The following is a 69,701-nucleotide window of genomic DNA, read 5'->3' as shown; positions in this document are numbered from 1 at the left end:
CTCAGTTCACTTTTACTGTAAATGACAGGTAGACTTCGCATTCCACTACTTCATTTTATTATAAAATTAATAGTATATAAAAATGATCTCCCATTCCATTATCTATTTTCAAACTCATTTTTTGAAACTCCTTCGAACTCATGAGATTTGACTTTGGGCCGTGATGATTGCGCGAATTTCTGATGTTAGTAAATGCTGGTAGAGAATAAAGACTACGACACAAAGAATTTACGTGGTTCGATTTACTGAAGTAAATCTACGTCCACGGGAAGAAGGGAGGGCAAGATTGTATTGCTTGATCTGGGATTACAGCTTACAACACAGACTTGCTATATGATATTTTATCTCTAGAGAGCTTAACCTTTTTCTATCTGATCTAAGTTCTATTTATACATTGAACTAAGATCGTGGTTTGCAGCCCCACTAACAAGATCGTGGGTGAGCAATAACTGCTCAATAACTGCTTCGTACCACTAAATAGATCGTGGGTATAGCGGAGGTCGTGGAGGCCTTTCATGAGTCCACTAACTCCTAGTTCGGTCGAATGCTGAGACCGAACTGCTGGACTTTACCGATCAGCTCTTGCCGATCTGAGAGGAGAGCTTGACTGGTCGGCTTTTACCGAGCTGTAGGCTGAGTCCGAACTCTTTGGTCGTGCCGAACTCTTTGGTGCCGAACAGATACTCTTTCTTGGGCTCTGGGCTGATGGGCCGTCACTGTTATTGGGCTTGCCATTAGGGTTTAGTTCGTACCCCATCACTACCCCCCCCGAAAAGCGAAGTGAATCACTTCGGCGAGGTGAGTCACTTCGGCATTCTGGATAACGGTAAGGGGGAGGCTGACGTCAGGGGACGTGCCTTGCGCGTGCCTGCATTAAATGCGACAGTAAAATCCGGCCGTTGAATCCTGAAAAGGTGGGATTCGAAACAGCGCAACGATCTCGAAATCTTTCCCGAATCTGATAAATATGCTCTTTCTTCCTCATTTGAACACTTTTGCTGTTGCGTCTTCTATACTCTCTCTTTCTCGAGAAATTTTCTTCCGCTTTCAAGAGCTTCTTCAGACTTTCTTCACCTTCAAAAAGTAAGGAAAATGGCTTCTATTTCTTCTTCGGAGTCGGGTAGCGGTAGGAGAGGCGGTAAGGGGTCTTCTGGCCGGAAAGAGTCCGGGGAGAAGACCGTAGAGTATTTCCATAGTATTTTGAGTAAGGATACTGTGATATCCCTACCCGAAAAATACTTTTTTCCTGGGGGGAAGGCGGTGGTACCTGACGGTGATCATAGGGCTGACTCCCCGCCGGAGGGTTACGCCACCGTGTACGAGGCCAGCTTAGAATGCGGGCTTCGTTTCCCCCTCCCTTCTGCCTTTATAGATTTACTAGATTTTTTTCAGCTTCCTTTAGGCCAGGTGACTCCGAACTCTTGGAGGCACTTGTCGGCCTTCGCTGCCGAACTCCGTAGGTTAGGAAGGGATTTGTCTTTGAAGGCGATCCTTAAATTCTTTCAATTTAAGAGGAAGGGGTCTTGGTTTTACTTGATCCCTGTACAGCCCTTTAGGGCCTTTTGTAAAACGAAGTGGCCGAAGTGGCAAAACCGCTTCTTCTACTATGATAGGACCGCGGCTCCTAGTTTTCCATGGAGAGGGCCGGAGTCCGTTATCCGTCATCCTCGGCCTGAACCGTTGGACGAGCTCGATGGCGAGCTCAACAAGATTCCCATAGTTAGGAAACAATACACGGAGTCTGAGCTCGTCAAGGGCGACGTCGTGTTCGACATCTCGTCTTCGGACGAAGAGGCCGAGGGTGAGGATTTCTCTTTATCTTTATGCTCTACTGCTTTAACGAAGAAAATCTGACTTTGCTTTCTTGCTTTTTGGCAGTGTACATGCTGAATAAGGCTATCCGAAAGTCCTCCGAGCTTGTGGAGCCGGAGAGGCAGAGAGCCCCTCGCTCGGCGTCTGAAGCCGAGAAGAATCCGAAGAGGCAAAAAACCTCTTCTTCGGATCCGAAAGTGCCGGAGTCGTGTTCGGCTAAAGGGAAGGGGAAATTTCATGAGTCCCCAAGAGTGCCGGGGAAAGACCTGGTCATCTCCGAGGTGGTTGCAGACATCCCGGAACACGTCCCTGAGCCTTTTCAATGGCCGACGAATTTTGTGGAGGTAAGCTTTCTGACTTGGCTTCTTTTCCTCATTTTTTGATGGCCATTCTGTTGAGTTTTTTCCTTGTTCATCTTCAGAGAGCCAAGCTCGTCTCCGTGGAGCTCTCCAAAGCATCCCACGACTACGAGGAGATGCAGAAGAAGTTGCATCTTGCTCGTAGTCTGGCCGAACAGGCTGAGGCCAAATTTGAGAGGGCCCGAGCTGCTAGGATCTCGGCTCAGGATGAAGCCCGGTCAGCCAAAAACCAGCTCATCATCCTGCAAGAGCAGACGAAGCACCGGGAGGCTCTGAAGGAGGCTGCCGCCGTGGCTGCCCAGGGGGAGGCTCTCCGTGTTTACACGGAGAAACTCTTTTTGAGTAGCCAGTTCTCGGCCTTTGTCGGTAGTCTGGTAAGGCTAATTACCGATAAGGGCGAGCAGGGGGCCGACGTCGTGCTGCCTCTGTACAGCCGAGAGATAGCAGCTCGGCTTCAGAATCTGCCGCTCCTTGAGGAGCTCGCTTCATCTTCGGTCCTGCTTTCTGCAGACCGAGTCCGGAGTTGTCGAGCTGATCGGGACGAGAACCTGGAGGCTATCTTTGCCTCCGTGGGACCCGTTTCACCCGCTTCGACTTACAACGGAGAGGGTGAGGCCGAGCCGCTGGAGCTGGAGGCCGAAGTCGAGCGGGCCGGGCATCCGGAGAAGGAAGCCGATCAGGAGGCGGAGGCGAGGCCGGCAGGATGCGAGGCCGAGGCTGAGGTAGCTCAGGAGAAAGAAGCTGAACCAGACCCAGGAGCCGGAGACGAAGTTGGCGGAGTATGATTTCGTCTCCCTTCTCTTAGTCTAGTTTCTTCCTTGTAAAATGGCCTTGAAGCCCTCCTAGTGTAAAAAATTTTTCTTGTGAATGAAAAATTCTCTACACTTGTCTTCGTATAGCTTTTCGTACTCGCCTTTATTCCTGTTGTATTTTACTATCTGCTCGGTACAGCTGCCGAACTAATATAGCTGCTTTGTACTCAAGGAGATGGAGATACTTCACTGGAAACGGCTGTACTCTTCGGCTTTAGACGAAGCTGAGAAAAGAGCTATAGCCGATCAGACGAAGAATGACGAGCTTCTGGCTCGTTTAGTGAAGCTGGAGGCCGATAATAAGGACTTAGAGTCCGATAAGAAGGATCTGGAGGCCGAGCTGAATACGACCATTGCTGAGAGGACTGCGTACGAGGATTACATCCGTGTGCGCGGGGGAGTGACCATATCAGATGTTCAGAGTCGAGTTGACGAACTGTGGGAGGAATATCATGTACTCCGGAGGAACAATGCGCTGGAGAGCTCGGCTTGCCAACAAGTTGTGAAATCATTGCGGCGCTGGGCTTCTCGGTACGACATCATTCTTTCCCGGCGTCCCTCAATCGGGAGATTCCTTAGGCATTTCCCGCCAACAGATGCTCGCACTCCAGATCAAGCCTCTGGTTCCCTTGTTCAAAATCCTACTCCCAGTCAACAACGAACTCCGGAACAGCCGGAAACGTCAAGACGAGAACGGGCTCAGGAGCAACCGGAATCGTCAAGACAGGGACGGACTGAAATTCGCCGAGGAGTTGTGACTATGAGCGAGCAAGATCAGCAGATGCTTATTGCAGAGACTCTTCATCGCCGAGGTGTTAGGACTTCTCGGGCTCGGGGAAGAGGCGTTGGGTCGAGGATAGCATCTCGTCGACCTGCTTATTCTTCATCTGCTCGGAACAACCGAACTCGGCTTCCAGAGGATTTTGCAGATAGGTGGCTTAACTTCAGCAACCCTGGACAGTAGAATAGTCCTTTGTAATAACGTAACGCCATTTTGTAGGGTAGCGGAGTTGTATGCCGAACAAGATTTGAAAAATGAAATTTTGTTTTCGCTTCTAACACTGTATTTACAGCTTAGCGAAAAAATTTCATCGTACTTGTCCTCGGTCTTATGAAGTAAACTTCTTTGACCGGACTTGGTCCTTGGTCTTACGAAGTAAACTTCTTTGACCGGACTTGGTCCTTGGTCTGATGAAATAAACATCTTTGACCGGACTCGTCTTTGGTCTGATGAAATAAACATCTTTGACCGGACTCGTCTTTGGTCTGATGAAATAAACATCTTTGACCGGACTCGTCTTTGGTCTGATGAAATAAACATCTTTGACCGGACTCGTCTTTGGTCTGATGAAATAAACATCTTTGACCGGACTCGTCTTTGGTCTGATGAAATAAACATCTTTGACCGAACTTGGTTTGTGTTCTAATTTGGCGATTTTTGTCGCCGGGATCGAACTTTCCCTTGTCCTAATTCGGCGAGTTTTATCGCGTGGATCGGACTTTCCCAGTTAACCGAAGTGGTCTTATGCAGTAAACCTCTTTGACTAGACGTGGTCGTCCCCGGTCTTATGAGGTAAACTTCTTTGACCGAACTTGGTCGTCCTAATTCGGCGAGGTTTATCGCGTGGATCGGACTTTCCCTTATTGCAGTTCGTTTCAGACGAAGTGCTTATTTCTTAAGCCGAATTGTGGTCTTGTATCTTCCTGAGAAGCTTGGACTCACAATCGTTGGCTTATTGCAGTTCGTTTCAGACGAAGTGCTTGTTAAGCTGACTTGCGGTCTTGTATCCTCCTTGGAAGCTTGGACTCACAATCGTTGGCTTATTGCAGTTCGTTTCAGACGGACTGCTTGTTAAGCTGAATTGTGGTCTTATATCCTCCTTAGAAGCTTGGACTCACAATAGTCTTTAATAATCGATCTAAAAAGGGGATCAGCCTTTAAAGAACGATATACCTCGGTACCATTTGTAAGAGACGACAAGCACATAGAGACAAAACACATAGAGAAAAAATGAAAAAGATGAAAGAAAAAAACTTTAAACTTTTTATAAAACGACAAGTAAAAGGTACAAGTAAAAAACAAACAAATAAAAACATGTACCCCTATGACCGAACTAGACACAAGACAGACTGACCGGACCTTGTCTCTTACAAGTGGAACTTCTTGAGGTTGGAGACGTGCCATGTTCGGGGTACTTGTTCTCCTGACATGTGAGTCAATTTATAAGACCCTTTGCCGAGGACTTCTGACACCCGATACGGACCCTCCCATGTGGGCTCGAGTTTGCCCAGCTTTTCTGCTCGGCTTACTTCGTTGTTTCTCAAGACGAGATCTCCCACTTGAAATTGAAGCTTTTTCACCCTTTGGTTATAATACCGGGCTACTTGCTCCTTATACTTGGCTGCTTTTATGCACGCCAATTCTCTTCTTTCTTCGGCGAGATCTAGTTCTGCTCTCAGTCCGTCGTCATTCATTTCTGAGGAGAAATTTAGAGTTCGGGGACTGGGTACGCCGATCTCCACCGGAATTACGGCTTCAGTGCCGTACACCAGACTATACGGAGTTTCACCGTTGGAGGTTTTGGGCGTAGTTCGGTAGGACCATAGGACTTGAGGGAGATTTTCTACCCATTGTCCTTTGGCTTGTTCTAAACGAGCTTTTAACCCTTTCACCAGAATCCGGTTCGTTACTTCCGTTTGTCCGTTTGCTTGGGGATGGGAGACCGAAGTGAACCGCTGTTGAATGTTCAGCTCTTGGCACCAATTCTTGAACGTCTTGTCGGTGAACTGAGTCCCATTATCCGAGATGAGGATGTGGGGTATGCCAAATCGGCACACTATGTTCTTCCAGACGAAGTCCAATGCCTTTGAGCTCGTTATCGTAGCTAATGGTTCAGCCTCCACCCACTTCGTGAAGTAGTCCACGGCAACGATAAGGAATTTCATTTGCCGAGGAGCTTGAGGAAGTGGTCCCACTATATCTATGCCCCATTGCATGAAAGGCCAAGGGCTTTGCATAGTGTATAGATCGGTCTGCGGCATCCTTGGGACATTTGCATGAATTTGGCACTTCGTACACTTCTTGACGAGCTGCACTGCCTCTTGTACCATGGTTGGCCAATAATATCCCCACCTCAGAACTTTTTTAGCTAAAGCTCTGGCTCCGATGTGGCTACCGCACGATCCTTCATGAACTTCTCTGAGGATGTAGTCCGTCTCTTCTGGTCCTACGCACCGCAATAACGGCTGGAGGTAAGACTTTCTAAAGAGGACTCCTTCATGAAGTTCGTACCGAAGTGCTCGGCACGTGATCTTCCGAGCTTCTCTCTTATCCTCGGGCAATTGTCCTTGATCCAGATACTGCAAGATCGGCGTCATCCAGTTCGGCGAGCTGGATACTGAATGTACCTCGGCTTCATCAATGCTTCGATGCATTAATTCTTCCGCCTTTGAGCTCGGATCTGAGGCCAACTTACTTAAGGTATCTGCTCGGCTATTTTCCGCTCTGGGAATGCGGATTATCCGAAAATAGGAGAAACTTCGGCTGATGCTTTGCGCTTTGTCCAAATACTTCTTCATTCTCTCGTCACGGGCTTCACTTGTACCCAACATGTGATTTACTATGACTTGTGAATCACAATGGACTTTGAGAGATTTGACGAGCAGACTTTGCGCTAACTGGAGTCCGGCCAGGAGGGCTTCGTACTCGGCTTCATTATTAGTAGTGGGGAATAGGAACCGAAGTGAGTAGGCTACCTCGTGTCCGTCGGGAGCGACAAGTAAAATACCAGCTCCACTTCCCATCTTGTTCGAAGCTCCATCTACGAACCCGCTCCAGCAGTCCGGCGGCTCTACTTCGGATTCCAAGGGCTGTGCTAGTTCGGCACTGGCAGAATTCTTCTGTTCGGCAATAACAGGAATTGCTTGATCGAACTTCGCTTCTGCAAGAAAATCTGCCAAGGCTTGTCCCTTGATGGCTTTCCGAGGTAGATATTCAATTGTGTGCTCTCCCAACTCTATAGCCCACTTGGCGATTCTGCCTGATGCTTCTGGTTTGGTCAACACTTGCCGAAGTGGCAGATCAGTTAAGACGCATACCTTGTGAGCATAGAAGTATGACCGCAGTCTCCTTGCTGCATTTACTAATGCCAGAGCAATCTTTTCCAGAGGTTGATACCTGGTTTCTGGACCTCTTAATGCTCGGCTTGTAAAGTAGATGGGAAGCTGCTTTAGGCCTTCTTCTCGTACAAGCACCGCGCTGATGGTTTGATCCGATGCCGCTAAGTATAAGAATATTACTTCGGTTTCGGTTGGAGCAGAGAGAGTAGGAAGCTCGGCTAGATAACTTTTGAGCTCGTCAAAGGCCTTTTTCTGCTCGGCTCCCCACTCGAACTTTGGTGCCTTTTTCAACACCGTGAAGAACGGCAGTTGCTTTTCGGCTGCTTGAGAAAGGAATCGATTCAGTGCGGCTAGACATCCGGTTAGCCTTTGCACGTCATGTATGGACTTCGGCATCGCCATGTTTTGAACAACTTGAACTTTTGAGGGGTTTGCCTTGAGTCCGTCCTTTGAAACCCAACAACCCAGAAACTTTCCCGAATCTACCAAAAAGGTACACTTTTGGGGATTAAGTTTGAGGTTGGCTTTCTTGAGCACGTTGAGAGTGGACTTGAGGTTGTGCTCGTACTCCGAAGTGCTTTTGCTTTTGACGACTATATCGTCAACATACACTTCGACCTCCTTTCCAATCAGGTGCCGAAAAAGCTTGTCTACCATCCTTTGATAAGTGGCTCCGGCATTCTTTAAACCGAATGGCATCTTTTTATAAGCGAAAATGCCGAAATCAGTAATGAAGGCCGTTTTTGAAGCGTCAATCTCATCCATTAAAACTTGATGGTATCCTTTGTACAGATCAAGAAAACAAAAAATTTCAAAGCCTATCAAAGCTTCTACTTTTTTATCTATGTTCGGAAGGGGATAGCAATCTTTGGGACAGTGCTTATTTAGATCGGTGAAATCTATGCACATCCGCCATCCTCCTTCCTTTTTCTTGATCATGACAGGATTGGCCACCCACGAAGGATACTTCACTTCGAATAACACATCCGCCTTCAATAATTGACGGACTTCGTCATGGATGACTTGACTTCGTTCTGCCGCAAAGAGTCTTTGCTTCTGTTTTATCGGCCGGACTGAAGGATCAATATTTAACCGATGAGTGATTACCTCGGGGGGCACTCCGGTCATGTCCAACGGAGACCATGCAAAGACGTCTTTATACTCCTTGAGGAGCTGGATGGTTTTTTCCCGAAGTAGGGGCGTTCCCGCGAAGCCGATCTTAACCGTTCTGGATGGATCGTCTTCGTACAGCTGAACTGTCATCGAGTTCGGCTCCGGTATGACTTCGGTCATCGCCTCTGACTCCGGCTGCTGTGATTGCTATGCTTGGTGGTGCCGATCTGACTGCTCGGCACTTCTAAGCGCAATTTGCAGACATTCCTTTGCTCTCTTTTGGTCACCTCGGATGACCGCTATCCCTCCTTTAGTAGGGATCTTGATGGTGAGGTGATAAGTGGAGCAAACGGCCCGAACTGTGTTGAGCCAGTCTCTTCCCAGGATGATGTTGTACGGGGACCGAGCTTTCACCACGAAAAACTCAATCATCGTACTGGAGCTAGTAGGCGCTTTCCCCACCGTGATCGGAAGGCTGATAATACCTTCAGGGCGGGTGTCCTCCTGGGCGAAGCTCTTCAGGGGAAGCGGAGCCGGACTGAGCCGAGCTGGGTCCACTTCTAGTTTGTCAAAGCACTCTTTAAAAAGAATGCTAACCGACGCTCCTGTATCCACAAACACCCTGTGGATCAGCTTGTTTGCCACTCCGGCTTGGATGACAATGGCGTCTTGGTGAGGAGAGATGGCCGGGACGGGATCAGCATCCGAGAACGTAATCACTTCGTCCTGCTTCAGCCTTTTATGCGTTGGCTCCTCTCGATTGGAGCCTCTGCGCTCTGACTTTAGGGACGACTTGGTCTTCCCGGCAGGGAGAGCGTCAATAGTCTGGATTACTCCATCATATTGCGGCTCGTCGTCGTCTTCGGGATCCGGCTGCCTTTTCGGATCCTGAGGAGCGCAGTTCGCACCACTCTGCTTCTTATTCTTCTTTGGCTGCTTGCTTTGGTATTTTTTCAATGTCCCTGCCTTCACAAGAACATCGATACCTGCAGCCAAGTTTCTGCACTCCTCAGTATCGTGACCGTGGTCTTGATGGTAGGAGCAGTAGCTATCCTGTGGTCGGCGCGCGGCTGATTTCGTCATCCGCTTTGGCTTTTCGAATAGGTCAGAGTGCAGTTCGAAAATTTCCGCTCTCGGCTTGTTCAGCGGTACGAACTGAGCGGGCGGCTTCTCGGGATTGAGACGGGGTCCCAATCTGTCTTGCACCGGAGCCCTTTGAATTCTTTCAAATGGAGTCCGGCGAGGATGCCCCTGATCGCTATGACCGGGCTTCCTTCTGTCTCCTCGGGTCGATGAGCTGTCTAACGACCGTTTGCGACGGTCTGCCTCATCGGCCCGGGAGTACTGGTCCGCAATGTCCCACATTTCCTGAGCTGTCTGCGGACCGCACTCAACGAGCTTCCTGTAGAGAGCTCCGGGCAGGATTCCATTTTGGAATGCCGAGATGACAAGCAGATCGTTGAGATCGTCTACTTGCAGGCATTCCTTGTGGAATCTTGTCATAAAGTCGCTGATTTTTTCGTCGCGACCTTGACGAATGGAAAGCAGCTGAGCCGAAGTGATTCGGGCTTCCGCTTTCTGAAAGAACCTCCTGTGGAAGGCATCCATTAGATCTCGGTAAGATCTGATGCTGCCCTGGGGGAGGCTATCGAACCACCTTCTCACGTTCCCGATGAGCAGCTCGGGAAACAGCTTGCACATGTGGACCTCGTTGAGACCCTGGTTCGCCATGTTATATTGATAGCGCCCCAAGAAATCGTGAGGGTCCACGAGCCCGTCGTAAGTCATCGACGGAGTTCGGTAGTTCTGTGGTAGGGGAGTTCGGGTGATGTCGTCCGAGAACGGAGTCTTCAGTGCTCCGTACACGGCGAATCCGATATCTCGTCGGTATGGAGGAGATTGGGTTCTCCTGTGATTCCGGTACCGAGGAGGAACTGGAACATGTTGGGGACGGGGATTCTTTCTCCTGGGAGATGCGACACTACTGCGGTAGTGACTTTCTTGTGCGGAGGGAGAAGGAGAATCCGTCGTTTTCGTCTCCGGCTGCTTTTGGCTTTTTCGCAGGAAGGTTAAGAATTCCTCCTGCTTCGCCGCCAAAAACTGCTTGACAGCCTCATTCAAATCGGGCTGCTGGGAAGACTCAGTGGGACGATTTTTGGAGCGGCTTGTTCCTTCGCCATGAGAACTGGTGGTGGATTTATCCCTAGGCTGTTTTCCAGACCTATGGGATGGATTGGCTTCCTCCTGGTTCTCACGGGCAGGAATACGGGTACTCTGCGATCTGGTATGCATTTTTTGGGTGGAAAAAATGGATCAAAAATTCGCTTTATCACAAATTTTGTTCTCTGGTTCCCACAGACGGCGCCAGTGATGATTGCGCGAATTTCTGATGTTAGTAAATGCTGGTAGAGAATAAAGACTACGACACAAAGAATTTACGTGGTTCGATTTACTGAAGTAAATCTACGTCCACGGGAAGAAGGGAGGGCAAGATTGTATTGCTTGATCTGGGATTACAGCTTACAACACAGACTTGCTATATGATATTTTATCTCTAGAGAGCTTAACCTTTTTCTATCTGATCTAAGTTCTATTTATACATTGAACTAAGATCGTGGTTTGCAGCCCCACTAACAAGATCGTGGGTGAGCAATAACTGCTCAATAACTGCTTCGTACCACTAAATAGATCGTGGGTATAGCGGAGGTCGTGGAGGCCTTTCATGAGTCCACTAACTCCTAGTTCGGTCGAATGCTGAGACCGAACTGCTGGACTTTACCGATCAGCTCTTGCCGATCTGAGAGGAGAGCTTGACTGGTCGGCTTTTACCGAGCTGTAGGCTGAGTCCGAACTCTTTGGTCGTGCCGAACTCTTTGGTGCCGAACAGATACTCTTTCTTGGGCTCTGGGCTGATGGGCCGTCACTGTTATTGGGCTTGCCATTAGGGTTTAGTTCGTACCCCATCAGGCCGGTCATTGTCAATGCAATGGCAATGGCAATGTCAGTAGGAATATTTAAGTAAAGTCATTTTTGGGCTCTGTGGTGCTAATAAGTCATCTTCTTCCTACTTGCAATTGCAAATCATAAATCAAAATAAATTCCTTTTTACTCCATTTTTTTTACCAACATTTACTAAATCGGTAATTATATGCTGCTGATTTGCCTGGACATTATAAGCAAGAAAACGATATCGTTCACACTTCCAAACATAGTGTCTTACTCACTCTTGCACAATATCTTCCTACATTTAATCTCTTCACATTTCGTAATCGGAGTATATTCCGGCGACCCATTTCATATTCCGGTGAAATCTTCCCTTCCGCCGCCGGCCCATTAACTGTTGTTTGGCTCATGAGGGAAATGGTTTGATAAAAATCCAATCTTGGCTATTAGTTTCTTTTATTGTCTAACCATTGGAATCCAAATGCGAATCTGGTGAAAGTGGGAATAGGAAAATGGGTTCTTGTCTCAGTGTTGAAGGAGAGAAATATCAGCAGAGAGAGAAGAATTCTTCTTGTGGAAACCATGGTATGGTTAATGGTTTTCATTCACTCTCATTCTTTCTCATATTTCTTGTTTGTTTATGTTGGCCTTTGATTTGAGATCTTTCTCACATCATATCTGTGTGTGTGTGGTGATAATTGTGAAATGGTGAACAAATGTTTATGGAGTTTGAATGTTGGTATTGGGTGAAGCTTCCCTTCTCTTTATGGTAACAGTTTGGAATTAATTAGACTTGAGAAGTTTTGCTTTGGTTTGAACATTGAATTAAAGATTGTATTTTGGTATTGTTAATGGATATAAAAAATTTTTGTTTTACTTATAGAATGTTGAAAAATCAGTGTTCTTGAATCTTGATTCTGGACTTGTTTAAGCTTTCATCTATGGCAAGTGTATACTGTCAAGTGTAGTTTCATGATGGCTGTGTGGGATTGTTCTGTTTTTATTTATAGGTATCTATGTGGAGTCCAAATCTCCGGTGAAATCGAATTCAAACACTTTTGTGATCATCCCCAAAAATGTGAAGGATCTACTCCTAAGTCCTGGGAATGGCGATCTCGATATCTTCACGTACGAGGAGATGAGGCTGGCCACAAAGGGTTTCCGGCCAGATCAGGTTCTCGGTAAGGGCGGATTTGGTATTGTCTACAGAGGAGTTATTGACGAGAACGTGAGGCCTGGTTACAAGACGACTCAGATTGCTGTTAAAGTGCTTGATCCTGAAAGTCTACAGGGGGACCGAGAGTGGCTGGTGAGTTTCTGTGGTAATAACCTAAATTAGAAATGAATGTGAATATATGTTCTCTTTCGCAAAAGATAAACGTTATGCTCGGCAATAGAATGCACTGTTATGATAGCATTGTGCCTCTTTCATACTTCTTGTTGTTCTAGTTTGTCAAGAATAAAAGATAAGTGATTGGATGGCTGCATCTCGTCTCTACTTGTAAAGATATGGTTTTGCTGCCTCAGATTTAAAAGATCTGTTTAGTGAAACTTTTTTCGAATTCATCAAATGTGGGAAAAGATAGTTGTCGTTGAATGTTGAGGTTGTCCTTTGCAGGCAGAAGTAAACTATTTGGGCAATCTCCGACATCCTAATCTGGTGAAACTTATCGGCTACAGCTGCGAGGATGACCATAGACTTTTAATCTATGAATATATGGCATCCGGGAACCTCGAGAAACACCTTTTCTTTAGTAAGTGAGATTAGTGGAAGATTGTTTCACCATTACTAGATCAACTATTCTTATGGTTTTTCTGTTGTTTTTGCTCGTAGGGGTACGAACCACTTTAACATGGCATAGAAGACTAAAGATTGCTTTGGATACTGCAAGAGGCCTTGCTTTTCTTCATGGTGTCGAAAAACCTATCATTTACAGGGATTTCAAGACTTCAAACATTTTGCTAGATGAGGTTTGTGTGTGTTTATTACTAGCATAAATGAGGTCTCATAACTGTGTTTTTGCTTTTCTTCTGGTTATGCAAAATTTGGTCATCTCCATTGGTCATTCAGTGGCTAAAGTGTATAATGAACACAGGATTTCAACGCGAAGCTTTCTGATTTCGGGCTGGCAAGGGTTGGGCCAACCGGAGATCAAACTCATGTCTCGACCCGGGTTATGGGCACCTACGGTTACGCTGCTCCTGAGTACATCATGACTGGTGAGTCTCGTGATGGCAGACGTGATATGGACATTACGCCCAATCTTCTCATTTCTGATTACCATCTCTAAATGCATTGTTTATAACTGGTGATTGATTGCTCATCCATTTATACATTGTTCAGGGCATTTGACTGCAAGAAGTGATGTCTATGGGTTTGGAGTTGTCCTGCTCGAGATGCTATTAGGAAGACGCACAATGGAAAAGAGCAGGCCAAGCCGAGAGCATAATCTCGTGGAGTGGGCACGCCCTCTCCTCAACCATAGCAAGAAGCTTTTGAGAATACTGGATCGTAGAATCGAGGGGCAGTACTCCGCCAAGATTCTCATGAAAGTGGCCAATCTGGCATATCAGTGTCTCAGCCAGAACCCGAAAGGAAGACCCCTCATGAGTCAAGTCATTGAGATCCTGCAACCCCTCGTCACCCAAGAATCGATCCCAATAGAAAGCAGTGGTGGTATAACCCTTTACGAAGTCCCAAAAGGCGCGCCTCAGAATCCCAACGAAGGGTTAAGTAACTGATTCAGAAGTCAGAGCAAAGGAGACGACAAGCCCTGAAAAGAACCAACAATCTTATCTCTTCAGTAAGATTTTTGTCGTTGAAATCTGTGGTTAGGAAATTGCACTAAAAAGGTTCTTGTTTTGACGGTTAACTCTGTATTACTTTTTCACAAGTCTGAACATTGCAACTCATTCTATCAATGGAAAAGTAAGCTAGTGTTTGTGTATCCAAAAAGAAATGAAAGGAAATTATTTTGACACAATTAGAAAGACGTAACAATGATTGAATATTTTCATGCTTATAACAGTTAAGTTGTGAAACTCCGACCCCTAAATCTTGAGACGCAGCTTCATAATATGCGCAGAGTGGATCAATAGATTTGTCTAACAACTTCAACACGACCGATTCCTAAACAGATCCCAGCCTTTTACATCAAACAATGTGCAAGCTTTCTGATTTGAATTACAGAAAAGAAATAAACTCCAGTGTGATTCAAACTTGGAAATATGGCTAACCCCAAAACTGGCACAACATTTTGCCTATTTCTACAAGGCATCTTCTCTCTGCAGGATTGAATATGTCCAATTTGGCAGCCTCCTGCACTCCGTATACGAATTCTTGCTTTGTCTTTGCGGAGAGCACTAGGTAGGTCGGTCCATGGATGTTACTGAGATCCACAAGCTTAAGTAATGATTTTAGATATAGCATACTAACCATTCATTATGGATGACTCAGTATAAATAGTAACGTACCTGCTGCAACCAAGGAATTATTGAGCTCACGAATCTTTGGTCCATTAGGTACATCGCTAAATTGCTTAATAGGCCATTTGCAGTTTTTTCTGATAGGTTCTCAAGAGAAGGTCCAGTTCTATCCAGAAGCTCGAAGAGAAGTTGTTCATTCCTTGAAGACAGAGCTTCAGCATATGCTGAGTCCAGATCCCCATTACAGAAATGCTCTTTCACAGTTTTCCATGGGCTGTTCTTTGTTTCCAGCTTGTTTAGCCTTGACTTAGGATCGTATACGCCACTTTTCCTCATCTGTTCTTCGTGAATTTCTGGATATAAACTCACAGGAGTTGCCTTCCCTGGGAAACCTTTAACTGGCTTGAGATTGGCATCAGCCCACATGTCAGAGTTCGGTCTCCCAGCATTGTTTGTTCTGCTTCTGCCAAATGTGTCCTCCAAAACTCCAGCATGTCTAGTTGGCATCAGTGTGGAATGCCTGTTGCTATCTACCGACGTCCGTGGGGTGCATGTAGAAAGTCTAGGGGAAGCAATGCTGGGACTTCTCTTCAGAAGTTTGGCCGCCAATACATCTGAATATCTTCCTCCATGAACAAGTTCCTGCGCCATTTTATCGACCACCAGTTCAAGATTTGAGACCTTTAACTGGACAGTTGACACGCTGTCCATAACAGAGCTTGTAAATGTCTGCAGACAGAAACGGAAGTTTTAGCAATCACTTGTAAAATTCCAAATTTCTCAAAGACTAGCAAATACTAAAATACGAAAGAGCATTTACATGCACTTCTATATCCTAAACCCATATGATATGATTCTCTGTGACAATAATTTACCATAACACTCGTATTTCACTTAATGCGAGCATTCTGTCCTTATGAGTGTAAAATTATATAGTTCACTACTTAACCCTTGTCAATGTAAACGTTTGTACTTTTTCATTGACATTATCACGTGCATGAAACCAAAGGCCACATGATACTGGGCAACTCTTGTGATTGTAGTTTTGCATGCACCTGAATGACTTATATGAACAGTCACATGAATCAGAGTGGTCAAGAAAGCAATAGCAAAACCCAAAAAAGTGAGTTACCTTGAGCATATCGATCAAATTAGACTGCTTATTTTCAATCTCCAAAAGGTGTTTTCTGATTAATGCAATCTCCTTTTCTGTTTGTGAGCAACACCCATGCATAGTTTGTGAAGTTGCTTCTGTAATAGTCGAATCTAAGCTCCTGCGGTCATGCAATTTAGCTGAGTATCTTTGTTCTCCAATGCTAACTTCATCTGCAGGAAACCTTCGGCTAGTCCCAGTTGACTTCACCAAACTGGCATCGTCAAAAGCATCACAATGTGTTGTCACAACCTTTGTTTTGATGCTTTCAGTGAAAAGATCAGAAACAAATGAATGTTCCTGCTTGTCATCCACGTCTACATATTCATATCTGGTGCTACTAATACTTCTGGCATCCGAATTTATTCTTTCACATCTCTTGGTAACAGAACTACACTCAGATTCTTCATTTGGATTCTCTGCTGCTGAACTACAATTCTTTGGAACTGCAACATCTATTTTCCAATCAGTTCTTCCGGAGTTCAGAGGTTTCTCGATACAAGTTCTTTCAGCTTTTCTAGAAGAGAGGGGAACAATTTTCTTAGTCATTCCATTACCAAATTTCGTCAACGTACTATCCTTCAGTCTTGTGTCACAGGCACTACTCACATCAGTATAGTCATCTCTATAGGATGTTTCTGCAGGAAGTGGAAAACATTACATAAAGCACAAATGCTTGTGATCCCCGAGATGAGAACATAAAGAAAGAAAACTTCCAGATGTTGAAATCACACAATGGATCATTTCAAAATACGTATCACCAACCAAGGAAAAATAACACCAAGGGTAGTTAACACAGTACATAAACAATGAATTTTTTTTGGTTGGCATATTAGCTCTGTGCTTCGGGCAATTTGTACCACGTCAAAGACAGGGCATCAAAAAGAATACCTTTGACAGAAGATCCACCTTCAGAAGCTTCAGCTGTATTGGGACCAGGAAGATTTTTCCAGAGTTGCAAGGCTTGCAAAGCTATGTCCCTGACTGGTTTCACCTATTTAGGTTGAAATACGGACCAAATTAAGCATTTATGTAACAATACTTGCAGCATAATGGGTTGTTTGATAAACAGATGACCTTGTCAAACCGACATGCTTCAAGAGAGCGGATACAAGACAACCGATATGAACTTAGGCATGCTGCACCGCAAGAAGCAATATCTCCCAGTGCTGCACAAGCAGCTTTACGTGTTGTCCAGTCACTGTTCTTTAGCAACTCCTGAATGCTTGTTAGCGCAGCTGTCAATGAACTATGTGACGGAGCACCACCAGCCTAAAATATTAAACAAGAAGGGATTTATAATGCTGTCTACATTGAGTTTCATAAAACAAAATCAGGTGTCCCACTCTAAGCTACAAGCTACTACTACTAAATTATTACACTCTCATGTTAGACATAAAGTAAGCACAAGCTGAGGAAAAAAGTGACCCCAGACAAAATTTTCAACATCATTGGCTGAGATGAAAGATTAGATTTGGCAATTTACAACCATCGCATCATTATTCTAAATGAATGCTTATGCAACCTATAACACAGTCAATTTCTAAAAGGTAGATGCATTAGGCAGAGACTAACCAGAATAATACTCCTATTCAACTCAATGACAGCTGGCTTCGCCATGAAATGAGGATTCTTCAGAAACTTAATAGTCTTTCCCAACATCTTCTGCAACACTAACGGAGGAGGGTCGTGAATATTATCAATGACCTGGGACAAACACAATGCGCAGCCAGTTTGCATTTGCTTGTTTTGCTCTCCCAGGGCTTCAAAAAGTGGCCTCACAAGTGTGATGAAAATGCCGTCACCCTCCATTCTACCGCCACTCAGTTTTGAAGCCAAGACACCAACTGTTTCTACACAAGCATCTCTTACAACAGTATCAGAATCCTTTAGCCGCTTCACAATGCTAGCTACAATCTTTCCAAGGTGAGATCCGATCAGTCCATCATGGAAAGTTGCCAAAGTTCCCATCAACCGAATACATTCTTTGCGGACAGCACTCTTCTGCTCAGAATCTGTGTCTAATATGCAAGACAGAAAGGGAGCAACCCCGTCTGGCGTCAAGCATTCAATAACTTTCTCAAGCTCCTCCACCCCAAGCTGGTGAGTATCCCTATCTGCAAGCTTGTTGACTGAAAGAGCCACACGCTGTTTCAGCTGAAAAACAGCTTGCTGATTACTCACCCTTGAAGTTGCTTTCGATTTCACCATGCTCACATGTGTCTTCATTTTCACTGAATCTACACTAACTGTTCACCAGTTCGGATTCACTCCACCATGAACTCTTAGGAACCGACCTTCCACTATTTCCCCTTCAAATTTGAAATGGATTTCATTAAAACATCAAAATGAAATTAACGCATTAGACCTATATCGAGACAGAAGAAAATCAATATTTGAAATGCTTCCGAGAAAATTCAATAATTCATCCAGTATCTTCCAAAAGCTATTGATATAGATTCCCCACACAGGAATGAGAGAAACAAAAAAACAAAAAAAAAATCAGCACCAACACTTTCCAAATCTTAAAAACAGATCGGCAATATATTTGAATACATAATCAGCAACAGCTAACATACACACACAGACGACTATAACGAAATAAATTTCACAATCATAATCGATAAATTTTCACAAAAAAAAACATACATAAGACGCCAGCTAATTCCACCCCCATTTTCCTCCTTCAGCAGAGAGTAATAATGTGAAACGATACAGCATCGACAAAAAGCATTGCATCGAGATTGAAGTAGCTAAAGCAGAGTAGTTAACTTATATGCTCAAATATTAAACCAGAATAATGCTGGCGTTCTGCCAATGAAGCTACTTTAAATTTCAAATTCAAAACAGATAAAACAAAAGCAAATTCGAAATAGTATAAATGAATCTCGTGAAGGATGCAAAAGAGAAAAAAAAATAACGCAATTCGAGAATATCCTACCCGTCCGTACGCATGAGAAGGGGGCCAGTGTGTGTGTGACAGAGAGAGAGAGAGAGAGCCTTGTTTGGAGTTTTGGCGCTTGAGTTTTGAGTTTCTGGTTTTGAAATTGAGGAGAGGGCCAACTTCGTGGGGGCAGCATGCTTCTCTTTATTTGTAACCGTTCACAAAAAATAAAATTGATAATGTTTTCGAAATTTTATGTGAAAAAATACTCCTATTTTTGAGTGATTTAAGTAGTAATACTCTCTCCGTCCACTTTAGGGGTCTCATTTAAATTCGATACGAGTTTTAAGAAATTAAAAGGAAAGTTGGTGAAAAGAAAATAGTGGAACGTGAGTCTACTTTTATAGTAGTACTAGTTTTATAGTAATAAAATATAAGTAAAAAAAAGTAGAAGTGGAATGTGAGGTTTGTTACTATTTATATAATGTTCTAACCGGGATTCCTAAAGTATGACACCTTTGTAAATTAGGACGGAGGGAGTATTACGAACTTCTACAAAGAAAAATATCTCTTGGTCGGAATATATTTTTGTTTTGGATAAAAATTAGTTAATTTATATTTAGTGAATTAAATTATACAGTAGTAATAAAATAAAGACTAAAATGAGGGAGAATAAATTAGAATAAAGTAAGATGGAGAATACATTATAAGAAATAAAAGACAAAATAGAAAGAAAAAAAAAACAATAAAAAATCTATTTTTGCCAAAATGAAATATCTCAGTTAGCATGAGGTATAGTACTAATAAGGGTTACAACTCATTTCAAATGAGACATAGGTAAAAATATACAGGAATACTTAAGGCTCAATGGTGTTTATGTGAGTCTACCAAGCACCAACGACCATAAATACCAAAACGAAAAGCTAACCTAACGATCATGTCGATCCAGATACATAAATTAAGCGGTCTTTTGTGATTTTAATTGACGGTTTGGAATGCGACAAATGAAACGTGCTATTAAAAAAAAGTTGTGAACATACGAAAAAAGGATATTGATCCCTAAAATACAAACTTTAGTCTAATTTTAGTATTTTCCATAGGTACACTTGTTTCCATACATGATTATTTTGAGATTTTTGCCTTAATCTGTCGCAGAAAAAATAACACACGAAATATAAAATATATAGTAATATTTTAGACCAAAATTTAAATTTATGAGAAATATCATAATTAAGCCAAAATTTATTGTTTTTAGAGACCAATATTCCTATTAAAAATGATAACTCCTCCAGATAAAATTATCTTAATAGTTTGAATTTGATAATATTAAAACTATTGTAACTCACTTTGAATATATAGTAAATGTTCCTACCAATTTCAGGTGACATGTTTTTAAGAAACCGGTGTCGGGATTTTTACTATGCCTACAACTACAAATAATTACTATCTAATTAATTTAATTTAATGAGTCGAATGTCATAGTCAAAAATTGATATTTCACGAGTTTGTTTGGGAGTCCACGGTTTTCATGCTTTGTCTTTTTCAGAAATGTGATTTTGACTCTTAACTGTGTGCTTTAAAATGTTGGAAAATGAGATTATTGCATTCTTGAAATGTAATATACATTTTTGTAATCATTGAAAAAAGAGCACAAACAAGTGAACAATAGTAAATTAGTAATATAATATAATTTGCATTGATATGCGAAAATAAAGTATAGTATATTTTTGAACACACGTCCCAAAATATGAGTACGAAAAGAAAGCGTAACAACAATATTTCTGGATTTCTCTAAAAATTAAATAGTAGATTACAGTTAAGGGTGAGGTCATTAACATCTCAAATCCTGTGATTACATGAAGGAAAATAATTATAGAAATTTAATCAAGTTCCAAAAAATTACTATTAATTTTTTATTATAATAGAATGAAGAGGAATAACAAATATTAATGATTAAACTAGCATAGAATTAAAGATCCAACATGATGAAGCAAAGTATTGATCTTGAAATTGAACTGATTATAATAATTTTAGATATTAGGATTTGAATTTAAATTTAAAATTAATTTAATAAAATTGTGGACCGGCCCGCCAGTGCCCAATGCAACTAGTATCTTCCTAATGATTAAATCTACCGTTTTCTTCAAAACAAAACCAAAGATAATTTAAGCAATTTATCTTATAGTAACTCTTATTATGCTCAACTAAAATGCTGATATTTTATGTCACAGCATAATATATAATCAGAAAACTAGTTTTATTGAATTTACTTATGTTGATAATTTTGGTTAAGGTGTTCAGTAAAGTGCAGTTAATATCAATCACCATTCATTCCGACTAAAATGACATAGTACTTCTTAGTCAGCACATGATTTTATGAATTGTTGATATGTTTAATTAAAGAGAGAGAAAATGTTTGAAGTAAAATAGAGAGAGAAAGTTGAATATTACTATAATTGAAGAGAGAAAAAGTAGTTGAGTGTATTAATTGGAGAAATAAATTACTTTATTGTTTCCAAAAATATAAATAAACAATATTTGGAACATTAATTAAAAAGGAAAGCAAGTCATATTAGCTAAAACTAAAACGAATGAACACTTATTATATAAATTATAATTCAAAAAAATATTAGGAGTATAAATTAAATCTAGTTCTCTTAATGTTCATTTACGAATATTTAAGCTGACGTAATTATCAAACTAATTAGGTCATTTTCAAGATTAAAGAGGCCCCCTTAATAGTGATCTATACATAATAAATAAGTTTAATAAAAACCAACTGACGAATATGCACGATTTTCCAAATGTAGTTTGTGAATACAAACACGTATTAGCTATTTATAAGTTCCTTTTTTAGTAGTGCAAGTTTCTCAACATTGCTTGATTAATCTAAAATAGAAAGAATTTCACTTTAGCTTATTGGATAGCAAGTGTTTGATATCATGTCACACATCAGCCAACCATATGTGCAACTGATGTCATAATAATATGACACATTTTATTAACTTTTTTCCACAAACTTTCCTTTACATTTCTTAAATTTTGCACATTTCTTAAAATTATATTTGGACTTACATGCTGCCCTAAAATTTTCATCTTTCCTTTCCAGAATCCAAAGGGTATCACTTAAATCTCATTTGCTTCCTACGATACGACAACAACATCAACACAAAACATAACCATGAATCGAATCATCAACATGGGACACTTAAGCATAGATGAAGCTTGACTATGAAAAGCATAAACCAATTTAACCCGGCTACTTCAACCGAAACCTTAGTAACAACATCAACTAAGACCAAAGATGATGGCACAGGATTATTGATCCAAGTCAGATGTGGTACAAAGCAAATTAAAGCTGGAAAACCTGTTGGGATTCGATTGCAGCAAATTTATTAGTTGAGCAGAACACGAGATCGATACTCTCCTAATGCCCAGATGGGGAATATATTCCTGTATGCAGCATACGTGATCATACAATTCCGGTTGAAAACACCCATGATCTCCTGAAAGTTGGAGGCAAAAGATTAACATTTCTTTTGTTTCTCAGCTTAGACAGAATATGTGCCGGATTTCATTACAGCTACAAAACAAACTTACCTGCTGTGGGAAATCTCCATTTTCACATTGCGAATTTATGAGGACTTTTGCTGCACGGTGCAATGGCAAGGGGTCCCTCTCAGCCTGCATGACACACATAAGTTGAAGTCTTAGTTCTCAATGTAAAACTATTGTTGCCTGTTTGAATAGACCTATAATAATTTCACAATTACAGATGTTCCAGTTAGTTCATTATTCTCATAGGGTACTGGTTGCATGTATAAACTAACTTTTGCCTTTCCGAAAAGAAATCGAAACAGCAGGACAAAACAAATCATATAGGTACTCCAAACAATGTTACCTGTCCAGCATCAATGAGAGAAATCAGAGCCCAACCAGTATTCACCACATGAGACTTGTTGCCTTCTAGATTTGAATACACCTGAAAAAATAGTGATCATGACATCTAACCATTAGAAATTTTGAAATACTAACAAATTCGAACACACCGTATGAGAGGACAACAAAGCGATGAACTTATAAATTCTCAACCTTGTTTTGACATGAAAGATAACTTTCTCCCCAACCACCACAAGGAAGTTGTTTAGACAATAGAAATTCACAAGCTTTGCGTATGGTAGAGCTATTACTGAAGTTTCTGCCAGCTGCTATCAGGCCCTTTATCCCAAACCATGTTCCATAAGTGTAGCATACTGCCCAAGAACCATACCTGCAAAACATTCGCGGTCATAGTTGATAGTTAATACTTAATACTACGTCAAGTAGAAAGTAATGTAAATACATAATCAGGAATAAAAAAGCTGATAAAAGAATCAAGCTCAGAGCAATTATATCAGCTGTGTACGTTTAGAAATCTAACTGGTCCAGTGGATGGAGGAAGAGAGAAGACAACAAAAAAAGGGAAACTGACCAGGACCCATCTGCCTCCTGAATCTTCTCAATGAACTTAGCACTTTTCTCGATACAACGCTCCACTTCTTCAGTTCGATGTTCGGGGTATAATTCCTTAAATGCTGTTAATGCTTGAATAGCTGCCGAGGTGCATTCGACATAGCTACAAGGTCAATGGATTCAAATTTATTAAAAGGTTTCTGATAAGTAGTGTCATATCAACTTGTTTGGGAGAATTCATAGTAGCAGATGATGGGAGCTAACGAAGCCGAAATCTATCATGCAAAAGAATTATATATTGCAGAGTAATAATGTGTTCATAACTTCTAAACCAATTGAATTTTTCAGTGGTTTTCTAATGTCTTGGACAGCAGAGAAAAGTAACATTCATAGAAGTTGTCTACAGATATTGCAGAAGCAGAGGTATCTTACGGGTAATCAATGACAATGTCACCAAAAGTCTCAGCAGGATTGATTAGCTGTGAAAGAAAAAATCCAGAGTCATATCAATGGTTATTCATCGAGTTTGAAAGAATTTATAAAGCGCAACAGATTAGAACAACAAATTGCTGTTAGACCACAATAACCAAAATATGGCATGTAATGTCAGAAATGGATGATTATAACATGCATAAGATAGTAGGATAGCAATCTTTGTGTCTTCAGCCTTGCTTAAATTAGCTTGACCTTTGAGTTCTACTTTCATAAGAGCATTACTAGAGAAACAGCATGCAACCAAGAACAATCCTGAGGCTCGATTACCAATGACTGAATCACCATTTAGCAACACTCATTAAAACCTTAGATTCAGTTGCATCAGGTTCAGTTCCAGCTAATTTTAGTTCTATAACAAAACCACATTCACTTTTGTTGGAGAAGTATAGAAAATATTGTGCAAGAAATAATAGCTAGAAATACTAGGTAACTTTTATACATGGAATAACCTACCTCCAACCAACTATAGGATCTTGTCAATTCATATGTTGCAAATCCTCCATCCGCGTTCTGCAAAATATGTCAGGAACATTTGCCTCATCATCGTGAAGTGATCATAAATTACAACTTTAAAAGCAGTCAGGAAAGGATGAATACGATGTTTAAACTGAAGTGACCAAGAAGAAGGCACCCTGAGATAAGTGTGCTAACTTCCTAACATTACAGGTGATTATGAAATTGACTTTCGCAAACTTGGTCAGGTTTCATGTTCTCTAACTCAAAGGAAGTCCAGTAACTGAAAATTCCTATTGTCCTGATTGGTATCTCTTTATGAGTAAAAGGAAATAGAAAAGGTATCATTATTTATAAGTTTATAACAAAGTTAGATATCTTTTATTATGAAGTCACGTGTGAGCATGTCTTTGCAGACAAGAAGCTTCAACTTGATCAGCAGCACTGGAACAATGTCTAAAATTTACTTGAATTTATATTCAAGCAATATCACTTTTTCCCATTCGGTTTCTTTAAACAAATCTCATCAGCATTTCAGCATAATATATTTAAAATAACTTCTCTTTGTCCATTCAACAAAGATAGTCTACTGCTTATGCAATACCATTTAAGTTATTAAATGACGGTCAACAACAGAAAAGTACCTGAAGTGAAAAAATAACATTCACAGCATCAAACAACCTGTGTGCATCTACTTGTTCACCGACAGTTTCTGCAGGTAGCTTGGATAGTAATAGAGCTGCCTGGATAAACATTAAACAGGCCCAAATTACAAGGAAATTGTACTAATATTGCGAAAATCCAAACAAGAAATTAGATGAATTAAAAAGCTCTTCATATTGAATATCTCACTTTCAGTCCCTCAGCAGTGCAATCTGAAATAGGCCAACCATGGTCTGCAGTTGAAAATGGCCAGGCACCTTTTGAAATGTGCCTATACCATGAATCTAGATTACCCTCGCAATCGTCTGACACCTTTAAAGGTAGGGTCAAGACTGAGATTATTTCCATGGATGATGAAACATAAACAAATGGGATAAAAGAGAGTTCACTGTTTACCTGGGAGTGCTTTATATAGCTATGTGCTTTTCTTAAAGTTGGGCCAAATTCTTCAACCAGCTTTGTTGAAACAATTGCCTGGACAGTAAAGGCAGTATCCCATAACTGACTTCCATTGTACCCCTGAAATTTAAGTATGATATTATTCCAGCAAATGCTCAATAGAAGATAATCTCACTGCAACAATCATTAAAAAAATAATGCATGATTGACTTAGAGACTCAATGAAACAGGAGCATATTCCATATCACAAATCTGTCAACTTTAGAATATTTGAACAGCAGACTAGTGTTTTTCAATTGTGCAAGTCATGTGGTCCTGTGCCTATCAAATGTTCAAGTTTGCAAAAGATATGCTAGCAGAAACAGCAGAGAAGAAAACCAAAATAGTACATATATATCCTAGAAACTCAACCTGCATTTTCATGCCATCTTCAGCAAGCCATAGATAATCATGGATTCTTGGCAGATGTAATTTGAAAGCTTCTGAATTTGGATCTTCCACCCAGCAGCAAAGCATATTCAGCACCTGAAATTTCATTTGAAAGAAGACATGAGAAAGGTGACAAGATATTTTAGCAGTTGCTGTGTTTTACTGAATGGTTATTAGGTAAAACAATGAAATAAAAACAACCATGTCAATATTTTTTATAGATGACTTCATTCTGGGGAATGAAGATTCACAAAATGTCAGTCTGACATGTTATACAAGCAGAACACCCTTCAGAAAATAACAAAATTCAACTACCCCAATCAGATAAGCATATAGTACTTCATACAAACGATTTTCAACCTTACTTAGAACAATTCACTACTTTAGCTTCTAAAAGAACTACTATGATATAAAGATTTTCAACCTTATTTACAGGCCCTATGCATATATAGCGCGTGTTTTCATCCTCATAATGTATGTGCTCCATAACACTCCGCAATGATTTTTCTCTCAATTTCTTCCCTGGCCAACGCAATAAAACAGGTTCCACAGCTTTGTGAAGAGTCGCCCAAAGTACATCCTGTACAATAGGGTGTGGGTAGTACAGATCTTCCTGCAGCAGTGACAGGCAATGAGGTTATGCTTACATATTACAAGAACTGAAGAAAGAAATAAACTCTGTGAGAATGGAGATCGGATGTTACTTTGCCAATGCCACCTATACGTTTTTCCAAAACATTACTACTGATTGTGGTTACAAACTACCACACCAATTTGAAGGAATAAAAGCATGGACTTTGCTGACCTTCGCACATTCATTGCGAGCTCTATCCCAGTCTATTTCATGGTATGGAACAGTAAAAAGCTCCTTCCTCAGAGAAAGAACTGTAGGTGTAATCGGGCCAACAAATCTTTTCCCATACAAATAGGACATAGGGAGATAAACCATTCGACAATGGCACCACATCCTTCCTGCAAAACAAATGGAAGAATATTGTGTAACTTGTACAAAAATAATATGTTGAACACATCATAACTAAGGACTTTCTGTCTAACCAAAAACTTTATGGAGAGGTATAATATTTACAGCTTCTATCATATAGATGGATGAAACGGGAAACTGCTCGTAACATTCGCAGACTCACTATCAGCCCCAATATCACAAGTCTACCAATAATGCATAATGAAGAAAGTCTTGCATCATAATAGGTGACATCTATCTACTCCAACTGGTGGGTATGTAAACATCATAAGCATATCTACTTCAGAAGATTGCTGTTAAATCTGTCACTACTTGTAGTTTACCTAGATATTCAAAAACATGCACAATAATATCCAGGATTTGATAGCTTATGGTGGCTTCTTGGTTTATGTTGCAAATGTGGGATAAAATTAGCTTCCAAAACTAAGATTAGTAGAGAATCACTGTGATGGAGGTAAAGACACGATGCAGAAGCAGGTATTCATGACCATTGAAGTATATTTAACATAAACTATTAGAAAATGTAAAGAAAAAGAATGGCAATGGTTTCATCATCATGATAGTATGTTTTACCTGGATGGAATGGAAGGATGTAGGGAAGAATCCATATCTCAGGAGGCAAAGGATTGTTTCCAGACCATTCAAAGACCCCAAGTACCTAATCCACAAAGGAGCATGAACAAACAATCAAGAGTTAGCATACACTAGCTATGATGCCACTATACCCAAATTACATGAACAACAATGTAAGGTATGAGTCTGAACCGAGAGCCACATCTTTCCCCAAGATGTAATTGCAGTGGCCCCACCATGATTCAAAATCCAATCTCGGCCTTTCACCATTGATCCATCTCCTTCATTTGCTCCTTCTCCAAGCAACCTCAAAGTGACATAGGTTAAAACAGAACCAAACATAGTGCTTGGCCCCTCAATGTGCAGACCCCATCCACCATCTCTGTTCTGTTACAATGCATAATTGCATATTAGCATAAAACACATAGTTTTCCGTGAAGGACCAATAAATAGATTTGACACCCTAGAAGCAAATCATGGAAAAGTTTGTGCTTAATATAGTCTTCACCTGGTGATTGTAGAGATAGCGACAAATCTCACGTTTATGCTCTTTTGACAATATTGCATTTAACGCCCCGGTGATTGACAATGTAATTACCTGCTCCAAAAGAGGGAGGGGGTTATCAAAACATGAGGACCTCAGGGGTTTAAGATACTTTAGCAAAGCGTCGAAATTACTTTTCTTCAAGATGAAAATTGATGTTCAAATCACAAATTCGATTTTTCAAGAAAAAAAATATTTAGCATGTAATACATAGCACCACATGCACTAGAAAGATTTAAACTGATTAATAAGAATCCAACTCATGGAGCTCATTGATATGAGCACATGGAAAAAACCGGAGCGGATCACCTACTCCAAAAATGGAAAACCCTTCTTATTTATTTAGATTCAATTAAGGTCCACATACGTCAATGAGAGAAGCATATAATGACTAAGTTATAAATAATCTACAAGTTAGTTAACTATGAGTAAGTCATTAAACTGGACGATCAACTTGCATAACAAAAACAAGACAATTTGCTCCAAATAAAGCACAGGAAAGCATAAAGGACAAAACTCTATGTTTACCAGGCCAGGCAATAAAAACATTGGACCTCCATAGTCTCCAGGCCAATGCCCATCATGAGCCTGCAGAGTTGAATGGAAACTGATGGCCCTCCTCAATGTATTATCTACTTTTTCTTCAGTAATATCTTCCACATCCTTCACTTTGACTTGGGGCAGATTATTGGTAACATGATTCTCCTTCGAAAACTAGCATTTAAAATAAATTAAAAGTAAAAAAGTTAGTCCCATAGTCAGTACTATCTTGAAGAAGTCAATAATAAATTTACATTCATAAGTCAACCATCATTCATAACTGACAGTTTTACATACCAGCAGTGAAATCTTACTGCTGATAACAACAGTGACATTAAGAATCATTGATTGTTGAAAAAAATAACATTGGAAAACAATCCACTGCTTCTAATAGGTTTAGAATCTTTGACAATATAAAGTTAAAAAAAAACCAAAATTTCACAATCAATACGTGACATAAAGTAACTAGACTCATTTGTCAAAATTTCAGGCATGTTGGGGAAAAAAAGCTAGGGCTATCAGGTTATCAAAGTGGCACAAAGCAGTAGTATAAAATTAAATGAATGAAGCTAAATATATATCTCACTGAACTTGAAGTCTCATGAGAAGATCTGCAGAATGACGCTTTTCAAAGCGATTACAGCGGAATTGCTCTCGGAGCTTCTCAATCTCAGCCAACTCCTCCGGGGACCCAAGGCTAGGATCAAACTCCCAGGTTTGGCGGCCCACATGTCCATTTAAAGAGCGCAGCCATGGGCTTGATCCATCCGCAAACTTCAGCTTCCACATTATAACTCTCTCTTCTTCACTCTATATCCCCTTCTCTATATCATTTAGCCCTCTAGAGAAGAAAAACAAATTAAATCAGGCTGGACCGCTGGTTTTCCAAAAAAAGCACTATTTACAGATCAATTCTGGAAGAGCAAAAACACAAAAAACACTGCCAACTCATAAGCTATTTAGTGAATTGGAAGATTCAATTTATGTAGGTAGGTAGGTGGCCAGAGATTGATTTAACAGATATCGCAATTTTCAACGTACTAACCTAGCTGATCTAATCTAATCATACATTAATTGCAACCACCGTGTACGAAAAAACACATCACCGATAACAATCAAAATCAAAACAAAAAATGTCCATCAAAATTCACTTCAGCGCCATTTACAGCAGCAGATCACAGAAATGGAACACAGTTCCCGCACAACAGCGGCAATGTTGTTTGAAATACATAGGCGAAGATTAACCTACTTACGTTACAACCGATGAATCTGATTTAGAGAGAGAGAGAGGGGAAGACGATGTATTATTCCAGTATTATATAAACACATTCAGCGGTGTTTTAAAATGAGTGGGAAACAAGCCTTTTGCTCATAACAGTTGTGGAGTATTTGACTCAATGAATCACTGCACACGAATTTAGGCCCTAAAATGGGTAAACCAAACTATATTTTCCGGTCTGGTTTTTGTAGACTACAAATAATAAAATTAGAGATGTAAAATAATACGACTAAGCTCACGCTATTTTTAATTATGGCCAATTGACTTGAATTTGAAGCATTTTCTTACTAATTACTCTTTCTTCGTAATATAATATTTTTTTAAATTAAAGTTGCATATAAAAATGTGATTCATTTTTTTCATATTTATTAGAATTTATACCGAGTCAATATGATTTATTATTCCGTAGATAAATGAAATATTTTACTTGCGAAGCCCTACTTTTTTTGTTCTATTTATTTGCGCATTCCATATGTTTCAATGAATGACAAATTCGGATGGGATTATGGGGTAGATATACACGCTTTTAAACTATGAATATCAATTTTTTTTTATTAAATTCGATTTTTGTACTAGTATATACAAATTCTTTGAAGATTGGGCTTACTTTCGTTTGAGTTCGTCATCAATTATTAATGACGACTAGGACAGTGTCTCTACCTTTTAACTTTAGTGACTATCTTCATTATTTAAATTTCGATTTTTTAAATTTGTAGTACTCCTAGTTGATTTCAATTGTTATTCCTACAAAAGCCAAATAAAATTGGAAACCGGATAGTGCATAGCCACATGCTGATTTAGCTTTTAACTGGAAATATAGCCGGTCTGCTTGTTTATAAAGAAGAAGACAAATTTGGTAATTCAAAATTCTTTTGGCTATAAACATCTTAACTTAACAGACTATTATGATTTATGCAGCTGTCATTTTTCAATTGTTCCTACTTTTGATTTATTGTCAATGATTTTTGTGGACGAGGCACTTTCTTTTTTAAAATGATTTAATAAAATGGTTCAGTCACACGTGTTTTACGTAATTAAATATGACCCGAATTGACGCGAGGATTCTCACACAATGCGTATCGATCATTCTTAAAATTCAATTTAAGGATTCATCAATCAGCAGCTCTCAAATCATGCCAGAACTTATAATCACAAACCCAAATCATAACACAATTCAATTATTTTTCCATCCTTTTTTAATCATCGAAAATTGCATAGTTCATAAATAACAAAAATTACCTTCCGAAATACTACTATATAGTTTAAATTTCAATTCTGAAAATCATTGATGCATGATAGACTACTTCAATGAGATCTCATTAAACACGCTCATGAGCTTATTCTTCGCGCAGAAAAGTACTTCAACTTGTAATTTCTTGAAATTAAGGCGTTGCATCTTGACTTAAGGGTTAGTTTGTTGCTCCAAAACTAAAACTGACATCTTCACCTGGCTGATAAATCATGTCGTTTCATTAATCTTTTATCCATCCTCGATTAATTGTCACTCTTTGACCGGACACGAGTTTTAGGAAATGTAAAGAAAAGTTGGTTGAAAAAGTTAGTGGAATGTGAGACCCACTTTTTTATATTAGTTTTATAATAAAATGTGAGTGAAGTGAGTTAGTGGAATGTGGGACCTACTTACCATTCATGCTAAAAATGAAGTATGTCCCCCCCCCCCCTCCTTCTGGGGTGGTCCACCGCTGTAGTGTGTGGTTTACTTGCACCCGACCCCTCACCAAAGTGCGGGCTGAGACCTCTACTGCGGTGCAAGACATGTGCCCGTCCTCCCACCAAATGCACATGGGCCGGATTGGACCTCTCCCATCATGGTCCGAGCCTAATTGTGATCCCGATACTTAGTGTTCTAAGGTGGTTCAATCACAAATTAATTTTTATATACAAGAAGAGTAACTCTTTTTTTAAAGCTAATGGTAAATAGAAAGCTCAATGTAGTTTTTTGTCGTTAAGTATTAGACTTTGATTAAGATGTGACAAATTAACACATAAGATACTAGAGATTCTGCCGTGTTACGTTGTCTTCATACACTCATTGAGATTGTGACAGTGATATCTTTTTTGGTTACCCAAAAGATTGTTGGATTATAAAATTATTAATACTTCTTTCATCTATAGTTTTATGTTTTTCTATAGAAGCTTCTTGATCATCTTGCATTTAATTTCATATAGTTTTGGATTAAGTGACATTTGAAATTAATGATTTTGCGATGAAGCCGGGGATAATAATGAAGACATGTTCGATTTGATTGATGACTCGAATTAAATTTTCTAAAATGACTAATGAGACTAAAAGTGGTCCATCCTTTAACAATAAAGAACATCACAACTAAGAATAATCTCATCTAGTCATAATGGCAGTTCACATATACCTCTTAAAACAGAATACATAAATAAAAAATCTGAAAATATTTTTTATTTTAACTCTTGATACATTATTAAAATAATAATTTAGTTTGTGCCTCCAAATAATTCTTGCAGAAAGAATGGGAGAAAATAAATTAACAATCATAATTTCTATTCAAAATTGGTGAAATAGTTTTATTGTATTTTTGATGAATAAAGCTGTGAAAATTATGTTTTTTGGTGAATTAAATATTTTACTAAATCATTAATTATTTTTACTTAAAATCTCACATATGCTATATTTATAATTATTTGAAACTCACTTAAATTAATATTCTCTATTATTAATGACAAAATTAGTTGTTGAGAATACTTATTGATTGGGGTTTTGGGCGAATTGAATTTCCAGCTGAAACATCAACACATCGTGGTCCAACAGCGACAAATCAACCATATATATACTGGTATTAATTATTTTGAAAACCCAATTTATTGAATTTTACCAATTAAGTGGTAAATATCACTAGGTTAGCTTACCTAAATATGTACAGTACTGTATTTTAGTATCTCATTTTTTAGCTTTCATGAATGCCTTCAAAACTGTTTCGTAGCTTCTAGTACTATTTTGTAATCTTAAAAATATTTTTGTAGGTATAAACTTATAACTTAAATTTATGATATAGAGAATATATAGATAAAATGTTGTATTCAAAATAAAATAGAGTAATACTATGATATACTTATATGCAAATATTTTAAATTTGGTGCAGATCGAGAAGTTATCCACCCCCTAACCTCAATGAAATATGAGTTGTGACATTCATTGCATTTAGCTGTGCTAATTATTGATTAAATATTTCATATTCTGTGGACATAGCCAGATAGATACTCATTATCGAACTTAAATGTTAATTAATTGAAATGTTCTAGAAGAATTTGTTGCTTTCTCATTAATTTACTTGCATACCGTCACAGAGAGGCAGGGTTAAGTCACTAAGTGTGTGATGTTATGAAATACTTTAGTAGTATGAAAGATAATAATAAAATAAAGAGGCAAAACCAACTAGCAAAAATAACAAATCAATAAAATAAAGAGGCAAAACCAACTAGCAAAAATGACAAATCAATAATATTACTCGTCAACTTAGACAAAATTGTCTTTCGGTCAAATTTGTACTTCTTATTTGCATTCTCAATATGAGAAACCCATGTGAGGTTGCATAGTGTTATTATCTAAATTGCCGCACCCGATTCGCCGCTCTCGCAGTGTCACAATCGCCACTCTCGTAGTGTCACACGGTCTCTCGGACCCTCGATTCGCTGACACTATGAGTACGGCATCTACACATGTTATTGTAAGCTTGTCTGGATTCAACTCTTGACCTGTAAATAGAAAACTGAGCACCCAATATACATACTAAATATAAGCGCGATTGTTCTCGGTACTAAGTGTCATGTTTGATGTGCTGGTGTGAATTGACCGAATTCATTATGTATACCAAACCTACATGCGACTTCACTCACTGTTTGATATGTTATGAATTGATTGAATTCATAGTAACACACCAATTGAAACATGTGTGCCGCCAAATACGATATATGAATTAGCCGAAAGCATACCGTCGTACCTTGGTGGGCCGTGGCATGAATCAGAGCTACGTATATCAAATAATGAGAGTTTGTTATGCATGATTTAAATTTAGAGTGGTGCTAAATGATATGGCCAGCCATAATATTAAAAAATTATTAAAATTCTGTATAGTTAATGCCAAATTGTTAAAATTTATGCATCTAGAGAGTAACAATTTTTTAAAGACTAATATACCCTCAAATATAAAATACTTATGTAGAATAATATTATAATATTATGTATATATAATTAAATTATTGATAAAACAAATTTTCTTTTTTCAATCTACTATTCTTTATTGAATTATGCTACAATCAATTTGAACTTATATTAACTGAATTAATCCCAAATGAGAATTACGAAAAATAGTTTTATGATTTTAATCTATTACTACTACCACTACAATTTAATTATAATAACAGAATTTATCGTAATTAAAGACATGCATTAATAATGAAAATTTAAGCAGCACCAATTATTTAATATGCCCATAATTGGATAAATACTGTTAATTATTACCTAAAATTTTAATTTTAACTAATTATTGGTTTAAAATACATTTAATCATAATATTTAAATAACTTATAAATATTAGAACTAATAAAAACATTATTCTAATATTTTTCAAAGAAGAGTATCTCAATATTAAAAGCATAATATCATATTTTGATATTATCAATAAATTAATTATATATACATAATATTACAATATTATTTCATAAATAAATATAATAATAATTATTATATATATATATATATATATGAATTAAGTTGTAGAAAAAAAAATGGACAAAATGAATTTTGGTTTTTAAGCAAATTAGTGGAGTATAAAATTAATGAGTCCTTAATTTTTACCAATTCTATCTTTCTTTCATTCAATTATTTTTTTGATTGATAGCTTATTAAGTCAATCGATTTTCAATTCGCTTTTATATTTAATTGAATAATTTGATATCTGAAAGTAACTTGTCACAACAATATAAGAATAATTTATAGTTAACAGAACTACCTGTTGTAGGAAATCCCCATTTTCACATTGAGAATTTATAAGGACTTTTGCTGCACGATGCAACGGCGTGGGATCTCTCTCAGCCTGCAAAAATGATCATAACACGAGACGTAGAAACGCATCAGCCACTCGTTCCTTTAAATTTCATCATTTTTCACACAAAGTTTTGGAAACTGAACTCACTTCTCTTTATCCTTTCAATTATGTAATAAAGATAAAAGAAGTTTGTACACAGCAGTGCCTTTTTGGCTATGCATTTCCATTTAACTATGAAACCAATTAAGTCCAACCGTAGATAGAGATACCTGTAGAGATAGAATAACATTCACAGCATCATAGAGCATCTTTGCATCCAGTGGCTCACCAACAATTTTAGATGGTAACTTCGCCAGTAGAAGAACTGTCTGAATAAAAGGAACATAATATCATGATAGTTCTACCGGCAATAAACATACACAAGTATGAATCTTTAAAAAAAAAATTAGAAAAAAAAAAATTTTCAGATTCAAACTAACTTTCAGACCCTCAGAAGTGCAATCTGAAATCGGCCATCCATGGTCTCCTGTCGAAAATGGCCAGGCACCTTTGGAAATGTGACGATACCAAGACTCTAGGTTTCCAGGGCAATCGTGTAGCAACTTTAAAGGCGAAAATGAGGACTATGTCAGATGATTGATTTGGACTATGAGACCAGAATTAATGGGCATAAAGGAAAGATCAAGTATGTGTGTGCTTTTCGTAAAACTGGGCCAAATTCTTCACCAAGCTTTGTTGAAATTATTGCTTGAAGAGCAAAGGCAGTGTCCCATAACTGACTTCCGTTGTACCCCTGAAACGTAAGATTTCATACGATAGAGACTCAACAAAATAAAACTCACTGAAACAATAAAGCTTATGAAAGTTGAATAATAACTAGTTCTGCTTTTAGAAGAAAGATTTCATAATGGATGGAACATAAACGGATCAGAAACTAAAATGTTGTGACAGTATGTTAATATGAGTAGAACTGAACCATCATTTTCATGCCGTCTTCAGCAATCCATAGATAATCATAAATTCTTGGAAGATGCAATTTGAAAGCTTCTGAATTTTGATCTTCCATCCAACAACAAAGCATGTTTAGCACCTGCAAACTCATTGTGAATATTTTTTTTTCTAGAATGACTTGCTTTCCAGATTCAACATTTTTTATGAATTTTGAATAAAACTTCACAAATAACTACAAAGGTTTGGATGTCAAACAATTTCAGATGTACCTTGTTTACAGGCCTAAACATATATAATTTGTGTTCTCATCCTCGTAATGAATGTGCTCCATTACAGTTCGTAGAGCTTTATCTCTCAACTTATTCCCGGGCCATCGTATCACAACTTTGTGAAGGGTAGCCCAAAGCATGTCCTGTACAAGAGGATGAGGGTAGTAGAGATCTTCCTGTAGCAGAAGACACATAATCAGTTATATTTACCATAAACACAGAATGAAGTTTCTTCTAAAATTTTTTTAAGACTTTGTGATTCCAAACTACAATATGACTCTTTAGGAATTTATATGTGACTCTAACTCACCTTTGCACATTCATTGCGAGCTCTGTCCCAGTCTATTTCACTGTATGGAACTATATAGAGTTCCTTCCTAAGTGAAGGTATTGTGGGTGTGATTGGGCCAATGAATCTTTTCCCGTATAAATAGGACATAGGAAGGTATACCATTCGACAATGATTCCACATCCTTCCTGAAATTTAGATCATAGAATGATCTATTTCATATACGGAATAATGTGTGTGCAAGACACAATGACATCAAAAAGCTCTTCCAAGAAATGAAAATATGTTCCCAGACCACTCAAAAGCCCCAAGTACCTAAACCGTAAAGAAATAAAGGAAAAGAACACAAAATCAAGAGTGTGCATACACAAGGTATGGTGCATTTAGAGCATTTTATATCAAACAGCAAATATAAGAGATGAGTTCTGAACTGAGAGCCACGTCTTTCCCCATGATGTTACTGCCACCGTGACTTAAAATCCATTCCCGACATTTCTCCATTGATCCATCTCCTCCTTCTGCTTCTTCACCAAGCAACCTCAATGTAACATAGCTCAGAACAGAACCAAACATGGTGCTTGGACCCTCGATATGCAGCAGACCCCATCCACCATCTTCGTTCTGTTGCAATGCACATTTAGCTGTAAACCACATATAGTTCCACGTATTGATACCATAAATATAAATGTTGAAATCCAGTCTTCACCTGATGATTATACAGATAACGACGGGCTTCTCGCTTGTGCTCTTCTGAAAAAACTGTATTTAATGCCCCAGTGACAGATAGTGCAATGACCTTAAAAACACACACACACAGACAATCTCAATAATATTCTTCAAGTTATTTTGGGGATTAATTCATCTTGTAAGAGCATCTCCTATGGCGCCCCTCCGGTAGGACGTCCGGTCGGACACCGGGAAGGGCGACGGGACGTCCGCCGTTGGGAGGTCGGAGGTCGGATACGGACGTCCCGTGAGGACGTCGGGTGTCCTCGGACGTTCCCGGGAAGGGCGGGTGGACGGGCGCCACTGTGGCGAAGGTCGGACGTCCCGGTCGGACGTCCGATATTTGATTTTTTTTTTTTTTTTTAAATTCTATATATACGGCTCGTTGAACTTCTTTTCATTTGCACCACTTGTGTTAACAAGTTTCTCTCTTCTTTTACTACAAATTTCATTTCTACTTAATGGAGAACGATAGGAACTCCCCGGCCACGAGCGAGTCGCAGACTCCGGCGTTTCCCATAGATCTGGAGGGAAACGTTAGCGGAAGTGCGTCAACGGTTCCGGGAATGTCGGGGATGGGTGGGATGGGTGGAATGGGTGGAATGGGTGGAATGGGTGGGATGATGTCCCCTTATATGTACAATTGGATGGGTGGTATGGGGGGTATGACCCCAAATATGATGATGCCGGGTATGAGGATGGGGGGCATGACCCCAAATATGATGGGTATGGGTGGGATGATGCCGGGGATGATGCCGGGGATGATGCCCGGGATGATGCAGGGGATGATGCCGGGGATGATGCCCGGGATGATGCCTGGGGGAGGGGGTGGCAGGGGTCATGAACCAGTAGCGGACGATGTGTATCGCCCGGTGATGGCTACGCTGTCTACGGATACCCCCTCCACTTATGTTCCGGAGACTCAGTTCACCGGCTTGGAAACGGTGCCGGAAACAGTGGGAGCGGTTGAGGCCTAAGCTTAGTCGATTCGCTGGTATCTACCAAAACAACCTCCGCCAGGCAAGCAGCGGTATGTCCGAGGAGGATGTCCGGAGCCGTTCCTTTTCTCAGTACCCCGACAGAGCCTTGAAGTTCAAACAATTCGACCAGTGGGAGGCCTTTCTCGTGGTGAAGGATTCCCCAAAGTTCTGTGGGGGTGTCGAATCGGGCTGGAAGCGGACGAAGATCAACGCTTCCGGTGAATACAGCAGCAGTGCTGGTTCGCACGAGCTCCCAGAAGCCGATGAGGTTTCCCCGCTACCTCAATCAGACGCTCGCCGTCGTCGTCGCCCGGTTGGGCAAAAAGCAGCGCAGCGGAGGGGTCGGGGAAGCAGCAGTGGAAGCGGGTCGTTCGAGGTCGAATCGGGGGCCCCTGCTGAATCGGAAGATTTCAACCGCCTCGCCCGCGCACAAATAACCCAAAATTATATCCGGACCATGCATAGGTGGCATGGCGCGACCGATGCGACGTACAAGAGGATGCTGAAGGAAATCATCGATGGATGTCGGCGCGATTTGGGGATGCCACCCATTGGAGATGATGGCGCCGAGATAAGCGGAGGGGACGACGGGCCAGGCACGGGCGACGGGGGCGGCACTGGTAGCGGCGACGGCACGGGCGACGAGGACAGTGCGGAGTGAGCCGGGGATGTTGGACTATGTATTTTTTTTTCATGATTAAGTATTTTTTCTTTTTTTCCTAAATTTGTTTTTTTTTTATGTTTTATGACTTTGTATGTTTGCCCTTTTCAAGTATTTCCCGTAATTTTTCCGTATTTTGCTTTCCCGTACTTTTTGTTTATGTTAAAATTAAATTATTGTGATTTTTTTAATTGCGGGATGTCCTAGTGGGAAGGGCGATGGGAAGGGCGGATATGCAGGGGATGTCCTAGTGATGTGGCAGTGGGGTGGGATGTCCTAGTGACGTGGCAGGAGGTGTTTTTGGGATGTCCTAGTGGATGTCCGAGTGGGATGTCCGCCCACTGGAGATGCTCTAAACACAGAAAACGAGATGGGGCACAATTGGCCCCAAATCTCATAATTCAATTTTTAAAATGTGGCTACACTGAGTCCTAGAAAGCAAGAAAAATGGGGAAATTGAATGCTTAGAGCATCCATAGTGGGACGGATGTCCGCGGCGGACATCCCGACGGACTTCCCAAAAACACTTCCTGCCATGTCATAAGGACATCCCACTGCACTGCCACGTTATAAGGACATCCCACAGCACAATGGCGGACATCTCGACGAACATCCACAATAATAAAAATTCACAAATTCACCAAATTAAACAATTTACGGAATTAAACAATTGATGAAATGCAACCACTTTATTTAAAACAAAAGACGTACATAATTATTTAAAAAATACAAAGTTAAAAAAAACAACCTCAAGCTTCGACAAATGTGGTCCCCGCCTCACTCCTCGTCGTCCCCGCCGCCAGTCCCAGCGCTACTCTCATGCAGGGGTGCCATCCATGGGGTCCCCAAATCGCGTCTCATAGTGTCGATGGCATCTTTCAACATGATCTTGTATAAGGGATCAACCGCTGCATACCACTTGTCCATGGTGTCGAGCATGCTCTGCGTTAGCTGCACACGGGCGAGATTGTTGAGCTCGGGAGTGACCAGGGACGGAGATGCCGATTGGACCTCGTGGGATTCGCTGGCACTTCCCCTAGCCATCCGCATCGCGGTCTTTTGCCCAATCAGGCGACGACGACGAGAAGACGATTGAGGGGTCGGGAACTCTACCTCGGCGTCAGGGAGTTAGTGGGAACCGACACTGCTGTTGTACTCCCCGGAGGCATTGATCTTTGGCCAGCTTCAACACTCGCACTAAACTTGGCGGAAGTCTGCACCACAAGATAGACCTCCCAATATTTGAATTCCCCGAAACCTAATTCACTGTCGGGGTACTGCTGGTGAGACAGAAGCTTCACATCATCGGTGGACATGCCGCTTGATGCCGTGCAGAGGTTGTTTTGGTAGATGCCGGCAAATCGGCTGAGTTGCCTCCTCAGCCGCTCCTACTGTTTCCGGCATTGCTCTCCATCGTGAGGCTTCCCACCTGACGGTTTGAATTGGAGGTAGCTTTGGCTAATACGCTACCACATTCTATCGATGTCCTGGTTAGCCCCGACGTAGGGATCCTCGACTACACCGACCCAGGCCTTCGCCAGCGCGACGCACTCCCCTATGCTCCAGATGGTCTTCTTTCTCTCGCCGGCTTCCTCGCCCACCCCCTCGGCCCCCGCCCCACCCTCGTTCCCCGCACGCGAGTACGAGGTAGTGCCATTGCCCTCTCCCCTGCTTCCGCGTCCTCCCTGCCGCCGGTTGCATCTCAGTGGGAGACTCCCTGACCGGAGATAGTCAAAACTCCTCAAAAGAGAAAGTATCGATACCGGTGAACTGAGTCTCTAGAGGAGTACTCTTAGGGGAATCACTCGACAATAAATCCATATAGGGGCGATGACATTGTCCCCAGGTGATTGGGGGACCCCCTGCCTACTCCCCCGCAGCGGCAGGCATGCCCTGCATCATCCCGAGCATTTGGGGCATCATCCCTGTCATCGCGGCACTCACCTAGGCATTTGAGGCATCATCCCACCCATCCCTGCACAGCAGGGGGGTACATATTGTAGTACCCCTGCATCATCCCCGTCATTTGGGGTTGGGGCATCATCGGCGTCATTCCGGGCATCATCCCGGACATCGGTGCACTTCCGTCGGCGTTTCCCTCTACTCTAACGGGAAACGTCAGCGTTTGTGACTCGCTCGTGGTGGGGGAATCACTATCGTGGTGCTCCATTTATCTTCAAAAGAAATGAAAGTATTGAGAGAGAAACTCGTTAAAACAAGTGTTGCAATTGAAATGAAGTTAAACAAGTCGTATATATAGAGTTTTTTTAAAAAAATTAAAAATCGGGACATCCGTCCGGAACCTGCAATGGCGGATGTCTCGACGGACGTCGTCGGAAATCCGCAGAACTCCGGTGTCCGCAAGCGACGTCCGCGTCTGCCGGTCGCTCGCCTAATGGCGGACGTCTGGCACGCAGGTCCGACGTCCGCCGCTGCGGATGCTCTTACAAGCCCAGGCATAAGAAACAATGAACCTCCATAATCTCCTGGCCAATGTCCATCTTCAGCCTGCAGAGTTGAATGGAAACCAATGCTCCTTCTCAACGTATTTACCACTTTATCTTCTGTGACGTCTTCGACATCTTCTACTTTCACTTGGGGCAAATTTACAGTGCTCCGATTCTCCTTGGCAAACTAATACTAAATTTGATCAGAATTTTACTAATAAGGCAAAACAAAGTACGACAATATCACCAACTGAAACTAATTCTGCGCCCCTCGCTGAATTACCTGGAGTCTCATGAGAAGAAGATCGGAAGAATGCTTCTCCTCGAAACGATGATCACGAAACTCCTCGCGTAGCTTCTCAATCTTGGCGAGCTCATCGGGCGAGCCGAGGCTGGAGTCGAACTCCCAGATTTGCAGAGCGCAGCCAAGGGCTCGATCCCTCCGCAAACTTCAACTTCCACATTAGAAATTGAAATACTCCGTCTCTCTATACCAACCAGGAAAAAAACGTGTCAGAAATCGAGCAAAAAATTCAAGTTTTTTATGGATTAAATTACCAGAAATCAAATGCAAATAGCGAGCAACAAATGCAAGTTCATCGCATGCATGCAGATGCTGTTGACGCCGTTGACTGAGACTTACTTCGTTTTAATCCACAGCTTTTCTTCTCCAAATTCAAGTACTGTATTATCTATCATCGTTGATTTACAAGCATTAGCTGTCATTTTTTACTTTACAGTTGCAGAAAAAATAAACTCCAATACTCGTTTGATTGTGCTCCAATTTCATTTAATTGGTAAGATAATTAAGACGAGATCTTTTAACTGATTTAATTTAATTTAATTATTGATATTCCAAGTATGCGTTTGGGTATATTAGTAATTCAAGTACATGTACATGCACATGGTTGGCGAAATTCAAATAAATAAATTGGGACTATTTTTCACCCGGTGCCTTTTTTTTATTGCGAATTTCTTATAAGAAAATACGATAAAGTAAATATGAATTTTTTATGACTTTTTCATGAGCCCTATTGGATATACATCTTATTTTTCATTAAACAGAAACTATATATCAAATTTAACTACCCGAATTTTTTCTCAAAAAGTACCCATTTGTAAAATACGATAAAAGTATCTATCATATATCATTATATAAAGTGAGAGTTGTCTTAAAAATAACAAAATTGCCATTGAGGACTGTTTTAGCGGAACCATTATAAAATATATGAAAACTTTGACTTGTACTTTTATGAGCATGCACTATAATTATTTCCTTTAACTGCAAGCATATATCAAAAAAAATTTTATGCCAATATAGAAAACAGAACCTATGTATTGTGAATAGCAGCTATAAAAAAGCCTTATTTTAATTGATTTACAAAAACGAAATCTTCCTTATATCTAAAAAAAGCTGACAGTAATTATATTTCCAATGCTCTTACCTGTCTTCTAATATGATAATTCTATTTTATAATTCCATTAAATGTTTTTAATATTATTATAATGAATTCCATTAAAGGTCTGTATGTTTGTTTAATACTGAAATGCAGCAAATTAATATATGCTATGAAGTAATGAACTATTTAATTTATTGTGTATATGTTGGCAAATTAGCATGAACAATACAATTTTAAAATCTGTCAATATAAATTCTACTTAATTAATATTTGAAATATAATTATAAAAGTGAGATGAGTCGGGAAACTTCATTAACGTCATTGATATTATATTAAATTAATTTTATGCATAAAACAAGTTTTGGTTAGTATCAAAGTCTCGGTTATGTTGAATTGTAAAGCTGCTAGAGCATTGATTAAATTAAAAGGCAAATTTTACTGGACAAAAATATGGTCCAATACAGTGTAAAGAAATTGGCTTCTCACTGAAGTTTTAAACTTCTACAAATACCAGTTCAAGTTTTCCATAGCATCATTTTCCAAAAACTCCTTGGGCAAAAGCTCAGTCCAACCAAGAGTAGAAATCGAAACAAGATATGAGAGAAGAAACACATCAACATGATGAAGAAAAAGATTTTGGTTATTTTCAAGATTCAGATTCCAATTTCAACCATCACTACACAAATTACCAAGAACACTATCGCCGGGGAGGAGCGGCGTTACAGATGTAGAGGATGGTGGGATTCCAGGAGGGGCCGCATCCGAATTCCTTCAGGGAGAAAGACTATTATTTTAAAAATTTTAAGGTTAATGGATGCAAGAAAGTTGTACTGTAACATTTTACGGAGAGAGAGAAATGAGAGGCGTGCTTGCATCAGTTACTCCATTGGGGGCTTGATATTTTGGAATGTTTTATACTCCTATGAATTTCATATTCATCAAGTATGTCATTTTATTTTTTCTTGCATATTAATGGGTTGATTCAACTTTTTAGGGCTATGAATTTATATTGGTCCAATTAATATTGTTTGTATTATAGTTTCATTGAATAATACTTTTATTGATTTTTTAATATTTTATTAGAATGAGAATATGAAATTATCCAAGAGCATTGTTTTATGGAATATAACTATTAATAAAATACTTATCTTTATTAATCATGGAAAATGAAATTATTTATTAATCTTTGATTGTTGCTACTTCAATTTATTTATGAAAATTCTAAGGCCGACCAAAAAGATAATATGGTCAAAATTGGTGGGATTTCCAACAAATTTATATAAATAAATTCATTTTTATACATGTTTGAAGAAATTAAAGCAATAAATTATTTTGAAGTAAAACATATGTGCATGCATGTGGGTTACCATAAAGAATGAAAGATTGTTGTTTCTCTTGAATGTGTCTCGTTTTTACGTAGATAATGTAGTTCGATTTGTTTATAGTCCAATAATTATGAGCGTTGTTCTTATAGACGAAAATAATTTATCTAATGTGAATCAGACGAATTATTAGTGACACTACTATTTATTAGCATTTTTTAAATAATATTGACATTATGAATGGGTTATATCATATTTTTTTTGTAACTGATGTAATTTGATATATTTAGAGTTCGATAATTATATGTGATATTGTTATGTAAAAAGAATTCATCTAATGTGAATCAGACGAATTAATTGATATCACTATTCATTAGCAATTTTTTGTTGTGAATAATATTAAAATTATGAATAGGTTAAATTTTGTTCAATCCAACATAAAATTTAAGGTTGTTTATAAGAGAGGTAGAGATGGAAGAACTTATACCTACCGGCTATGTTTGAGGTTGCGGTATTGGTGGTGAAAGATTTTAACAAACGTTTGGTGATACAAGTATTATTATACTTTCTCCGTCCGCGAATAGGAGCCCCGGTTCACTTTTACCATAAATGATAATAGGGTCCCACCTTCTACTAACTCATTCCACTCACATTTCATTTAAAACTAATATATACAAGTAAGACCCATATTTCATCAACTTTTTACCACCCAACTTTCTTAACATTTCTTAAAATCCATGCCGCTATGGAGTGGGACTCCTAATGGCGGACGGAAGGAGGATAATTTTGTTTCGGGCAATTGAAGCGCATTAACTGCTGCTTCGTTGTTATTATTCTAAGTTAAGTTTGTATTTAAGTATACATGTTGTGCATTAGCATACACGTGGATAAAGTATGATTGTAATGTTTTTATTTGAAATTTGAAAAATAGTCTACATCTCAAGCAAGATGACCACTTTCTTAGATGACACGAGATTTTATGCGACTTTATTTTGTGTATTAAGTGGAGAGAGCAACATAAAAGAGAGAATAAAGTAAAGATAAAAGATGTTTCCAATTTTAGTAATATGTCATCTTAGTTGGGATAAATCAAAAAGAAAAATGAGTTATCTTCAATAGGACTGACGGAGTACTATAATTAGCATTTGTTTTTTTGTTTTTGTTTTTTCGAAACATTTTTATGGAGTGTGTTATTCAAAATAACACATTTTCTTAATTGGAAACACCATTATCTCCAATTATTCTTTATCTTATTATTCATTCTCCACTCAACTCACAAAATAAGAATATACTACAAAATCTACAACGAATAAGAATTAGAGTGGGACAAGAGAAATACATTTCCTTTTTTTTAAAAATGTACTTAATTATATTAATCTTATTTTTATTGAATTATTTAGAATTTGTATTCATTAAGTGAAAATCACATGACCCGTGCTGCCGTGCATAGCACGGGTGTTAGTACTAGTTTATCAACGAAAATGTGCGGATCGCCCATAAAATAAACGAATATTTAATTTTAAAATTTATAAGAAAATGCTCCGTAGTAATATTTCCCTTATTTTAGACGATATGAATATTTAATGTTAGATGTCCATTTTATTATTTTAATATTTTAATATTTTAATTTTAGTTCTGACTCCAAAAAAAAACAAGGCGCCAATGAGTGAATAAAACTGGAAGAGAAATGATAAAGCAGCCGGGGACGGCGGCGGTTCTACGGCTGAGAAACCTGATGGAGAGCCCCGCAGCACCGCCTCCCAAGGATTACGTTCAATACCAGCACACTGACTCCTGCAGTCTCCTGAGATGGACAGCAAGGTAAGTTAATTCATCCTAGCTTTTCAATTCCGCGCGGTTATTATCATTTTAGGGTGCTCAATTAGGTTTTCGTGACCTAATATTTGACTGAAACATTGTTACGGCTGACTGATTCAGTCGAATGTGTGTAACGATTCATTGTGATAACGGGTGTGGAGTTTGTGCTTGTGAGATGATACTATGATAACGAGGGATTGTGCTTGGTTGTGGCAGGGAAAGCTACGAGTTCATGTACGCAAGGCCGTGGCATGAGATTAATGATTTTTATTTGGATGTGGTGAATGGCCGCCAATCGCTGCATCAAATGTTCCGAGAAGAGGTGGGGATTTGTTAAAGATGCAAATGCTGAACTCTTAATAGTAGAGTATTATTTATGTGTTTGTGTTGTCTTTGGATATGAATTCTGTGGTACTGGTTGAGGGAAGCTATCTGTTTCGTTCATATTACGAGTGATAACTAAACGCACAAAATATATAGTGATAATTTTGAAGTTTATTAGTACTAAGAAATTATGGCATAATCTAGTCTGGTGAGGGAATTGTGTTTTTCCTCATCCTGCAACTAGATTATGCCCTCTTCCTGAATGTTTTGCTATTAGTTTTTGCTAATTAGGCATGTTATATGCTATCTGCTATAATGATATTTCATGAAACACCTGTTTCGGAAGTTATTTTAGAGAGTCTCCGAATCTTCATCATTGTTTGTGTGTATGAGTGAATATGAGTAAAGGCTTTCCAGTCTCCCAATTGGAAAATTATGAACTACTCTTCAGATAGGAGCAAGTGTCAATATAATGCTATGCATATGAATGATATAGACAATAAGCCGTTCCCTCCTATATATATCAGAAATGAATTCTGTATTTGTCTATTTTGAATCTTTGATCTTGCTAAAATTGGAAACTGAATGACTTCTTGAGAAACTGAAACAATTATGTTGGAGTAATAGTTTTGGTGTTGAACTGTTCACGAGGAAGGAAGAAAGTACATAAAAGGATGCACCCTGGATTTAGTTGGGCTTTAGGATTCACAGTTATCTTCTGTCCTAATGATTAGAACGGGAAGGGAAGGGAGGCATCATGAAGATAAGTTTTATATAGAGAAAGAATTACTTTATTTTCTTGTTCTAATTTTTCAAGTTTTTGTACTCAATATCATCTCTTATCTGTTCAACTTTTCCGTCTTGTATAAGATTATGTTGTTCTGTTTATTTAAGGTTAATATTACTATTAGAATCCACAGGCGAATGATGTAGAAGCTAGCGATAATTTTGACAAGCCTGAAGCAGAAAGTGTTCCTGTTAAGGATAGAACTGGGAGATGGGCGAGGGCCACATTCAAAATGCTTATCTCCTACAACGGAAATTCTTTTGATGGGTGGCAGAAACAGCCTGGTTTAAATACAGTCCAAGGGTGAGTGTTGTAATTTTCCACTGGTGGTTTTGTTCATTTAAATGAGTGTTTCTGTTATTCATTTTGAAGCTGCTACATTTGGTTGAATAATGAACTTTTTCTTATAATTTTTATAAACAGATTGGTCGAGCGTTCTCTTGGGAAATTTGTTGATGAAAAGAAAGCACAGCTGTTGAAGGAAAAGAAATTGCCATTAGAAGGGTGTGCCCTTGTTGCTGGGCGAACAGATAAAGGGGTGACAGCTCTAGGACAAGTTTGTGCTTTCTGTATGCTTCTATTTGTCTATGTATCTCTTGAGTAGACATGCTAAATTTCATCTATATATGTTCAATGGTTTATCTTGGATGAGTGCCTATGTTTGTCTGTTTGCCATAGTCATCTTGCAGTGCTAGTTAAGATTTTGATCATCTCAAGAAAACCCATTTTGATATCAAATCATATGTTGAGGCCACCTTTTCTACAACAAAAAGGGTGTTAGCTGATGACAACCTCAAGAAAAATATCGGGTTTAGAAGAATTAAAGCTAGAAGCTGATTGTGCAAAATATGTCATCCTGCTTTATAATTTTCCACCAATTTGCTGTTCACTGACATCTTCTCTGCTTAGATACGTGGAGAAAAGATGTTAAAGCTCTAGACATTGAGGAAGCACTAAAATCTGCAGCACCAGGGAAGATAAGGGTCACTTCTGTTTCTCAGGTTTCATTTCAGTTATGAAGATTTTAGCCATAATGGGTTCTCTACTTTTTACTTATGAAGCAATGTAAGAGACTGTATGTCAACAATTTGCAGAATCTTACCCGCCTGTGTCCTGGTATATTTTAGGTCTCTCGGGATTTTCATCCTAATTTCTCTGCAAAATGGAGGCACTATTTCTATATATTTCCATTCAATGAAGAAAAGGTGGGTGATGAAATAGGTGAATGCAAGAATACTTATTCGAATAAAGCTATTTTCCAAGATGAAGATGATGAAGGCTTGGGTGTACCAAATAATGGAGATGATAATTATGGCCAGACTCAACAATCAGGAAGCAAACCATTCACTTTTGAAGTAAGCCGTGTTAACCATCTACTACGTCAACTGGAAGGAAAATTGCTTTCGTTCAGGATGTTTGCACGAGATACTAAGGCGTCTAGGAACATGTAAGTTTGATGATTCCAACTCAAATGATATTTAAAATGTCATCTCCGTATTAAAATTTTGTGATTACTTAGTGTTCCTTGGGCTTAAGCATGGCTTACCGAAATGGATCTTTTCCAGGTTTCATTGTGTGGCTTTTTTGTAAATCTTGATTTGTTATATTTGACCATGTTTCTACTAAAAGTCTGATTTTGGTTTGCTATCAGTGTATATCATCCTTTTCCTATTGGCATTTGCAGTTCTCTCTTCACATCATAAAGGAAATCAAACTAGTAAAGTATAAAATAAATCTCATTTGAAGACTCATTTATAATTTCATTTCTTGCATAAGAATATGATCTGCATTTGAAACGAAGCTACATAGTTGTGCCTTTTAGTTATTTTATCTGTTTCGTTTTGGTTGGATGAATCAACATTTGTCTTCATCAGGCATACTGGTCAGTATACCATTGACTTAGTGTGAATCCAACATTCATACGTTTTTTCTTCAAGTAGAATTCTTAAGTTATTAGTCACGTCTAACCGCAACTTCTGCATCATATTGCAGTGGTCCACCAACAGAGTGCTTTGTCTTTCATGCACGAGCTGCAGAGGCCTATTTACCCTCTCCTAAGGTTGATAATACATACTAACTTTCATGGCATCAACATACATTTGAATCAATTAGGGCTTTACACACTCTTATACTGCATGTTATTTTCTTGTTCTTTAGTTACTGATTTCTTTTGATATTTGCATATACAGAAGGATGGAGTCTGCAGCAAGGTAATGTGTGTTGAGTTGGTCGCAAATCGATTCTTGCGTAAGGTAGCTACTTCTTCACCCTAAAACTGGCACATTTTCCATCTACGGAATATTTATGTAGTATCCATTCTCTATAAAAAATTTCTGTACATGTCCCGAAGCTGCAAAGCATGATCGCTATGTAGCCTTGATCCTAACTGCAGTATTATCCCCAACATCTATCGACGAATTGACGATGTCTGATCTGTCCTATAAAAGAAATGATCTGTAAACTTGCTGATATAGCTGCTCCCTAGAACATTATGAGCCATGTGTGTACAAGAAGATACTCCGTGATTCCATAGCTCCAGAAAAATAGGATAGGTTTATGTGATTATTATAGGATATGAGAGTATCTTTTTTCCTCGATCGATCTCATTGCTTTCTTGTGCTCACCAGATGGTTCGAGTTCTCGTAGCAACAGCAATTAGGGAAGCAGCTGCTGGCGCAGAAGAAGATGCATTGATAAAGCTGATGGACGCCACCTGCAGGCGCGCCACTGCTCCACCTGCACCTCCAGACGGCCTCTGCCTTGTCGATGTAGGCTATACAGAATTTGACAAGAGAATCTGCATAATCCCATGAGAGTCCCATTCCCAACCTTTTGCTTTGAAACTGAGATATATACTTAAATGAACAGTCTCATCTCACCTCATGCATGGTGAAAAATTGAAGTTAGATTGAGCAAGAAGCTAAGAAATCAGTGACGAGGAAGCTTTGGTTTAGTTGGTAAAGTATCTCTCTTCCAACCAATGAATTATGGTTTCGAATTATATTTAATTATTTTTTTCATTTCAAGACTAGCATAAATATAACCTCATAGATGCAGTATCATTTCTTATGGGATAAATTTTATGGAAAATTGTGGTTACTTTACGAAGTAAAAATTGAAAACATTAATGTTGTTTGATTTAGTAGATTAAATATATTGTTTGACTAATCACATTCTATTTAGGATTAATTATGTGGGCATTCACTTGTGACAAAATATCAGTATACTTAATCTCGGGATAATGCGACATCCCACGTATGAATAATCAAGAGCTTTACGTGATCAATTCAAACTCGGACGATCTCGGTACAAGTTAATTTTGACCAACCGAACATTTTGAATTATATTACTATATCCAAGAATCGAATGGCAAAGCGCGGGATTCTGATTTCGGTATGAAGCAGAAAACAAAAAAAGAGGATTACAATTCTTCGGCACAGATTCCCCATTTTCTCCTCCCGCCCTTCAACCCAACCGCCGCCGTCGCCGTCGCCGGCGGGATCTCCTCCTGCCGACGACCGCGCGCCACCCGAAACTACGCCATGCCAATGGCTAGGGCACCGCTCAGCATCATTCTCAAATCAACCTCGTCGCACGCGATCGTCCTCTTCCTCTTCATCGTCCTCCTCCATCTCGCCCTACCTTCCTCCGCGCAGCAGCCAGAGGTCGCCGTGCCGCCTTCCTCCGCGCCGCTGCCGGAGGGCGAGGCGCTCCTCACATTCAAGGCGTCCGTCGCCAACAGCGCCCCCGCGCTGTCCAATTGGACCGCCGACGTGCCGCCGTGCACCGACAGCACCGCGAATTGGATCGGCGTCCTGTGCGAGAACGGAACCGTCGGCGGCCTCCAGCTCCACGGCATGAGCTTGGAGGGGGCGATCGACGTCGACGCGCTCGCGCTGCTGCCTAATCTGAAGGTCCTCGACTTCTCCCGCAACAGATTCGGCGGTCCTCTGCCTAATCTGGCGGCGCTCCCCAACGTGAGAGCTGTTTATCTCTCGAATAATAAGATGTCCGGTGCGATTGCGGCTAACGCATTTGTAGGAATGTCGGCGTTGGCGCTGCTTGATTTGGATAAAAACCTATTCTCCGGCGAGATTCCGACGTCTCTGGCCGGTCTCCCGGCGCTGCAGGAGCTGATGCTGCAGAACAATAAGTTCAAAGGAGGATTGCCGCAGTTCCGAGAAGGTCAATTGAAGAACTTCAGCGTCGCCAACAACGGTCTCACCGGAGAAATCCCTACCGGCCTCAGCCATTTCGGTACTTCTGCCTTTTCAGGTTAATTAATCTCCACTTCTTAATTTCTTGTTAATAATTGAATATGTCCTTAATCTTAGTACTGCTAGTACTATTTATTTATTCTATTTCTAAATTTGCAAATTTGTTAGTATAGATTTAATCTTCTATGATGATGATCCTAATTGTAACTTTGGATTGTTAGAATCGTCGACTGCAACATTAGTTTGATATTATTCGTTTTGGGTCAAGTTCGCACGGATTTAATTTTGGGTCATTCTCAAAAGGCCTCAAACTAATTGAGGGTTGGACATGAATTATATATACCTTCTAACTTCCCTCACTCTTTCGAGGTGGGTTGAGTTTGTAACCCAACAGTCACCACTAAGCATTTGAAGTGAAAAGTTGAAAGGATTGATAATATAAATAGAACAACGATCGGGATGAATTTATTTCGTTTTTTTCTCTTATATTTTATTCTTATCAGGTAACAGTAATTTATGTGGGAAACCACTATTACTATGCCCGGACCACCCGTTGCGGCTCTCCCTTGTTCCAACAGTAATGATGTCAATCGTGGTCGTGGCGGCATGGGCGGCCCTAGTAGCGGTGATACCCATCCTCTGCCTCGCCCGACGTCGTCGCCGCGCCCTAATGCAGGACCCTGACGAGCTTGCCCGAGCAGCGGTCCTGGTCCCGGGTCCAGACCCGGAGATGATGGAGCGCGGCGAGTGCCGAGGGAATTGCCTGCCGTTTGCCCCCGCCGCGCGCAAATCGGAGGGCAACGTCGTGCGGATGACGTTCCTCCGAGAGGACCGCGACACATTCGACATGACGAACTTACTCAAGGCGTCGGCGGAGATCCTCGGGAGCGGCGTCTTCGGGTCGACCTACAAGGCCGCCCTGACGGAGCGGCAGAGCGTGGTGGTGAAGCGCTACCACCACATGGGCAACGTGAGCCGGGACGACTTCCAGGAGCACATGCGGCGGCTCGGCGCCCTCCGCCACCCGAACGTCGTCCCACTCGTCGCTTTCTACTACCGCCGCGAGGAGAAGCTCCTCGTCTACGACTACGTCGACAATACCAGCCTCGCCGCCCTCCTCCACGCCAACCGCTCCCGCTCCCACCCCGGCCGGAAAATCCCCGACTGGCCGACGCGGCTCCGCATCGCGAAGGGCATCGCCCGGGGGCTCCTCTACCTCCACGACGAGCTCCCCATCCTCACCGCCGCCCACGGCCACCTGAAATCATCCAACGTCGTCATCGACGGCGCCAACGCGCCGTGGCTGACGGACTACGGGCTCGCCCCGGTGGTGAACCAGGAGCACGCGGAGCAGCACATGATCTCGTACAAGTCGCCGGAGTACAAGCGCTCCCGCCGGATCACGAAGAAGACCGACGTGTGGAGCTTAGGGATCCTCATCCTCGAGATCCTCACGGGGCGGTTTCCGGCGGCGTTCATCAAGCAGAGGAGGGACGCGACGGACGCAGACGCGGCGGCGTGGGTGGCGGCGGTGGCGAGCGACGAGGCCGGTGGCGGGGACGTGTTCGACGTGGGCATGGGGAGGGGAGGAGGGTGCGAGGGGGAGATGGCGAAGCTGTTGAAAATAGGGTTGGAGTGTTGTAAGGCGGATGTGGAGGAGCGGCCGGATATTAAGGAGGCGGCGCGGCTGATTGAGGAGGTGAGGGAGAGGGAAATTGTTTGAATATGGCAATGTAGAGATGGATGAATTAGAATGGAGATTGGATGATTAGCTTGGTTTTTAGGGGGTTTGATTTGATGAATATATATATTCATCAATGTGTTGAGCTTGATATTAATGGTCTTGGGTTTTTTTAGTCATCTTTTAATGATAGTGTAAGATTAGTTTAGTAGGTGTTAGTAAACCATCTCTTTGTGTGAAGTGGGGTCTAGGAGTTCAGATTTGTTAATGGATTGTATATATATTAGTTTATTGATCTTAGTTATATTGGAGAATCATAAACAAAATTAGTCCCTTATTTTTTATGAATGTTTTAAAGTACAGTATTAATTTCTTAATTAATTGCAATTCATTTCGATGACTACAATGACGTTATTTGTAAAATTTATGTACGGAATAGCATGGGAAAAATAGAATAAATATATATGAACTGAACGATTAAAAGACCTAGACTCAGAAAATGAAATTCATAAATAGTATAAAGTGGAGAACATTACTATCATGTTTCGTCAATTGGATATAGAAAAATAATGTGCAGCTCTATAAATGAAAATTGTGGGCTCCAACAACCTTCACTTCCTTTTAAGACCATGTTTATTAGTAATCATCTAATTCAACCCAACAATCTATTTTTTAAATATTTAATTAGTTTCTATTTTTTTTACATATTCAATATTCATCCAACCCAACTATTCAATTTCATGATGATTTATTAATAACCACCCAACATTTTAATCATATATCATTTTTATATTATTATTATTATTATTATTTATATATAAGAAATCATTATTCTTTTCCCATGTTCACTTTGACAATTATTTTGTCCAAATCGATCTTGGGAAGGATTGAAAATTTGTGCCGAATTGAAATTTTAGAAATTAGAAAATGTATCATTCTGGTCACCCATAGGAAACAACAAGAGATCTTAAAGAAATTGTAAGATAGAAGAAGAATTATGTGGAGTAAAAAAGAGATTATTGTATGTGAAAAACTATGACAAATTCTCTCCTTTTTTCTTTTTTTTTTGAATCAAAATTGGGAGACCGATAAACCCGAGCCATGGGGAAAACGCTAGTACTTTCTTCTCCGCTCTGGCGCATGTGGGGTCAGGCGACAATAACTCACATCATTAGCATTTAATCATGAATGATAATTATCATGTCTTAACTTTGATGTATATACGCACGCATTGCTAAATTACAAGAAAACAAGGATAAAACATTACTCTAGTCTCTATACAACTATAGAAAAGATTAATTACAATTAATAAAATTATAAGTACTACAGTACATTTTAATTGATGATATTTCTACAGACGTAGATTTAAATCACAATATCAATTTTAGGTGTAATGATATTCTATTTTATAAGGCACCACTATATGTATACGATTACGATGTTATATTAAACGCACAACGATAAAATGAGACTATAACCAGCCCGGAGAATTCGGATGGAAGGGCTCTATCTATCTCACCTAGAGCGGACGGTGCAGCTGAAACCCATCTTATTAGGGGAATGAAACAACCAAGTTACACAAAACTCCATCCAATATGGATTTCATTGCCTCAATGAATCTGTAACAGGATTCATTGTCTTAATCATCTCCAAAGAGGGAACAAAGAGATCTTGAGGGACTTTCTAACATTTTTGCCTTTTTCTCTCACATCCATTCTCTCATTTGGCCAATCTACAAATTATTCATTCTTTCAACGAAGAAAGTAAAGAATCAAGATTGAAAAAATGTCAAGCCATAGAGGGAATGGAGAGAAGAACCAAGAGACGGTTGCAGTAGCCATAGACAAAGACAAAGGGAGCCAAGCTGCATTGAAATGGGCTGTCGATCATCTCTTGGGCAAAGGCAAAAATGTCACCCTTATTCATGTCAAACTCAAGAACTCTTTCCCACGTACTCTCTTCCCCCCCCCCTCTCTCTATACATACCTATCTATGTTATTAAAGATGCAAAGATATAAATCTAATTGTGACCTCTTATGATGATGATTCAGTGGGAGGTCGAATGAGTTTCTCTGACAACGAGTCTGCGAAAGACCTGTTCCTTCCTTTCCGCTGCTTCTGCACACGCAAGGATGTAAGAACATGCCACCTTCTTATCGAATTATCGACTAATATTTTCTGTCATTTTCTTACACGAATTCTTGGCTCAGATTCAAGTGCATGAAGTGATACTAGAAGACTCGGACGTAGCAAAGGCCCTGAGCGAGTACATCAAGAACAACTCCATCGAGACACTGGTGATCGGTTCCTCACCCAAGAATGGCTTTGTCAGGTAACAGATTTCCTGTTTCAGCTTATTTTAATGCTATTTTTTTAACATCAGCACACATCACATATTATATGGAGTATAAAAGAATGGCTACTTACAAAACTCTTGGCACAGAAGATTCAAGACTGTTGATATCCCAGGCAGCGTGACGAAAATGGTGCCAGACTACTGCACTGTCTACGTCATCTCCAAAGGGAAGGTGGCGTCATGCAGATCTCCGTCAATTCCCCCTCAAAGAGAGCGTTCACTTCATAACTCGGGTAGCCTGCATGATTCACGCAACGCACAGCTCCATGGAGGACGAGGTCTGTCTTTTTCACAATCTTCCTCCTATTTCTTCACAGTGCTATGCAACACTACTGAATCCATTCGCCCCTCCCCCTATTGACAGGTAGTACGTCATCACCATTTGTAGGTAGGCCATCAATGGAGGAAACAGATTCAATCAGGTAAAACACAGGTTTTTATCAAGTTCAGATTTAAGAAAAAAGCAAGGAAATCTAACAGGCGCATGCATAAACAGGTCACCTTTCACCAGAGGCAAAGCTAATCGGTCGTATGGAGAGCTTTCAATGGGTGAGAGCGACATATCATTTGTGGGCTCAGCTAGGCCAAGCAGCGATCGCATGATGTCAGCATTCGATCAGGATCCTTTCGTTCCAGGCCGTCTCTCCAGCGGCTCTGACATAGATGGCCGGTTGAGTTTTGGATCTCCATTCTCCAATGCTAGAACATCTGATGCAACCAACGGTTTTGGAGCCTACTCATCCACCTCCCAGGAAAGTGGAGACTTTTCGTGGTCCGGTTCCCAAAACATGGTAAGAACACATCACTCCTGCAAAGGGCTGTAAAGAAGTAAATAGGATATCGAAGATTGCAACAAAGAAGCAATCGTTTAAACATGATTTTCAAGCATGTCTTGATAACAAAAGCTTACCATATGACCATATCTGTTGCTTAGATTAACATTAGTTACACGATATATGCAGGACGATGTGGAAGCAGAGATGAGAAGGCTCAAGCAGGAGCTCAAACAGACAATGGACATGTACAGCACAGCATGCAAGGAGGCACTCACAGCCAAACAGAAAGTATGTTATAAACTTTGTATGGAATTCCTAAACGTTTGCAATTGGGAAAATGAAAAGGAGTACCTGAATATTTTCATTAAAAGATGGATATGAACATATTTGTAGGCATTGGAGCTTCATCGATGGAAAGTAGAAGAACAAAAGAAGCTTGAGGAGGCACACCAAGCTGAGGAAGCGGCATTAGCAATTGCAGAGATGGAGAAACAAAAATGCAGGGCTGCTATTGAGAAAGCAGAAGCAGCTCAAAGAATAGCTGAAATCGAAGCACAGAAAAGAATCAATGCTGAAATGAAGGCACTGAAAGAAGCAGATGAGAAGAATAAAGTGCTTGATAAGTTGTCACAAAATGATGCTAGATATCGCAAGTACAGCATTGAGGAGATCGAATCAGCCACAGGGTACTTTGCAGAATCTCGTAAAATTGGGGAAGGTGGATATGGGCCAGTTTACAAGACCAGCCTAGATCATACAGACGTTGCAATAAAGGTTCTTCGCCCGGATGCAGCCCAGGGAAGATCACAGTTTCAGCAGGAGGTGGAAAAGTTCTATACACTAAATTCAACCTTAAATTCTCAATCTTCACTCTATGGAGCAATGCTTTATTATTCTGAAAACCTAAATTCTTACCTGAATACTTTGTGAAGATGGAAAATAATCTCTGTTTTCTCTACAAAAAAAAAAAGACGAAAAACCAGAATTAACAAATATGTAGGACCTCTTCTGAGTCAACCGTAACTTGTTTAATAGCTTGTGAAAATAGGATCTTAGATGCTGAAAATACATGCCTGATTTTAAAAAATATTTATGCACGTTCTTTATTTTGTTACAACAGGTACAACTCGTAGTAAGTTAATTCCTTCTGTTGTGATGCAGGTTGAAGTTCTTTGTTGCATTCGACATCCTAACATGGTTCTCCTCCTAGGAGCATGCCCAGAGTACGGGTGCCTTGTCTATGAGTACATGGCTAATGGAAGCTTAGATGATCGCCTATTTAGGCGAGGAAACACTCCAGTGCTCCCTTGGCAACTCAGATTCCGTATAGCTGCAGAAATAGCCACTGGACTCCTTTTCCTCCATCAGGCAAAGCCAGAACCACTTGTACACAGAGATCTAAAACCTGGCAACATTTTGCTTGACCGCAACTTTGTGAGCAAGATAAGTGATGTTGGGTTGGCCAGGCTTGTTCCACCTTCAGTGGCTGATTCAGTCACCCAATATCGAATGACATCAGCTGCTGGGACATTCTGCTACATAGACCCCGAATATCAACAGACCGGAATGCTTGGCCTAAAATCTGATGTATATTCACTTGGGGTTATGCTGCTCCAAATTGTAACAGCCAGATCCCCAATGGGATTGACTCATCATGTTGAGAAGTCCATTGAGAGGGGGACCTTCTCTGAGATGCTTGACCCAGAAGTTCATGACTGGCCTGTCGAAGAGGCCATAACTTTTGCCAAGCTAGCACTTAAATGCACGGAATTGAGAAGGAAAGACAGACCTGATCTTGGAACTGTGGTGTTACCCGAACTGAACAGATTAAGAATGCTTGCTGAAGAATCCATGCCCAGCTATCACTAACTGCAAAAAAACAAATTCCTGATATGATCTGACCTCTTCTTCCATATAACAGCCTCTTGATCAACCTTTTCAGGTAATCGAATCTCAGAAGTTATACTCGGATCATGAAGGCATAAAAGGCCTTTCAGTGGCTGGATGCATCCAATACAGAAATCTAAAGACAGCCACCTTACACATTTTTGTTGGTTTTTTATGACAGCCATCTTTTTTGCACTACTCTGGTTCAGATTTTGTGTGTATGATTTTACAAATCTAAGAATGAAGATCAATTCTATTCCTGCAGCCTTGCAGCTATATGTTAGTCGACAATCTGACCAATAAAAAAAATCAAATTCTTGTAATTAAAAAATCCCCATGTACAAATGTGTAATATGTTTGCAATAGAAACCTTGACTGCGAGTACAGAATCATTCTCGTGGCATAACCAAGTTTTGTTATCACTACTTTGTTTACACTTACATTTAATAAATATTTCTTGGACTTAGGTGGCATCTTATGTATCTGCAATATAAAATGCTACATGAAATAAAGCAGATGTTTCGAACAAACATAAGACATAGTTATTTGTTCTCCTGAACATGTGCCAACCTACATATACCGTGTTTATATTTCGTAAGGAAGGCATATTTTGGAAGTTAGAAGAACTAAAATTTGAGTTTAGAGAATGGAAGCATCCCACTACATATACACAAGCAAACATAGTTAAGTGTTTGCACATAACTCATTGATGTTTGCCACAGAATCACATAATTTGTGAGATATGGATAGAAATATGCCACAATATTTTACAAAGTAGAATAAATATACACCAACTGCAGGGGCATTTTTTTTCATTCAGCCCTTCATGACATGAACTCTTAGGCCCGAGCCCATACCCTTGCTTTTCAGTCAACCTCTAATGGAGGAATATCTGAATAAAAGGAAACTCCACTCTTGGTTACCACATATCCTCAGAAAACCTGTAGGCTTCATCTTTTAAAGGTTTCAATCAGAACATAATCAGTCGGGATAAGAGTTTTCTATCTAGAATTAAAGCAAACCTCAAACAAACTGCCTCTACATATTCTGTATGTTCAATGATTCTACATATGCACCACCTCCAACCAGCTCATGCGCCATTCCCATCCAAGGTAGACAAACACTCTTGTCCATTCTACAGATAATTTCACCAACTCATCGCATGTATAGCAATACCAGTAGTGTTCAGTCACTGAAGAATCTGCTGAAAATAGAAAACATAAATTCTCTGGAGGAGTTTGAGCTGACAGGAAGAAAACTATCAGAAAGCATCTGATTGATATGATAATGAGGACTACTCATCAATTCATCAGTAATTCCAAAAAATTTGATTACTCCGGAATTTTTTCTTAAGGTAGATTGAGATGAGCATTTTGTATGTCCAATGCTTTTTATTCCTATACTCCATAACTGCATCTGAGCTCAAGTGAAAGTCTCCTTTTCCCATAACCTCAAACACTAGTGGATCTGTCTGCACCGACACCAAATCACTGGAGTTGAGTTTTCTCAAGGCAAAATTTAAATTCCTTCCAAGCCTCTTATCCAGGTAGGCATCAACAACACAACCATATGTCACAAGATCAGGAACCACTCCTTCATGTCTCATATGGTCAAGGCTCAAATGCAGATCCCATAGTAAAGACATTTTAGAAAATGCAAGTGTCCTGATATTAAATGTAGTGAGATCGGGAGTGAATCCTGTTTCCACCATTCTCACAAATTCTCTCTGCAAGCTTTTCATTTTGAAGTTAGCAGCATAAGATAGTAGGAGAAGGTTCCAAAGAAGATTCCCAACATTTCTTCTACCAAGACCTACATCATGTATGAAACGACCTAAATCATAGAACTTATTTTCCTTTATATATGCAAATGCGATGGCCCTAATACCTTCTTCCTCAATCAGAATCCTTGACCTTTTCAGACGACCATAAGCAACTTCAACATCAGCCAGCGAACAAAATGCACAATAATACAATATATAAGCATTCCCAGTCACTGAATCCACAGAATAACCCATTGAGACCATCTCCTTAATTAAAATTTCCATGCATTCCAGCCTCCCGGTCCTTCCAAAAAAAGAAATAGCCAAACTAAAAATTTCCTGAAGTAGATTAACATCTTTCAGTTGCATTTGGAGCAGAATTCTGTTAATCATGCTAAAATCTTGAATGCTGCCATACAGAATGATTAATTTAGAAACTACTTCAGCATCAGGAACACATGCCCTGTTCATCAATTCATCCCAAATTTCCAATGCTTTAGAGAACAACCCATTGCAAGCATAATGCAGCACCAGAGTTGATAAAGTAGTATTTTCGGGCAACAGCACATCCGGTGTATTCTCAAGAAATTTTTCTTTAGGAACCAGAGGCAATCTTTCTCCACTTAAGCCATGTGCTAGTGAATCAGAACCGTGAGCACCACGTCTCTCAGCATAATCCTCGCAGTTCCCCTGCAAACACTGTTCTAAGAATACCCACAACTCATGTTTCCGACATGCTAGTACATTATGGGCACACAAATACTACATACTCCTATCAAATTGAAGCAATCAATGCTGCATAGCATCCAAATAAAAGCTGACTACCATAGTAATTGTAACTTCTAGTTCAATTAATTTCCAAAAATTCTTAAATCAAAATAGTAATAATGACAGAAAACCTTGAAGGATTAGTCCGTTTCCTCCAATAAAGGAAAAACAATCTTCTCAGATAACCTACTGAGAGCACCGTTTCAGTTTAACCCAAACTAATAGTACTATTATTGACCTAAATCAGTTAACAATTTTCAAACGTAAGAGAACCAAAACAACACTGAAATATACCAAACTCATCCAAAAGTACACTATTACTAATCCGGAGTTAGTACTTACGCACCTAGTTCTTATATACGCTATCATATGGAATGAAACTACTATCCGATACACGCAGTGAACCAACACAATACTGAATTAAATCAGTTTCATCCAAAAGTATACTGTTGCTAATCCGTAGTTAATACTTCTGCACTCGATACATTATCACATTAAGAATTACTCCTATGAAACTACAATCCAATACCAATAGTATAATTCTTAATGCAAAAAAATGATTCAAGAGAAAAAACGAGTACCTTTGAGCGAAACGACTGGAAAGAATTCCAATCCTTTGAGCATAATTGCCTGAAACGGTAACGTTTCATCGTATTAAAGGTAATTGGAGCGAACACCATTATCGCTACCGCCATTTTCTCTTTTGAGAAAGAGAGAGAGCAAGTTCATGAAGCATAGTAACAGTATATAATTGTGTTATTTTGCCTATCGATATTTTGGGCCTTCTATTGGTCCAATAATTGGATAGTGGGCTTCAACTAATGGCCCAATAGTAAAAAACCCATTTTATTGGAATCAATAATATCTACAAAAGAGTTTAAAAGAGACTGACTAGTAAAATGGCACTAGAAATTAATTGAAACTTAAATTATTAAATAGGTTTAAAGAAAACTTAAAATATTAGTACTATTTGGAGTCGAATACGATCATGATTTTGAAACTTAACAATAGATGAATATGGCCAACTTGATAGGTTTGGTCATTTCATTATAAACCAATTTTTATAGTATTATACTACTCCTAGTATACTATTACATATGAGTGTCTAAAAGTAAGCTATACTAGTAATGATGCTTTCAATTCTCCCTTTCCTTTTGTTGCTTTCAAATAATTATTTCCAATATAAGTTTTCATGAATAGATCCAAAGTTGATAAAGTGTAGAGACCCTTAAAGTCAATAGTGGCCATTTTTTATTTAATGTTTGCCAATTTAATGACAATGAGGGGACCTCACCTTTTGCTTTATTTATTTATATTTTTTCCTAGTATATATTCTATTTTTTCCCTGTTTTAGTTAAAGATAGACCAAATCCAATGCATGGAAATAGTTACGGATGTCAATCGGGCCAGCCCTATTTGGGTTACGGATCAATCGGGTGCGGGCTAATCGGATTGTGATTTCTTTCGGGTTATGAAAGTTCAACCCTAACCCTGAAAGCTCGGGTTTTGGGTCAGCCAATCGGGTAACAGCCGATAAGATTAACAAGCGATCAATGCAATAAATAATGCCGAAAATTAGTTATATTCATAATGTAAAATATTTAGTTATGATAGTTTGAGATATATGCTTAAACTCAATCATAAACATGATCAAATACTGATATTTGAGATATTTCGTGAAATTTTAATGCATATTTTAGAAATTTAAATATTTTAAAGTGAAATTGAAGTTTTTAATTTATTTATCAATTATTATATTAGTAAAAATTCAATATATAATTTGTGTATTTAATATAAAATTGTAAGTTATTTTTTTAGTTATCTATATTATAAAATTAATCAATGAAATGTCGAATTAGAAGTAAAAAAAATAGAATAATAGAAATTTTATCGGGTTTTCGGGCCAGCCAACGAATTTTCGGGTCTGGCCCTAACGAGTTGCGGGTTAATCGGGTACGGGCTAATCGGGTTTTAATTTTATCGAGCTAGAAATTTCTAGCCCTAACCCTATAAATTTGACGTGCTATACGGGTCAACCCACAGGTTACGGGCTATACGGACATCCCTAAAAATAGTTATTAAACTATTAACTATTGCTTTGGACAATATGATTCATTTAGTTTCTTCCTACGTGTCGTACTGTCGTTATGGGTTGTGGGCATCTTGTTTTCAGTTGTACAGAATATTTTGTGCATGGGTGTATATTTATTTGAATATTATATATTGATATAGATTTGGTTTATAACTATTTTAATACTATTAACTCCATAGAATTTTAGAGCATCCGCAGCGGTGGCGAAAGTCGCCACCGCCGTCCGCGCCGTTGGCAAGGCGAAGGACCGCCGCCGCTGCAGCCGCGCCACTGGCACGGCGCTGCTCGATGTATCGAGCACGTCCGTGCCAGCGGACGCACACGTGTCGCGCTCCCATTCGTCAACGGCATAGCCGTTGTGTTTAAACTTTTTTTTATTTTTTATTTTTTAAAAATCGGTTTTTTATTAAAAAAATCGATAAAAAAAAAAATTCACTTCCCCAAAAAAATATATCCGTTTATAACCGTTTTTTACACCTTTTTAATTTTTTTTTCATTTTTTTTACCCCAAAAATACACACTTTCATCTATAAATACCCTCAATTTCACCCAAAAATTCACATCAAACTACACAACTCTCATCATCATTCTCCAATATCCATTCTCATCTCCATTCTCTCATATCCATTTTCATCTTCATTCTCTCATACCCTACAACATCACTATGTCCGGCCAAGACGATAACCATTCAGGCTCCCACGGTTGGAACCCCGAATGGTTCGGTTCACAACCGTTTCCTAGTCCGGAAACGGAATATTCGGCCCCTCCTCAAACCCAAGATTCGGCCGTTCTGGGTGGCTATCGTCCATACCCAATCGACGACCAAGGTGTCTCCGAAGGGCGCTACGGGTGGACACCGGAGCCTAGGCATCGCGCCCCTTCCCAAATGCCGATTCCTCTATCTCGCGCCGGTGTCCGCACACCGTACTCACCGGCAGAGATGGAAAGATTGTTCAAGGCGTACTTGGAAATCTCCGAAGATGCGGTGGTTGGAACGAACCAATCCGGCGATCACTTTTGGTGGCGCGTCTCTAGCCGGTACAATGCAAACCGGCCGCCAGGAACGATCGAGCGCAACGAGAGTATGGTGCGCAACTGCATCGGCCGAGCCAACGAAGAAATTGGCAAGTTCAACGGCTATTTCATCCAGGAGTCCCGGAATGCCGGGAGCGGCCGAAGCGAGGTCGACATCATCACCGCCACGCTGAGCACCTACCAATCCATGAACGGTAAGTCGTTCAAATATCTTAACGTTTGGCAGGAGACGCGGACGCACCCGAAGTATAAGGGAGGCATAACATCCTCCTCTAGCGGCTCCTCCAAACGATCAAGGTCGGTAGCCCTATCCGACTCTGGCTCGGAAGAAGTGGCTAGCCAACTCGCCGGAGTTAATTTTATATTAATTGTGCTCGTCCTTGCGGAAGAGCACAGTTGTGGGTGTTGTGCTCTTGCCAGAGAGCAGGCATGAATAGTACCGTCCGGGCCCACAACCGTGCCGCTGGCAAGAGCACGGTTGTGGATGCTCTTATACTCGACTATGATTTGTAACTATGACCTTTCATCTAGTGACAGGCGTAGCCAATATCTGTATACTGAAAAGTATTTACTCTACACTTTTCTTGGATGGTCCTATTAGAGCATCTCCAATGGCGGCGTCAGCATAGGCACGCCGATTTTTCGCGGACGCCGGTGCTGACGCCGAACCATTGCAGCCGGCGTCAGCGAAACCGGTGTCAAAATCGGCGCGCCTACGCCGATTCTGACGCCGACTCTCACGGCGCCATTGTAGGCCACGAATCGGCGTCAGACCGGCGTCAGAATTTTTTTTTTTTTTATTTTTCGAAACACTATATATACGCGCTTTGGACGTCATTTTCATTCGCACCACTTGTATTAACGAGTACTCTCTCTATCTTAGCCGACTTCCGGACGGCGGTGGACCCCGAGGAGAAGACTTATCTTCGCGTATTGCTCCGGAGCATGCGTGAAGAATTGGAGGGGTTTCAGAGGGATACCGGCGGGAGTAGCGGCGGCGTTGGGGGCGACGGAGGTGGCGGCGGCGACGACGAAGGGTTGGGCGACGGCGGAGGCGAGGACGGCGGCGAGGAGTGATTTTTTATGTATTTTTTTTGTACTTTTTAATTTTGTATTTTTTTAAATTAATGTATTTTTTTATAAATTATTGTACTTTTTTATAAATTTTAATATTATTATTCAATTTTCCTGTATTTGTCTCATAAATTAAATTCCGTATGTTGCTACGATTGTAAATTAAATTATATCATTGTTATTAGTGATGTGGATAGGCTATGGGAGGGCTATTGCATGTCCAGATGATGTGGCAGGAGGATTTTAGTGCAGATAATGTGGCAGTGGGAAGGCTATGGGATGGCTATTGAATGTCCAGAACCATTGGAGATGCTCTTATAACTCGATTCAAGAATAGGTTGTAAATCGTTCAAAATATCTTTAAAAGCTTAATAAAAAATTTATGATGAGATTTAAATGGAATTGAAATTACTGAAACTCAATCATTTATTCGACCAATAACTCTTCTCAAGAAAGCTTTATTGTCTTTCCAACTTTATCCTTGAGTGAATTATCTGATTGTGTTGATATTGGTCTATTTTGTTACTTTTGTAGGTTTATTGTTAGGACTTTTCATGGGCGGCCTTGTCTTTGTTTTTTGTTTGTGTGTCGCTCTAGTTGCTTGGCTTTTGTTTTTCCATGTTTTTTGTAACAAATTTTGGCTCGCCTCCCTTTCAGGCTTGAGCATTTTTATTTTTTCAAGAGAAAAAAGAAAGCTTTATTGTATGATTTCATGTGACACAATATTTCAGACAATCCTAGGTTGGGTAGTCAACTAACCTAGCCTTGGTTCATGAATACTGTTAGGGTATTTGGTTTGCAAGATTATATCCCATAATTAAATTTGTAATATGTTTGATTCATGAGATTGAATCTCATGACTTAATCATATATTGATAGTCATGTGAGAAGGGGTGAGTTAAAATGCTAACTTTTCTTAAATTGCTAACTTGTCAACTCATCAACGTAGTATATTGAAAATGTCAACACGATCACATTAAAATGTATTAAAAATGTCAACACAATGATAATGAAACGCCAACACATATTTATGTTGACATTTTAATGTCAACACAATGATAATGAAACGTCAACACAATGATAACTCATCAACGTAGTGTATTAAAAATGTCAACACAATGATAATGAAACGTCAATATAAACTTACGTTGATATTTTAATACATTGTGTTGATATTAATATTTAAATGTCAACACAATTTATTAAAATGTCAACATAAATATGTCAACATAAATATGTGTTGACGTTTCATTATCATTGTGTTGACATTTTTAATACACTACGTTGATGAATGGATCAGAATGCAATCTCACCAGCTTTATATTGAGGATTCTCTTAAAACACACTTTATACAACATGTATTTCAGTGGAAAGGGTATAGTTAATAAAGCACTACTACTTCTGTGGCTGTTGTGTTTTCACTTTTCAGAGTGATTAGAACAGCAGTGGTACTCAGATATGAGAATCAGCTGTTAAAAAGTTAAAATTCGATATTTTTTAGTTTGTTGATGGTGAAGATTATTGAACAAGGATACTAAAAAGCATGTGTGCTTGATGATGGTGATTTCACAAAACAAGTATTAAAGGAGTTTGGTTACCCATCATAAGCAAGTAGATTAGCAAAGAAGTCGCTGCTTTAGCACATCAGTTACTAGTATGCTGTCATAAAAAACTGAGTAGCTTAAATGCTTTACGGTGTTCCCAAAGCTTCTCAAGTAAGTTTTGGAACAACATTTGGCAAGAAACAAATCATTAGCTTTTTTTTTTAGAAAATTATGAACTAGTTGTTGAGAAAATCGGATAATTTTCTCTCAAATAGTGAAATGAACCGATTAAGTAATTTCAGAGTTAACCCAATGGGGTCTATTCGATAAAATTACTTCTCAAAATAAATTCTTTAGAAAGACTGGCGGGGACACTGTCCCTCTTAAATACCAGATTCCTAACAGAATTTATCAGTCGGTGTATATATCACAATATAAAAACACCCAACAGAACCGTACAAAACACTACTACCAAACCCGCAAATAATATTGAATACAATATCACAACAGAAAATAGACCCAAAAATAAATGCGGAACAAAATAAATAATAAAGAAAGAACACACCCGGAACTTTGATAACGGAGTTCGGCCAAATTGCCTACGTCTCCGAGCACCCTATGCAGAGCCCACTTATATATTTAAATGGAGAAGAGTACAATTTGGGATGTTTTACAAAATGGGGGGTGAGCTCCTTTTATAGGCAACCACTCCCCCAAACTCCCTAATGCCCACTGATGTGGGACAACAAATTTTGACAAAAAAAGTCAAATATTGTAGGCAATATTCAACAAATCTCCACCTTGGCAAAATTTCAAATCCCACCGAACACGAATCTTCTCCACCCAAATAAATGACTCACGGTGCTTTCATATTGGCGCAGTCAAACGCCAGCTCCAAATCGCAGAATATTAACCAAGTCCAAACAATGTTCAAACTTGGCTCTCGTCACCACCTTGGTAAACATATCTGCAGGATTCTCCAAAGTCGGAACCTTTCAGATGACAATTTCCTCTTCTTCGAGAATTTCCCGCACAAAATGATAGCGAACATCAATGTGCTTCGTCCTTGCATGAAAGACCTGATTCTTTGCTAAATGAATAGCACTCTGGCTGTCAGAATATACTTCAAGTTGTTTCTGACTAACACCCAATTCTTTCAGCAACCCATGAAGCCAAATTGCCTCCTTCACAGCTTCAGTAACGGCCATGTACTCTGCCTCTGTCGTAGACAAAGCTACCGTTGACTGCAAGGTAGACTTCCAACTAACTGGCGCACTCGCTAAAGTGAACAAATAGCCAGTAGTAGATCTTAGCTTATCCAAATCACCAGCATAGTCGGAATCACAATATCCAACTGCAAAATGACCAAGTGATTTATCCTGCTCAAACAACAAACCAATATATACAGTATATTTGATATACCGCAGAATCCATTTCACAGCTTGTCAATGACCCCTGCCTGGATCATGCATGTATCTGCTCACAGTACCAACGGCCGGTGAAATGTCTGGTCTTGTACACACCATTGCATACATCAAGCTTCCAACTGCGTTAACATAGGGAACTTTCGCCATATATCCTCGCTCATCTTCCGTTTTTGGAGATAACTGAGAACTAAGTTTTAAATGGGGAGCAAGTGGGGTACTTACAGATTTGGAATCATCATTCACACCAAAACGCTGTAGTACTTTGGTCAAATACTACTTCTGTGTCAGCCAAAGCTTGCCTCCCTCTCTATCCCTTGTAATCTCCATACCGAGAATCTTCTTGGCTTCCCTCAAATCCTTCATCTCGAACTCTTTACTCAACTGAGCCTTCAATCTGTCAATTTCAACTTGGCTCTTTGATGCTATCAGCATATCATCAACATATAAGAGTAGGTAGATGTAGGAACCATCTTGAAGTCTGCGCAAATACACACAGTGGTCGTATTTGCTTCTTGTGTATATCTGATCCTTCATAAACTTGTCAAACCGTTTGTACCACTGTCTTGAAGACTGCTTCAATCCGTACAATGATTTGTTCAACTTGCAAACCCAATTTTCTTTACCAGCAACCTTGAATCCCTCCGGTTGGGTCATATAGATTTCTTCCTTCAGATCACCGTGTAAAAACGCGGTCTTCACATCAAGTTGAGCTAGCTCCAAATTCAACTGCGCTACCAAAGCCAACAAAATTCTAATGGAGGAATGTTTAACAACAGGAGAAAATACCTCATTGTAATCAACTCCCTCCTTCTTGCTTTGTAGCGAACATCATCTCTGTCAGGAAATCCATCTTTCTTTGCAAAAACCCATTTACATCCAATTGCCTTCCTGCCTTTCGGCAATAGCATCAACTTCCACGTCTTGTTCTTCTGAAGAGATTGCATCTCTTCTTCCAAAGCACCTTTCCAACCATCGCTTTCTGAACTTTCAATAGCTTTCGAAAAGATACATGGAATATCATCAACAACTGGAAGCGCATATGCTACCATATCCGCAAATCGAGCAAGTTTCTTATTTTCCCGCCTCGTTCGCCTGACTGCAATTGGCTTTGATTGCTGCGAAGGTTCTTGGGGTGGAACCTCTTCATCATCTGACTCTTCTTCTTCCGTAGGAGAGTCATTTGTGGTGTTCGTAGTTGGGATCACAACTGCTTCTTCGAACTCCACCTGCTTCGGTGTATACTCCACCTGCTGCGAAGTATCACTACTATTTGGATTTACCTTATTCAACATGGAAGATTCATCAAAGGTAACATCCCTACTTACAATCATCTTCTTAGACTCCAAACACCATAACCGATATCATTTAACACCAGCACTGAAACCCATAAACAAAGTCTTCTTTGCACGTGGATCCAACTTTGATTCAGTCACATGATAATATGCAATAGAACCAAAAATATGCAAAGAATCATAATCAGTTGCAGGTTTACCGGACCATACCTCTAAAGGAGTCTTGCCATTAATGGCAGAACATGGCAAACGATTGACAATGTGTTGAGCGTATGTGATGGCCTCAGCCCAAAATTTCCTGTCTAGCCCAGCATTAGACAGCATACAACGAACTTTCTCCACTAGTGTTCGATTCATACGTTCTGACACTCCATTCTGTTGTGGTGTATTTCTCACTGTGAAGTGCCGAACTATGCCACACTCGTGGCATACATCTTGGAAAGGATCACTCTTGTATTCTCCACCGTTGTCAGATCGGAGAACCTTGATCTTCCTCCCCATCTGATTTTCAACTTGAGCTTTTCATTTTAGAAAAATCCCAAGGACTTCATTTTTGCTCTTCATAGTGTACACCCAAACTCTCCTGGAAAAATCATCAACAAAAGTGACAAAATAGTGTCTACCTCCAAGTGACGGAGTCTTGGCAGGTCCCCACACATCTGAGTGCACGTAATCCAGAATTCCCTTCGTATTATGGATTGCAGTGCCAAATTTCACTCTTCGATGTTTTCCCAGAACACAATGCTCGCAAAACTCTAATTTGCAAGACTTCGTACCTTTCAATAATCCTTGCTTGGCGAGAATTTGCAATGATCTCTCACCAGTATGTCCCAATCGCAAATGCCAAAGCTTCGTCGCCTCTGCATCCTTCTTATTACTCGAAGTTGCAGTTGCTACTGTCCCCACAACTGTACTACCTTGGTAGTAATACAAATTGTTCTTCCTCACACTTTTCAGCATCACCAATGCTCCTGAAGTTGCTTTAAGAATTCCATCTCGCATCATCACAACTAGGCCTTTAGATTCTAAGGCCCCCAATGAGATGAGATTCTTCTTCAACTGGGGCACGTACCGCACATCCTTCAAAATTCTAGTGGATCCATCCTGATTCCGTAGCTTGATTGAGCCTATCCCGGTTGTCTTACATGGACTGTCATTCCCCATGTAAACAAGTCCGCCATTGAGTTCTTCGAAATCAAAGAACCACTCCCTGATGGGACACATATGATAGGTGCAACCTGAATCTAATATCCACTCGTCTGGATGCGATGTTGAAGGTGAAACCGTCAAAGAACAATCTGACTCCGCATCATTTTTGCATTCAGCAACATTTGCATCTTGCGAAGC

General features: G+C 39.9%; 7 protein-coding genes, 1 long non-coding RNA gene and 1 pseudogene across 13 annotated transcripts; 4 read left to right on the top strand and 5 right to left on the bottom strand.

The window, feature by feature from the left end:
• The first annotated feature begins 11,347 nt into the window (after window positions 1-11,347).
• LOC121799955 (probable serine/threonine-protein kinase PBL17) lies at window positions 11,348-14,114 on the top strand. The gene is made up of 6 exons (XM_042199487.1): window positions 11,348-11,743; window positions 12,169-12,467; window positions 12,777-12,912; window positions 12,993-13,129; window positions 13,255-13,378; window positions 13,503-14,114. The coding sequence occupies exons 1-6, from the start codon at window positions 11,671-11,673 to the stop codon at window positions 13,898-13,900; spliced, it is 1,167 nt and encodes a 388-aa protein (XP_042055421.1). The 5' UTR covers window positions 11,348-11,670; the 3' UTR covers window positions 13,901-14,114.
• Window positions 14,115-14,285: 171 nt separating this feature from the next.
• On the bottom strand, window positions 14,286-18,794 carry LOC121799953 (TORTIFOLIA1-like protein 2). 4 transcript variants are annotated; one of them, XM_042199483.1, is made up of 7 exons: window positions 18,679-18,794; window positions 17,313-18,049; window positions 16,815-17,009; window positions 16,629-16,731; window positions 15,717-16,375; window positions 14,633-15,313; window positions 14,286-14,561 (listed from the first exon to the last, which is right to left on the bottom strand). In XM_042199483.1, exons 2-7 carry the CDS (start codon window positions 17,964-17,966, stop codon window positions 14,391-14,393), a joined length of 2,463 nt encoding a protein of 820 aa, XP_042055417.1. In that variant the 5' UTR covers window positions 17,967-18,049; window positions 18,679-18,794; the 3' UTR covers window positions 14,286-14,390. The 4 variants fall into 4 exon arrangements, with proteins under 4 accessions (XP_042055417.1, XP_042055416.1, XP_042055418.1 ...); XM_042199482.1 differs by lacking the exon at window positions 18,679-18,794 and adding an exon at window positions 18,387-18,618; XM_042199484.1 differs by lacking the exon at window positions 18,679-18,794 and adding an exon at window positions 18,387-18,618 and having other exon boundaries at window positions 17,313-18,040.
• Window positions 18,795-21,829: 3,035 nt separating this feature from the next.
• LOC121799954 (cycloartenol Synthase-like) lies at window positions 21,830-29,562 on the bottom strand. The gene is made up of 19 exons (XM_042199486.1): window positions 29,405-29,562; window positions 28,743-28,992; window positions 28,140-28,325; window positions 27,576-27,665; window positions 27,260-27,454; window positions 27,068-27,152; window positions 26,318-26,484; window positions 25,937-26,125; window positions 25,495-25,608; window positions 25,081-25,203; window positions 24,874-24,996; window positions 24,666-24,764; window positions 24,022-24,078; window positions 23,506-23,552; window positions 23,093-23,236; window positions 22,714-22,891; window positions 22,523-22,603; window positions 22,222-22,305; window positions 21,830-22,127 (listed from the first exon to the last, which is right to left on the bottom strand). The coding sequence occupies exons 2-19, from the start codon at window positions 28,938-28,940 to the stop codon at window positions 22,017-22,019; spliced, it is 2,271 nt and encodes a 756-aa protein (XP_042055420.1). The 5' UTR covers window positions 28,941-28,992; window positions 29,405-29,562; the 3' UTR covers window positions 21,830-22,016.
• Window positions 29,563-33,165: 3,603 nt separating this feature from the next.
• On the bottom strand, window positions 33,166-41,256 carry LOC121801124 (annotated as a pseudogene).
• Window positions 41,257-45,146: 3,890 nt separating this feature from the next.
• On the top strand, window positions 45,147-49,547 carry LOC121801359 (tRNA pseudouridine synthase A). 2 transcript variants are annotated; one of them, XM_042200835.1, is made up of 10 exons: window positions 45,147-45,335; window positions 45,549-45,654; window positions 46,568-46,746; window positions 46,867-47,012; window positions 47,353-47,444; window positions 47,571-47,648; window positions 47,763-47,890; window positions 48,436-48,502; window positions 48,633-48,695; window positions 49,071-49,547. In XM_042200835.1, the coding sequence occupies exons 1-10, from the start codon at window positions 45,202-45,204 to the stop codon at window positions 49,254-49,256; spliced, it is 1,179 nt and encodes a 392-aa protein (XP_042056769.1). In that variant the 5' UTR covers window positions 45,147-45,201; the 3' UTR covers window positions 49,257-49,547. The 2 variants fall into 2 exon arrangements, with proteins under 2 accessions (XP_042056769.1, XP_042056768.1); XM_042200834.1 differs by having other exon boundaries at window positions 45,148-45,335; window positions 47,571-47,890.
• A 174-nt stretch (window positions 49,548-49,721) lies between these two features.
• LOC121799183 (pollen receptor-like kinase 1) lies at window positions 49,722-52,657 on the top strand. Its single transcript, XM_042198527.1, has 2 exons — window positions 49,722-50,718; window positions 51,164-52,657. Exons 1-2 carry the CDS (start codon window positions 49,839-49,841, stop codon window positions 52,381-52,383), a joined length of 2,100 nt encoding a protein of 699 aa, XP_042054461.1. The 5' UTR covers window positions 49,722-49,838; the 3' UTR covers window positions 52,384-52,657.
• A 1,042-nt stretch (window positions 52,658-53,699) lies between these two features.
• On the top strand, window positions 53,700-57,906 carry LOC121799950 (U-box domain-containing protein 52-like). Its single transcript, XM_042199478.1, has 9 exons — window positions 53,700-54,292; window positions 54,393-54,475; window positions 54,552-54,673; window positions 54,788-54,975; window positions 55,062-55,119; window positions 55,194-55,488; window positions 55,660-55,761; window positions 55,867-56,295; window positions 56,635-57,906. Exons 1-9 carry the CDS (start codon window positions 54,127-54,129, stop codon window positions 57,340-57,342), a joined length of 2,151 nt encoding a protein of 716 aa, XP_042055412.1. The 5' UTR covers window positions 53,700-54,126; the 3' UTR covers window positions 57,343-57,906.
• LOC121799952 lies at window positions 54,282-55,333 on the bottom strand. Its single transcript, XR_006050403.1, has 4 exons — window positions 55,199-55,333; window positions 54,769-55,051; window positions 54,535-54,685; window positions 54,282-54,459 (listed from the first exon to the last, which is right to left on the bottom strand). It is a non-coding gene; the product is annotated as an uncharacterized LOC121799952 (long non-coding RNA).
• Window positions 57,907-58,072: 166 nt separating the features above from the next.
• Window positions 58,073-60,615, bottom strand: LOC121799951 (pentatricopeptide repeat-containing protein At3g42630-like). 2 transcript variants are annotated; one of them, XM_042199479.1, is made up of 2 exons: window positions 60,472-60,615; window positions 58,073-59,821 (listed from the first exon to the last, which is right to left on the bottom strand). In XM_042199479.1, exons 1-2 carry the CDS (start codon window positions 60,583-60,585, stop codon window positions 58,670-58,672), a joined length of 1,266 nt encoding a protein of 421 aa, XP_042055413.1. In that variant the 5' UTR covers window positions 60,586-60,615; the 3' UTR covers window positions 58,073-58,669. The 2 variants fall into 2 exon arrangements, with proteins under 2 accessions (XP_042055413.1, XP_042055414.1); XM_042199480.1 differs by having other exon boundaries at window positions 58,073-59,812.
• Window positions 60,616-69,701: the final 9,086 nt, after the last annotated feature.

Source organism: Salvia splendens, chromosome 4 (assembly GCF_004379255.2).
Source record: "Salvia splendens isolate huo1 chromosome 4, SspV2, whole genome shotgun sequence".
Taxonomy (NCBI): domain Eukaryota; kingdom Viridiplantae; phylum Streptophyta; class Magnoliopsida; order Lamiales; family Lamiaceae; genus Salvia; species Salvia splendens.
The sequence above is the reverse complement of the archived record's forward strand: the minus strand, read 5'-3'. Positions and strand labels throughout refer to the sequence as shown.

Coding starts and splice junctions, on each gene's coding strand:
- LOC121799950 (XM_042199478.1), top strand. CDS start 54,127: ATGTCAAGCCATAGAGGGAATGGAGAGAAGAACCAAGAGACGGTTGCA. Junction 54,976..55,061: donor ACAGCTCCATGGAGGACGAG/GTCTGTCTTTTT, acceptor CCCTATTGACAG/GTAGTACGTCATCACCATTT. Junction 55,489..55,659: donor GGTCCGGTTCCCAAAACATG/GTAAGAACACAT, acceptor CGATATATGCAG/GACGATGTGGAAGCAGAGAT.
- LOC121799955 (XM_042199487.1), top strand. CDS start 11,671: ATGGGTTCTTGTCTCAGTGTTGAAGGAGAGAAATATCAGCAGAGAGAG. Junction 13,130..13,254: donor CAAACATTTTGCTAGATGAG/GTTTGTGTGTGT, acceptor TAATGAACACAG/GATTTCAACGCGAAGCTTTC. Junction 13,379..13,502: donor TCCTGAGTACATCATGACTG/GTGAGTCTCGTG, acceptor TACATTGTTCAG/GGCATTTGACTGCAAGAAGT.
- LOC121799953 (XM_042199483.1), bottom strand. CDS start 17,966: ATGAAGACACATGTGAGCATGGTGAAATCGAAAGCAACTTCAAGGGTG. Junction 17,010..17,312: donor TGAATAGGAGTATTATTCTG/GTTAGTCTCTGC, acceptor TTAATATTTTAG/GCTGGTGGTGCTCCGTCACA. Junction 16,376..16,628: donor AGGTGGATCTTCTGTCAAAG/GTATTCTTTTTG, acceptor CACTTCCTGCAG/AAACATCCTATAGAGATGAC.
- LOC121799954 (XM_042199486.1), bottom strand. CDS start 28,940: ATGTGGAAGCTGAAGTTTGCGGATGGATCAAGCCCATGGCTGCGCTCT. Junction 28,326..28,742: donor ATCTTCTCATGAGACTTCAA/GTTCAGTGAGAT, acceptor TTTAAATGCTAG/TTTTCGAAGGAGAATCATGT. Junction 25,609..25,936: donor GCATAGGGCCTGTAAATAAG/GTTGAAAATCTT, acceptor ATGAAATTTCAG/GTGCTGAATATGCTTTGCTG.
- LOC121801359 (XM_042200834.1), top strand. CDS start 45,202: ATGATAAAGCAGCCGGGGACGGCGGCGGTTCTACGGCTGAGAAACCTG. Junction 46,747..46,866: donor GGTTTAAATACAGTCCAAGG/GTGAGTGTTGTA, acceptor TTTTATAAACAG/ATTGGTCGAGCGTTCTCTTG. Junction 47,445..47,570: donor GGGTCACTTCTGTTTCTCAG/GTTTCATTTCAG, acceptor GGTATATTTTAG/GTCTCTCGGGATTTTCATCC.
- LOC121799951 (XM_042199479.1), bottom strand. CDS start 60,585: ATGGCGGTAGCGATAATGGTGTTCGCTCCAATTACCTTTAATACGATG. Junction 59,822..60,471: donor TCCAGTCGTTTCGCTCAAAG/GTACTCGTTTTT, acceptor TTCTTAGAACAG/TGTTTGCAGGGGAACTGCGA.
- LOC121799183 (XM_042198527.1), top strand. CDS start 49,839: ATGAAGCAGAAAACAAAAAAAGAGGATTACAATTCTTCGGCACAGATT. Junction 50,719..51,163: donor CGGTACTTCTGCCTTTTCAG/GTTAATTAATCT, acceptor TATTCTTATCAG/GTAACAGTAATTTATGTGGG.